This window comes from Bidens hawaiensis, unplaced genomic scaffold (assembly GCF_021521415.1).
Source record: "Bidens hawaiensis isolate Kalapana, Puna unplaced genomic scaffold, B.hawaiensis_p1.1 tig00001016_1, whole genome shotgun sequence".
Lineage (NCBI taxonomy): Eukaryota > Viridiplantae > Streptophyta > Magnoliopsida > Asterales > Asteraceae > Bidens > Bidens hawaiensis.
The window spans coordinates 3,913,974-3,986,062 of NW_027491059.1; the positions used below are offsets into that span (position 1 = coordinate 3,913,974).

At 38.6% G+C, this 72,089-nt stretch overlaps 1 protein-coding gene across 2 annotated transcripts; it reads right to left on the reverse strand.

Annotated features, from left to right (window-relative positions):
- Positions 1–13,613: 13,613 nt before the first annotated feature.
- Positions 13,614–16,625, reverse strand: LOC143551920 (putative receptor-like protein kinase At1g80640). Of its 2 annotated transcripts, none has more exons than XM_077042271.1 (10): positions 16,430–16,625; positions 15,613–15,786; positions 15,111–15,358; positions 14,888–15,020; positions 14,650–14,713; positions 14,466–14,562; positions 14,288–14,387; positions 14,062–14,180; positions 13,882–13,971; positions 13,614–13,802 (listed from the first exon to the last, which is right to left on the reverse strand). In XM_077042271.1, exons 1-10 carry the CDS (start codon positions 16,623–16,625, stop codon positions 13,680–13,682), a joined length of 1,344 nt encoding a protein of 447 aa, XP_076898386.1. In that variant the 3' UTR covers positions 13,614–13,679. The 2 variants fall into 2 exon arrangements, with proteins under 2 accessions (XP_076898386.1, XP_076898380.1); XM_077042265.1 differs by having other exon boundaries at positions 15,613–15,789.
- Positions 16,626–72,089: the final 55,464 nt, after the last annotated feature.

Below are 72,089 nucleotides of genomic sequence, written 5' to 3' on the forward strand. Positions count from 1 at the left end.
TTAGACTAGACGCCTACGGTTGTTGGATAGACCGTATTTGCAACCTGAAGAAACACTAAGTGAACCCACAGGCAGATTATAGATAATCTGGGGGTTAAGTAATGTTTCCCACGGATGAGGTCTAGCAGAGGAGGTTGTTCTTCTGGAGACCTGCAAAACAGACACCGTAAGCTCGTCACTGAGAAGGGGGGGGGGGGGTTCCTCCTTGTGACCACCCTCCGCCGTGAGAATCAGACTAGATTGCTCTGAATATAAGTGTATATTAAGAGATTGCTAGATAAGATTGAGATATCAGATGATGTCCTTACCAATCCAAGGTGTTGGAGTATTTATAGCCGAAGGTAGGTTTCCAAGCAGGTACAGCCGGCTGAATAGTATTCCTGTTCTACCAACAGTGGACTACGCACAGGCCATGCTGGTTGGTGGATAGGTTACGGCCAACAGTAATAAGGTCGGCTGTATACTGTTCCTTTACTGCCGGCTACGCACTGTTCCACCAACTGTAGGCTGCGCACGTCCCATTGTAAGGGTTGGTGAGTAGGCAGCGGCTAATAGTGACAAACAGTACTAGAGGGTGCTCCTCCTCGTATTGTTGTCGGTGAGCTGTCACCCTGTGATTAGTTCATGGGCTGCTCTGGTCATACTGTCTGTTCCGCCCATACCTTATTAGGTATAGTACGAAAGACCTTCCAGAAGCATACGGACTGGCTCATTTAAGCGGGAGTATTCCCGCCTTGCTCATTCCTTCATGTGACAACTGAAGTAACGAATGCCTTGTGCGTGTAGCCTTGCTGTTAGTGCGGGTAGCCTTCCCTGATGGCTTGTATCCGCAGCTGCGGGAACAGGCGGGGTACTTCACCATTGTTAGGCTTTCCCTGCGGGTACAGCTGGCGTACTGCGCGTAAGGTTCTTTGAGCATGGTGGGTCCTGCTGGAGCAGTTGGTCATTGCGCAGACGTCCCTGTTTAAGGTGAGTCTTGCGGGTCCAACTGGGCTCTGCTGGGACCTACCTCTTCAAGTCCCCCCAGTCCAATGTTCTTCTCATGAACTATTAATAAGTGAGGTGAACTTTTGGACTTAGCAAGGGGTTTTGAAAAGGGTTTAGTTTTTCGGTTTTCCGTGGTGATTCATCCCGCGGTTTTCCTGATGTCACGCAGAAATTCCCGACTTTTCTGCTTGATCTTTGGGTGTGAAGCGGGTAGGTTTGTAACCTCCTCGCACGTCAGGAGCGTTGAGTCCCACTTGTGTGGATTCTCCATGGGGTCTTGGTGGTTTTCGACATAGTGATCAATCATGCTAAAACCACCAATTCCATCTTGGAGTTTCAAACAATATAGTTCTCGACGTTCCCGTCGTGCGGGAATGTTATTCACGTTTCCGCAAGCATGGCCCAGAAGATCCTTCTTGGTTTGAATTCCCTGCAGAGTGCCAAGTACGTGAAGGGTTTTGCCTTGACACTGTACCCGCACTCGTCTTACGGTTACTTTACTTCCAAGGTATTCCTGGCGTCAATTCCCTGCATGTGCTAAGTATGTGAAGGGTTTTGCCTTGACACTGTACCCGCATCCGTCTGATGGTTGGTTGCCAGGTTATTCTTGGCTTCAATTCCCTGCGGGTGCTAGGTATGTGAAGGGTTTTGCCTTGACACTGTACCCGCATCCGTCTTACGGTTACTTGATTTCCAAGGTAAGGGGTATTTTCCCGCTCACTTTTGAATCTTTTTGAATTTTGAATTTCGAAATTCGAAGAGTTGGTGGAATGATAGGAACAGTCCAAACATCTGAAACGTCGTGCGATGGTTTCTTCTGACTGTGTCAGGACGTGCAGGAAGTTATGGTGACGTGACAGTACATGGTCATTCCAGACGCTTTTTCAGGCGCGTGGGCGCGATTTTTCCGGCGCGTGGCCGCGAAATTAATGGTATGCGTCCTGTCAACAGCTGTTGCCAGCTTGCTTTTTGCCACGTGTCACAGTTTCATTGCACCTTTGTTTTCTCTCTCCTCCGCATTAATTTCATCGCATTAATTGCGATTAGTATATAAAGGGGGAGAGGGTTCTTTGTAATCCACACTTTCAATCTTCTCTTCATCTTTTAAGCGATTTCCGGCGAATACTCATCCTTTTCAGGCAAGCATTCTCCCGAAATCGTTTTCTTCTTTTCTTCACAAGATGTCGTCTCGAGATGTTGAATCTACAGCCGATGATAAGAGTACTGCTGGCGAGTGCCAGTGTGCTCTGCCTGGCGATCTGTACCGGTATGTCGTCAGGAAGTTCATGCTCGAGTCTCTCGAGCCTGAGTTTCCTGAACCCCATCATACCGTGTACGATGCCCCCAGAGGCAAGATCGGGGTTTATGCAGCATTCTTTGTTTATGGGAATCTTAGGTTCCCATTGACAAAGTTTGTTTACCGTGTCCTTGAGAGGCACGGTGTTCGTTTGACCGAGTTACACCCCATGGCGATCGCCAAGATTCGCCACTTCGAGTGGGTGTGCCGGATACTGGGCGTTGAGCCCTATGTTGACCGCCTGATGACCTTCTATACTTGGAGGTGCATCCAGGGGTGGTACACGTTGTCAACCCGGATTAAGGGTTTAAAGATCTGCGCGACCGAGCGCAGTCTTCGCTCGTGGAAGAGGGAGTTTTTCTTCATATCCGCTCGCGCCATCCCCATTGCCATGAAATTCAAGAACGGGCAAGCACTTCCGAGCCTTCACGCCTCCAACTACCAGGAGGCGGAATGGTTTGCGAAGATATCTCGGGTCCAATCTCCGGTTTACCGGTTTGCGGAGTCCGGGATGGTGATGCTGGGGATGAGCCGAGTGTGGAAGGCTGCCGATGCGCAAAAGATCCCAATCGTCCTCGAATACGGTTCGAACTCTGTTCCTTACGGTATGCCTTTTTCCCTTTTCTTGATCTTGATTTTCTTCTAACTTCTTTCCTTTTTATTTCAGAGGGGAACGACCTGCAGTCGCTCCTAAACCCGCGGGAGGCTGACGGTCCCGCACGGATGGGTACTCGCGCTCTAGATGAGAACGAGTTGCCCATCCTAGAACAAACGGCGGATCGGTTCGTGGAGGTCTATCCGCTAGGCCATGAGATCCTTAGCGCCCGTCGGCCAGGTAAGGCGCTCTTCGACCCTCGACCCCTCAGTGTTGAAACCTCTGCCGGAATTCCTCTAATCGTTTGTTCTGATGAGGAATCCGCATATGGTCCTCCGTTGGTGCGGAAGAAGAAGGCAGCCGGCGGGAAGGGGAAGGAGAAGGCCTCCACTGCCGATCCAGCGCCTCGGTCTGACTCGGAGACCGAGAGCGAAGAGGTGGCGGGGAATCCCGGTGGTGATAAGACCACTGCTCCGGAGGCTGCGACTGTCACCTCCGGAGAGCCCAAGAAGACGACGGTAACCGGCGCAAAGAGGCCGGCTCCATCGGGTTCGTCCCCGCCTCTCCGTACCTTCAGGCTCAAGAAAACCCGTAAGTACCATTTTCTTTTGCTTTTATCTTCATAGCTTAATATCGTTAACACTTATCTTCTTTACGCAGGCGTGGATGTTGACGCATTCCAGGGTGGAGCGCAGAGTGGTACCTCCACGCCAATGACGGTAGGCTTGGTCAGCCTACCTGAGGCGTCGACCCAGGCGCCTGCGCCTGCTTCCGCTGGTTCAGTTGCTCACTCCTTTGAGCCGACTGTTCCAGCCGAGATGACGTCACCGCCGGCAGTGAGTGCGATTTTTACAGCATCTTTCACTGAGCCGGCGGTTACTATTGCTGCGGATTCCGCGGCAGCGACCGCGGCGGCGACCACGGCAGCTGCTACCATGCCCCCGCCATCGGCAACGACGGCCGGTCCATCAGGTACGCATGGGGCTTCCCGCAAATCTTTGCCACCTTCCCATCTGCCTGACCTCTTGGATGGATTTCCTTTGGGTTCAGGTGATGGGTTCGGCGGCTATCGGCCGGTTATTGACCCTACAGGTGCGTAGGGTTCTTCTGGCCCATTTTATACATATATATTTTATCATCTTTTCCTAACTGCTTTGTGTTTTTTGCAGTGTCGGATTCCAATGAAGTGTATGTTCCCCGATGGAACATTCGCCGAGGAACAACCCTTCGCACCCCTGTGGAGTGCGTGGAATGGGCTCGTCACGCTGCTCCCAGTGGTGCGTTGGGGGAAGCCATGGCTAGCTACCAGGAGGGTAGACTAACCAATGAGCTTCGGGTTCTCCTGGCCCGGATGCAGCCGCGCGTCGAGCTGCTTTGTCGTGAAAACGACAAGTTAAAAGCAGCTCGTCTCAAGGAAGTAGCTCAGGCGCGGGCTGTGCGGGAGGAGAACCAAAAACTTGCCGCAGTGGCTGCGGAGAAGGAAAAGGCCTTCAAGGCCCTCGAGGTTGAAGTTCAGGCTCGACTCGAGGCCCGTTCCAAGGCTGCCCAAGCTGTTAAAGAACAGCTTCGGCTGGCTAAGGAAACTGCGAGGAACGCAACCGAGAGGGCCACCAAGGCTGAAGCTATTGCTGAGCCTCTGCGCATGGAGAATGAAGAACTTAAAGCCAAATTAGAGGCTCTCCAGCAGGCTCATGATGCCTTGGCGATGGAAGACGCCAAAAAGCTCCAGGAGATCTTGGACCAGAGGGGGGTGCTTGACCATACTGAGCGGAAGCTAAAGGGCGTCGAAGAGGCTGCGGCTAAAGAAGTGTTGCTTGCCAACCTTAACAAGAGTGAAGCCGAACGCGCCCGTAACGAAGCTCAAGCATCCCTCCAAGAAGCTCTGGCTGCCAAGGAATGGCTTCTTCGAGAAGCGTTGTCTCAGGTAAACTTTCATGTCTTTACGCTCTTCTTTGTAGATAGGGTGTTGACACTTGTATATTTTCTTATGTAGGTTGTGCATCGGGTCTTCTCAGAGACCTCTTACGACGATGCTATGAGCGCAGCCCTCAACGCTTCTCACGAGGATGGGGAACGGGCCGGCTTCCTGCTTGGTCTAGGGTTCGTTGAGAAAGGCGTCCCGCCTTCCAACTTCCCTTTGTATAATGTGGATACTGAAGCTGCTTATGACCAAGCAGTGAACCAGTATGCCGCCTTCCCGCATCCGGTGGTGGAGAAGGTGAATGAAGTCGCTGCTGCTGATGATGGGCTAGCTATCCTTAAGGCTTTCCTTGAACTGCCACGCTCAACTGACGGCGCTGGTCCAAGCGGAAGTGGCCCTGAAGCCTGATCCTGAAGATCCCTTCCCGCTGCTAGGATAGATTTAGTTTGTACAGATTTACTTACTTGTAGGCGGGTAGTTACCCGGCCATTCTTGTAACGAATATTTATGAAATATAAATCTTTGTGCGGCTAAGACCGCTTCTTTCATTGGATTCCTTGCTTTATAAACGTTATATGACTTGCATACTTTAGTTTAAATTAGCAATTTTCCAAGTGTTTTAGAATAAGTTAACCTCTGAACGTGGTAGATAGGTGTGAAGTTTTGCTTCCTCTTCCGTGATTGTGCGGGTAGAACCGTCACTTGCACGTAGTAGGATGGCTAAACTTTACCATCTGACCTGCGTGTAGGTTTTCCTCATCTTTTGAGGATAAGTTAACCTTTGAACGTGGTAAATGATAGGTTGAAGTTTTGCTTCCTTGTTCGTGATTGTGCGGGTAAGACCGTCACTTGCACTTACAAGGATGGCTAAACTTTACTTACATCTGACCTGCGTGTAGGTTTTCCTTATTTTTAGCGTTGTGTTTATGCGGGTTTTGCCGCCTTCCACGCGTAACGACTTACTTCTTCCCCATTTATGCGGTGAATACCGGCACCAGTGTGGGAAGTTCATAAGTATAAAAGGTAAAGTTAACACATTATGAAAGGAGAATCATTTTCATTAGAAGTGGCTCTAGGCCTTTTCTTTACAAGTTTTGGAATTGATCTACATATAACATTTGCGTAATTGAGCTCCATTCCATGTTCTTGGGATGGGAGTGCCATCGAGCCTTTCGAGCCTGTATTCGCCCTTTCCCAGGACTTCTTTGATAATGTATGGCCCTTCCCAAACCGGGGCCAGCTTCCCCGGGCGTTCTTGGTTCGAAGCCTCGTTGTTACGCAATATGTAGTCTCCTATATTGAAGTTGCAGAGTTTTACCCTCGTGTTGTAGTACTTTTGCATTTGTCGCTTGTAGTTCTCTTCACGCGCTGCGGCTAAGTCTCTGCGTTCCTCGGTTAGCATAAGATCCAACCGTCTTTCCGCATCATTGTCTTCTGGCTGAATCAAGACCCTTGGTGAGGGTAAACCAATTTCGACCGGGACCATGGCTTCAGTGCCATAAGTGAGGCTGAACGGGGTTTCTCCCGTACTGGCCTTCTTCAGCGTTCTGTTTGCCCAAAGGACGTGCGGAAGCTCGTCCACCCAGCCGGATCTGTGTTCCAATAGTCTTTTCTTTATGCCTTCGATGATGCTCTTATTTGCTCTTTCCACCTCACCATTACCTTGCGGGTGTGCCACTGAGGTAAAGGTGTGGGTGATTTGTAGTTCTTTCAGCCACTGTTGTAGCTTCTTGTCAGCAAAGTTGGTGCCGTTATCGCTCACCAAATTCTGTGGAAGTCCAAAACGACAAATAATAAATTCCCAAATAAATTTTTTGATGTGTTTCGCGGTTGTTTGGGCTAAAGGTTTTGCTTCTATCCACTTGGTGAAGTAGTCGATGGCTACCACTAGGAACTGAACATTTCCTGCTGCTGTAGGAAATGGGCCTGTCACATCGATGGCCCACTTCTGAAATGGCCATGAAGAAGTGACTGGAACAAGTTCATTCTTCGGGCGGTGCGTGTTGGGTGCGTAAAGCTGGCAAGACCTGCATTTTCTGATGTATGCCAGTGCATCCGTATGCATCCCCGGCCAAAAGTATCCCGCGTTGTTTAGCTTGGCAACAACAGCGCGGGGACCTGCGTGTACTCCACAGATGCCTTCGTGTACTTCCCTTAGGAGGTAGTCAGCATCTTGGTTGTCCACGCATCTTAAGAGTGGGCCAAGAAAGTTACGTCTGTAAAGGATGTCATCAATGAGTTGATAATTCATTGCTTTACAGCGTAGTTTTCTTGCCTGTGTTTTGGACTCCGGTAGTGTACCTGTCGCAAGGTATTTTATTATTGGTGTCATCCACGTTTCCGTGCCTGTTTGGATGACACAAATTTCCTTGTGCGGGACCGATGGTGTCTCGAGGAGTTCAATGCGGATATCCTTTCCTAAGTGGGTGAAGGCTAATGATGCAAGCTTGCTTAACGCATCCGCAGATTTGTTTTCACTTCGCTTGACGTGTATGACTTTGCAGTCATTGAAATCGCGCATAAGGGATTTTGCTTGTGCGAGGTACAGGGCCATTGTGTCGTTCACGGCCGTGTACGTCCCGTTGATTTGATTGGCTACTAATATGGAATCCACATGGGCTTCCAAGTTTTTCACTCCCATCTTACGCGCAATTCTCAGCCCAGCCAGGAATGCTTCATACTCGGCTTCGTTATTCGTACTTGGAAAATCCAGTCGAATAGCGTAAGTGTATTCTTGGCCTGCTGGGTTGGTTAGCTTTAGCCCTGCGCCTGAACCCTCGTTACTGGCTGCTCCATCAGTGTAGAGTCGCCAGACATCATTGATGTCTTGTGCTGGAGAGGGTTGAGCCTCTTCCTGGCACTCTTTTTCCCGCGATGCAGGCACTTCTGCAATAAAGTCGGCCAGAACCTGGCCTTTTATGGCTGGTCTTGGCTTATACTTTATCGCGTATTCCCCCAACTCAATTGCCCATTTGGCTAGGCGTCCCGATAACTCGGGTTTGCCTAGAACGTTTGCAAGTTTGAAGTTTGAGAGAATGGTGATTGGGTGACCCTGGAAATATCGTCTTAGCCTGCGTGAAGCGTGTATTAGTGCTAAGACTAATTTTTCTAGGGTAGAGTACCGGGTTTCTACATCTGTTAGGACACGGCTAACATAGTAGATTGGCATCTGGATGCCTTTTCGTTCTACTAGCAGGACTGCCCCGGTTGCTCTATCAGTTGCGGAGAGGTATAGGATTAATTCCTCTCCCGCTTTTGGTGCTGTCAGCGTTGGGAGTTCGATCAAGCGTGACCGAATCTCCTGAAAAGCTGCTTCCGCTTCAGGTGTCCAGCGGAAGTGCGTTTTCTTTAAACAGTTTCTCAATGTTGACACGAATGGAAACGACCTATCCGCGTGGTTTGCCAAAAAGCGATTAAGTGCCACTAGTCGTCCATTCAGTGTCTGAGCCTGTTTGATGGTAGTAGGTGATTCCATTTTGATAATGGCTTCGACCTTTTCAGGGTTCGTTCTGAAGCCATCTTTAGTGACGATGACCCCCAAGAACTTCCCTTCTTCCATTCCAAAGGCACACTTGCTCGGGTTGAGCTTCATGTTTATCTTCCTGAGCGTGTTGAAAGTTTCTTTTTGTGTCTTTCAACATCACTTCTGGGTCAGGGCTTTTGATGACCAAGTCATCCATGTAGACTTCCAAGTTCCTCCCAATTTGGGAATGAAACTCTTTGTCCATCAGGCGTTGGTATGTGGACCCGGCATTCTTAAGTCCGAATGGCATCATTTGATAACAAAATGTGCCATCGGGCGTCCGAAAAGCGGTTTTGTCCTGATCATCAACGGCCATGTGGATTTGATGATAACCCTTATACGCGTCCAGGAAGCATTTAAGGCGGAATGGTGCCAACGAATCCACCTTAAGATCAATTTCAGGTAACGGATAACAATCTTTGGGGCATGCTTTGTTCAAATACTTGAAATCTATGCACATGCGCCATTGTTTGTCATTCTTCGGTACCATAACGGGATTTGCAACCCAAGTTTGATATCTACTAACGCGTACGATGCCTGCGTCAAGGAGTTCCTTGACTTGGGTTCTACACGCGTTAGTTTGTTCTGGCCCCATTACTCTGCGCTTTTGTACGATCGGCGTGACAGCCGGATCGCATTTGAGCTTATGCTCTGCCTTACTCCGGGGTACACCAGTCATGTCAGCTGGTGTCCACGCGAAGATGTCAGCGTTCCTTTGTAATAAGCGTTTAAGTAAGGTGCGTGTGGGACCAACAATTGTTGGGCCAATGGTGACGGCCTGGTCCGGGTACTTGCCGTTGAAGGCCCATCTTTCTGGTTCGGTGATGGTTGGTTTAGCCATCTTTGGTTTGGGTTTAGATGAGACAGATGCGATGCATACCTGGGGAATGCCGGTGATCATCGCTACACCCTCAGCTGTTGGCCATCCTATCATGCCGTGGACTGAGGATACCACGGCGTTGAATCTTGCCATCCCGTCTCTCCCGAAGAGAATGTCGTACGTGTGGTGTGGCTTCCTCATCACGACAAAGTCCACCTCTTCTGTGCGGGAGTGTCTCCCATCCGTAAGAGTGACGGGGAAAGATAGGATACCCAGGGGGGTGTTTGTGCTGCCATCAAACCCTTCCATCGAGGCGCAGATCGTTTCCAGGCACTCCTTGTCTTCGTCATCTAGCTTGTCGAAGAACTGCCTGTACATCACCGTTGACGAGGCGCCGTTGTCAGCAAGAGTGCGGGAGGTGATGTAGTGCCCCAGCTGGCTCTTAATGATGATAGGGCCTTCTTTGCTGGGTCCTCCTGGCACTCGCGGGAAGCGCACCTCAGCTTCCTTCCACGCACATGGTTCTATCGTTCGCCTTTTTCTTCCTCTCACGTTACCATGAACCATGTTGATGCTGATGTCAACGGGCTTCCTTCCGTTGCCTCGGTACCGGTTGTCGTTCCGTCCTCCCTTCTTGATTGATGCCACCAGGTGTGCCAGTCTTCCATCCTTGACGAATGCTTCAACAATGTCCTTCAAGGATGTACACTCTTCCGTGTCATGACCTTTTGTCCCGTGGAAGTCACAGGATTTGCTCTGATCCGCATTAGGTCGCTGCCGGATCATTGGAGCTTTTGGCCACGGTAGCTTTTCAGTGGCAAATATCTCCGTGACGCTTTTGGTGAGTGGCGTCCACCGGTGCTTTTGGCTTGGAGGGTGCGTGTGATTTCTTCTGCCAACAAGAGGTTGAGAGCTGGATGAGGTGTCAAAGTTTACCCTTGACTGCCAGATACCTAGCTTCCTCTTTTTGTTCTGCCGGGCGATCCGGACATTGTTCTCTCTTGTCCTCTGCGTGTAGAGGTGTGTACTCTGGGGAAGATCCCTTCCCAGTTGCTTTTCTGTCTCGGCAAAGCGCTTTGCCGCCGTCATGATGGCATCCCATGTTGATGGCATGCCATCCTTACCCGTCAATGTGCGGATAAGCTCTGGGTATTCGGCGCCTTGGATGAAAGCGGCGTGAACCAGATCTTCACTTATGTTGCCGAGACTTAGCTTTTTGGAGTTGAAGCGGGTGATGAAGTCTAGTAAAGATTCATCCTCCTCTCTAACGCAGTTGAGGATCGTCCACTGTTCTTCAGTGTATTTCCTCTGTTGGCTGAAGTGTTGGCTGAACTTGTTCTGAAAGTCCGCCCAGTCATATATGTGGTGGACCGGTAAACGATCGAACCATGCCCTGGCCGCTCCGACCAGAGTCATCTGGAACATGTAACACCACGTGGGTTCCGTCCAGTTGCTGACGGTAGCCCCCGCAATGAACCTGTTCAAATGGTCATCTGGGTCGGATAGACCATCATAAGTGCCAATGTTGGACATTTGTTTGGCACTTCTTGGGGCGATTGCTTCCGCAATGTCCCTTGCGAATTTTGACTTTCCTGCATTTGTAGCAGTTGGTCTAAAGGTTTTGGAGAAGTCACGCGGGTTTCTCTCCGCATTTGTTGGTTTAAACGCTTCCCCAAAATTCATTTTTGGTTGGAAGTCCGTTTCCTTACGCTTCCCTTTCGCCTTATGGCGAGGGTTTGCGTCGGTATCGGATTCTTCCCTCTCGTCGTCTGAGTACTCGCACTCACTGTTCATATTTAGGTGTTGGCGAGTACTGCCGAATTCGTCAGCCTGTTGAACTGAACGCAAGCGTTCATCCAATTCAGCTTGGAACTCTCTTTGACGTGCTTCGGCCCACGCCTTCACTTGATCTAGTGTTTGGCGAGGGACCCTTGTTCGTTTTTCCAACTGGGCATCAGTGAACCCCAGTGGAATGTTTACTGCACTTGCCCCGGCTTGGGTAGCCGGGGTAGTGTTCGTAAGATTTGTATAACCGCCGGTGTTCCCAGTTACTGGGGTTGTGGTCACCGGGGTTTCTTGGTCACTTACTGGTCTTGGGACCGGAGTAACGTTAACCATTTCTTCAGAAACTTTGAAAAGACTAAGAATTAGTTCTAGCTTTTTATGCACGGATGGCGCCAATGAAGAAACACTAAGTGAACCCACAGGCAGATTATAGATAATCTGGGGGTTAAGTAATGTTTCCCACGGATGAGGTCTAGCAGAGGAGGTTGTTCTTCTGGAGACCTGCAAAACAGACACCGTAAGCTCGTCACTGAGAAGGGGGGGGGGGGTTCCTCCTTGTGACCACCCTCCGGCGTGAGAATCAGACTAGATTGCTCTGAATATAAGTGTATATTAAGAGATTGCTAGATAAGATTGAGATATCAGATGATGTCCTTACCATTCCAAGGTGTTGGAGTATTTATAGCCGAAGGTAGGTTTCCAAGCAGGTACAGCCGGCTGAATAGTATTCCTGTTCTACCAACAGTGGACTACGCACAGGCCATGCTGGTTGGTGGATAGGTTACGGCCAACAGTAATAAGGTCGGCTGTATACTGTTCCTTTACTGCCGGCTACGCACTGTTCCACCAACTGTAGGCTGCGCACGTCCCATTGTAAGGGTTGGTGAGTAGGCAGCGGCTAATAGTGACAAACAGTACTAGAGGGTGCTCCTCCTCGTATTGTTGTCGGTGAGCTGTCACCCTGTGATTAGTTCATGGGCTGCTCTGGTCAAACTGTCTGTTCCGCCCATACCTTATTAGGTATAGTACGAAAGACCTTCCAGAAGCATACGGACTGGCTCATTTAAGCGGGAGTATTCCCGCCTTGCTCATTCCTTCATGTGACAACTGAAGTAACGAATGCCTTGTGCGTGTAGCCTTGCTGTTAGTGCGGGTAGCCTTCCCTGATGGCTTGTATCCGCAGCTGCGGGAACAGGCGGGGTACTTCACCATTGTTAGGCTTTCCCTGCGGGTACAGCTAGCGTACTGCGCGTAAGGTTCTTTGAGCATGGTGGGTCCTGCTGGAGCAGTTGGTCATTGCGCAGACGTCCCTGTTTAAGGTGAGTCTTGCTGGTCCAACTGGGCTCTGCTGGGACCTACCTCTTCAAAAGTGGACAAAACTACACACAATGTTCACAAAAGACAACTTAGACTAGACGCCTACGGTTGTTGGATAGACCGTATTTGCAACCGTAGAAGGTCAAGAGCATTTGCTCGGGTTTTGTGTTGCGTCTATAAACGGAAGCATTTTGAAACCATTTTTCTGACCCCTTTTACTATAAATATACATATATACTCTAAATAGTTTATCAGCAATACAAAATAAGTATTTGTCATCACCTACTTTGGGTTCACGCCTTCTTCATCTATGCCGCCGCGATCGTTTGACAACTGCTAACCGTCACGGCCCTTTTACCATTGGGCCATATTTGTTGGTCTTCTTTCTCCTATTCACTTTTCTAATGTTCAAGCTTTTATTTTTTTATATATATTATTTTAAAAGATTACATCATTCTCTCATTTTGATTAGACTATGTGTTGTGGATGGGATTTTACAGCCACTCAACGTCATCATCACGTAGGAAATAAGGCTTTGAAGCCCCTCTCTATAAAACTGGGTTGTGGTTTAAAGCCCTCTTTACTATTTTTATTTTATTTTATAATATATAAATATATGTGTGTTTGTATCCATGTATGAGAGAGAGAGAGAAGCAAAACCTGGCCCCACCACTTTCTCATTACCGACCCCACCCTCGTGTCGGCCCCAGCGTAACCCCAGTGCTGTGTCTGGGTGATAAAGCCCCCAAACCCGCCCCTCATGCAGCCCATACCGTGTGGTCTTACAAGAAAGTGTTGCATAGAAATTAGAATATATAAGTTAGAATCATTTCATCATGTAGAACTAACAAGAGTGAACATGATAGTTTGGTCAACCATGGTACATTTATGAGCTGGGTTCCTAGGCCCAAGCCCATTTAACTATTAGCAAGTAGCAGCCACTGGCCCAAGTGGGTTGATGTTAATTTCTTGTACTTGCTTTCAACCTCAACTCATCTATCACAATGTCCGAAAACAACCCAAACACAAAATCTAACCACAAATGCACAAAGTACATTTTCAAACACTAAATCTGGTGACAACTTTTGAATCAAATCATGTGATACCAAACCAAACATGATAACATGGAGCTTTCATTTTCACCCATAAATTCAAGAATTTAATTACTACTTCAAATTCACATAATGAGTAGGATGTTTTGATGGTCCTTTTATAAAAGAAATAACACAAGAACCTTGTACTCACTTCTTTTTACATTAAATGATAAACTCATGTACATTGTACTTCCTGTTCCAAAACTAATCATGAACCCACCCTTCATAAACGATCTCCCACCTAGATTTTATGTTTTGTAGTCGGCCCGAAAAGTACAACCATACAAGCGCACGCTACAACCACAAAACAAGAACCAAAAAGACTTAAATTCAAAGACTTTTAAGCTCTTAATGACCCTCCAAGATCAACGGGTACAAGTGGAATAAACGAATGCAATACGTCTGTGATCAACGGTCTGTAGCTCGGTTCGGGTTGCACACAAAGCACGGCCACAGCAGCAACCTATTACATAAGTGTATGATTTGATCAACGATTTATTAAATAGAAAATAGATTTAACATAAAAAAAATATTGTACTAACTTGATATAAATGCTTCAAATCCATTGTATCTCTAATCACGGGATCAACAATGTTTGGAAGCTTTGACCGGTCTGTTAGCTGAGGCATTGCCTGTTTATGAAACGAGCATTTTAAAAACTTGTTTATTTAACTTTATAAAAAAATGAGTTATGATTGTATAAATAATGATAAAACGCGTACCCATGTGACGATAGATTGAAATAAAGACGGTGACATTTTCTCCACCGGTTTTCTCCCGATTAGAAGCTCGAGAAGTATTACTCCAAACGCATATACATCACTTTTATCCGTGAGTTTACCTGTGAAATCTAACTATGTTAAATGAATCTTTAACAAAATGTATTAATAATAATAATAAATATAATACAACACAATTTTTGGGACTTTAATACGTATTATAGCGTACCTTCGGAAAGGTATTCGGGAGCCAAATAACCAGAAGCGCCCGAAAGCTTAACTTTGTTATTGGCATGGAGCTCGGTGGTAGCAAGTGCAAAATTAGAAATCTGAAATAAGTTAAATACAATAAGTAAATTGATTTCAAATCAATGCATGTTTGATTCTTGTTATATAAAGGATCTTACTTTAGCATTGAAATTGGAATCTAGCAAAATGTTTGATGATTTTAGATCTCTATGAATCACAGTAGGGTTGCATCTTTCATGAAGATATTCTAGTCCACTGTTAAATAAAATAATAATCCATATAATTTTATAAAAAGGATAATTATGCAAGATTATAAAACTGCTGATTATTATAGTATTATACCGAGCAATATCAAGTGCGACTTTCATTCTCCGATGCCAGGTTAACGCTGTTCCGTGTGACGGTCCTAATGTATGACATTAACACAAATGGAAATAATTTAGCATTAGATTTTGTGTGCATATGTGTAAAATGTAAAAGGAGAAAAAGTAAAAAAGCAACCATCTTTTAAGAAGAAAGCAACCAACTTTACAAATTACCAAAAGTGTGGCTTTTAAGTTTTAACTTAAAGAAAATTTACCATGCAATTGTGACTCCAAAGAACCTTGATGCATCATTTCATAGACCAAAAACAGGGTGTCATCGTGCACGCAATAACCCAAAAGATTGATGATATTTTGATGCTTGAGTTTACCTAACCAATCTACTTCATTCTGCAAGCATAACACACAAGTTAACTGGCAAGATTAAGTAATGAATTAATGATGCAAACAATAAGTTTATAATCTATCAACAAAATTGACCTCGAATCCTTTCTGCGCATCGGGTTCTCGGCCATGGAGTCGTTTTACCGCCGCAATAAAATGATCATTAAACCGAGCTTTGTACACATTCCCAGATGACTCCATTCGGACGATATTATCTTCATGAAAGTAGTTAGTTGCAGGCTTTAACCACTCGTAGTCAATATCAGTAACTGAGCCTTTTCTACCGGTGATTCTTGGAGTGAATTTATCCAAGATTGGGCCTAATGACAACCCTTTTGAAGCATCTGTATGAATAAAGTAAATTATTATTATTATTATTATTATTATTATTATTATTATTATTATTATTATTATTATTATTTATGCTTTTTTAGATAAAAGCACTGTAAAATTAAATAAGTTATCGAAAGGATCCAATTACAATAGAGAGGCAGGTAAATGGGCAACAAACTGAGCCGCAACCCCCTTTTGAATGGCAAATCCGATTCTACTGAAAATAATACTGTTATTTTAAGTAAAAAGTAGAAGTTAAAAATACCTTGGGTTTTTGTGTTTTTCATTGTATTGAGAGGTTGTGAATGCTTTTGCCTGAAGATCCAAAAACAGAACAAGAACAGCAAGGTTCCAGCAAGGAGAGTTGAGGCAATAATGAGAGCAACAAGAATCTTTTTGTTCAAATCCTCATGGTGAATCACTTTGATCTCTGACACTCCTGCTTCACCAAAGAGTTAAAGAAAGCAATCTTTTAGCAAAAGCAAAACTGGTATCACAAGCATACCCCTTTAAGCTTTGGGTCAGTCAAATTTCAAATAAAGATCCATACAATAAAAAGGTATCACAGATTCACATCATCAAAGGTCAAAAAAACATAAGTTCATTGTTATTAACTCATTGAGGCATTTCATCAAACACCTAGACTGCATTAAACACATTTAATATTCGCCTTTCACTTTACTGGAATTTTAACAGACCAGTATCATTTACTCACAAAGACAACATGAAACTCATGTAAAAAGACACCATCATCAAAAAATCAAAAACTTTAATCCAGTTTCACTGAGGCATTTCATCGAACACCTAGACTGCATTTAACACATTTAATATTCACCTTCCACTCTCCCAGAATTTTAACAGAGTACCATTTACAGCTCACAAAGACACATAAAACTCATGTAAAAAGACACCCAGCATCAAAAGGTCAAAAACTTTAATCCATTTTCGCTGAGGCATTTCATCGAACACCTAGACTGCATTAAACAAATTAAACATTTTCTTCACTTTACCGGAATTTCAACAAAAGGGTATCATTTACCAGTCACAAACACAAATCATAATGCATATTAAAGCCAGTTTACCAGGAGAATTAGCTTGATTTTCAGTGGGAATTTGAGAAAAAGGTGGTTTTTTCTCAGTCGGAAGAACAGGGTCTGCAACAGAGGGAAGAGGTGGGTATGTTCTGGCAGCATTGATTGGGATTAACACTAGAGGTAAACAAGAGAAGACCCAGATGGGAATTATTATCCAGTTGTTGAAATGAAGATTAAGATTCATTTTGTGTAAGTTGGTGACAGTATTCAAGAATGTTGAAGGAAGAAACAAGAGAAGGATATGTTGTGTTTGGTGTTGATTGTATGTGTTTTTAACTTTTGAATAGAATATTATATTGTATACCCTGTTTATTTGCTATATCTTCATCTTCTTTTTCTTGTATTTTTTTTGTTTGTATCTATAGTTTGCATATCTATATTGCACCGTCTTATAATAATAATAATAATAATAATAATAATAAATAAATAAATAAATAAAGCTAAAAAGAGGGTACAAGAAACTTAACTGGGTTTTATTGCACTGGGCTCTTAGACGACAGGTTTTCTATAAAACAAAAGATGGTGGGTCTGAGCTATCCAGCGCTGTCTATGATCACGAACGTATAAAGTTATTTTTTGCTATCGGGTCACTCCTGGTATCAGAATTTTGTTCGTTGGCCGTTTAAGAAAAAAATTGAAGTTGAGTGCTACCTTCAATTTTATAAGGGGGTGTTTGGTGAGATTCTAAAAACTGATTATTTGTTTATTAAAAAACAAAAGGTGTCCGGCAAACAAAAATTGATGTGTATTGAAAAACTTCAAAATAAAGCTTTTTTAAACTGTTTTTGTTTTTCAAAAAGCAAATAAACAGTTTTAAGCTCACCCAAACATCCCGTAATTATGTTCCATAAAACTATAGCAATTTAACCAATAAAATCTTTTTTTAATTCTCATCAGCAATGATTGTTATGAGGATAGGCGAAGCTACTTGTTAAGTACTTAAGTTTATAATAAAGTAAAATTTATGAGTGTAATTTATAAGAACTAATAGTATAAATTATTATCTATCAATAATTCAATATGTTATACATACATTATTAAAGTTTAACTAAGCATTTCATCTCATTTTAAATTATTATTTACATATTGGTTCTTATTTTGTATAGTTTTATTTGTACCTATCTTGATAAAGTAAAAACATGTTGAATTTACAAATAATTATAGTCAAATGGTTTATACACAAGAACTAATATGATTGTAGTATTGAGTAGCATCAATTATTCAAAATCCGTGTGTTTATGATTGATATCATTTAATATGTATTATTTAATAAATTAACATAAGCAAACTTAACAAAGCCACTTATGTGTTTTAAAATAGAGTTAATATATAGATCTATTTTGTGTCTATGATTGATATCATTGAAATATAGTTCGCTTCTTCAAACAGTATTTATTTTTTATTCTTTTATTTTTATTTTTATTTGTATATATAATTTGTGTATTTTTTATATATCGGGAAGTGGGAGCTATGAAACTTTTATTTGTATCGAGACATATATAGATTTAATTAAAGTTTATCCTTAGAATATAAACTAACATAAAAACGCACACAGATTAATCACATATATTTTGGTATTTGGCACAGGAAAAACTCTAGTTTTTTAAATTTCTTTATATAAAAATATACACTTCTATAAAATTAAACCGTTAAGGCTTCAAAAGACTCCTGATAAAGGGATAAAAATCTAAAATATTTCCTTAAACCTTTAACTAAAATATGTGGAGACTTTAGGCCGAAAAAGAGAAATCATTTCTCCTTTTTCGTATAATATTATTATTAGGTTGAAGCCAAAAAGGGGCAGGAGGTTGCCGAAAAAGTAGGGTAGGTGGAGGGCAAAACGGGCAATTACTTTATTTTTGGGCAATGGGGAATCATGTGGAGGTTATTAAAAGATGCACAAGAAAGGTTTGAAAAGGCATGAAAATGACAATTTTACCCTTCTGATTTTTCAATGTTTGTGGGGCACAAGTACCACAAGGGGCTAGCAATAGCATAGAGCGGTTCCAGATTTGACGGTATCTAAATTGGACCAAATTATTACTTTATTAGTCTCATCCAAATAATAACAACACTCAAGTAAGCAAGCTTTAGCTTTTTTAAAACAAATGATTTTATTTTTGAATTATGGTATACTTTTTGGTAACTAAAGTTATTGCTAAATAGAAATGCCCTTTTTGGCCTTTTACTCGTATAGTTTCTATTGATGATTGTTTAAATTACCAATGGGTATGACGTATTACTGGAAATAACTTATTGCAAAATATGTATTAGGTTTGGAAAAGAGGAGTTAAGAAATTTATCAGTATCGTAATAAAATGATTGAAACCAAATAGGTAGATCAGTTCAATAGGTCTTGAAACAAGTTGACCTAACAAAATAGGAAGTCAAGCATTTGCGTTTCAAACTGTTTTACAATAGTTTTGCTCTAATATATCTCGTTTTAAGTCCTCTCTAAAAACCGTGCATTTGTATTTGATCTATCAACTTGTAATCAACCCGAGGACACAACTAATTGTCATTTTAATCTATTGAATCGATTAATCAGGTCTAATTTTCAAATATTAGCAGTTGTACATATAGTTACTTAAATAATAGAATATTATCTTTGTAACATCCGTATTTCGAGATTACTAAATAAAAGAGAATTTATTGTTACGCGTGTGTCGTTCGTTTAATTGTGTGCGTGTTTATATTTGGATAAGGATTGGGTTTGGTAAAGGAAGTGGGTGGTGAGGCCCATAGCCTTCTATATAAGGCCATTCCCCCCATCCTTTCATCATTTCTTCCCACAACACGTACACACACACACACCCTAGAACACACACATAATCTCTCTCAAGACCCGAACCCAATTCCGGGTTAAAGTAAGGAAGATTTTGTGTCCATGTTTATGTTTGGATAAGGTTTTGGTTGGAATGGGAAGTGGGTGGTGGGGCCCTTACACCCCCTATATATATCCCATCTTCTTCTCCATTCCATTTTTTTACACAACACCCACACTCAAGAAACACACACACTTTCTCTCTAAAACCCGAATCCAAATCCGAGCTGAAGAAGGACGGATCTAGTGTATAAACGCCATCAAACACTAAGAATCACGTCCAGATACTCGAGTTGTTTCAGATCTGAACCAAACCCGAGAGCAAAAGGTGAGTTGGTTTAAAAAGGCTAAGTTTTATGGTTAGAATCGACATGCAAACTGATAGAACAATAGATCGGGTTGTAGGACGTAAGAAAAACATAAACTTGGTAAGTTATAACCTCACGGGGTTGTTATAGGACAAAAGATAATGTTTGGATCATGAAAAACACGGGTATACAAAGTTGGCATGACCCGAAACCCATACAAAGAGTAGAATCGGGTCCTAAGGAAGAATCTCGGAGAAATATGGCCTTAAAATGGTAAAAACGAAGTAAAAAAGGGGTTTTCGCATGAAAAAGGGCTTCGCATCGCATGGCATGCGAAATCCAAGAATTTCGCATCGCACGCCATGCGAAGCGAAATCAGCATGCGAAGCGAAATCGCATGCAAAGCAAAATTTTCATGCGAAATTCTCATGCGAAATTCCATGCGAAATTCTCATGAAATCCATTTTCTGATACGTTTTTTATGAAGGACCTGTTAACGAAAATAAATTTTTTCCGAGCTGACCTGGCAGCTCAACCCAGCCAGGGGCTCTGCCCCTTGGACCCTGCTAGGGGCTGCCGCCCCTAGACCCCGCTATCAGGGGCGCTGCCCCCGGACCCCCGTTAGCTGAGGGTTTCATTAACTTAGATGTAAGAAGTAGTAGTAATGAACAATTAACACGCGTAATGTGTTGCCCAGTAAAGGAAGGGCATTACCATTAACGGCGAGAGAAACCGACTTCAGGTGAGTTCTAGCCCCTTTTATGCATTATGTTTTCGGGGCTGTGTGCATATTCCTATGTGATAGATAATACACTTACTTGAATGGTAAGTTTATGATACGTGTATGACCATGTATTGAATGTTACTATTATATGATGATTATATGAATGATTGATGAGACAGGTATGGTTGAATGGGTAAAGGGTGCATACCCTAATAATATATGCGAAGAGTACGGGGTTGCATACCCTAATAATATATGTGAAGAGTACGGGGTTGCATACCTTAATAATATATGCGAAGAGTAAAGGGTTGCAGACCCTAATAGTATATGCGAAGGTCATAGGGCGAAAGGCTCTTTAAAACGTAGAACGGTTATGTATGTATAAAAATAATGAAGGTAAGTAAAGATATGAATGTATGGAAGTATGAAAGTAAGAACGAACGTAATATGTGTCTTCGGTTATATATATATAAACATGTGTAAGAATATGAACGTAATGTATGTTACCTGCTTAACTAGAACTCACTCAGCATAGCTGACTTTTAGTATGCACGCAGGTAAATAGGTTAAAGGAGCTGGCTTGAGGATGACAGATAGTAGGGACTGGAAGACTGGCATCTCGGCGAATAAATGTTATGAAAGATGATGTTATGTTAAGACAATTTAACTTTTGTTAAGACAAGATTTTTGTTGTTTTGTAATATGATGGTTGATGTTTTAGTATTCCGCGAAAGTTTTTAATTAACTATGATATTTAGAACTGTGTTTATGAGTAAATCCAACACCAAAGTAGGGCTTCCGGAATCAGGGCCTTACAATCTTATTTGACTTTTTTGTAATTAAATCTAAGAAATGTCATATGAAAAATAGTATTTGTGATTATTCTATTTTTGTGGTCAAGTTGTATGTTTTGTATTGTTATTAACTACTTATGGGGAAATTCCTAAAATGCCCCCTTTTTAGATATAGATTCTAAATATGTCTCTTAAAAATTTAAATTTTATATTTGTCCCTTTATTAGCATGTCGTCGTCTCTACGTTAAGGGTTCGAGACGACATGTTTCTTGTCACACACCCCAACCTAAGGCGGAAATGCCGGGGCGTGAGCCGATTATTTTAGCTCAAAGGTACTATCATAATATAAAAATGACAATATCTATTAAGTTAATTATTTTAGTGTTTTGGTCAAAAATTGATAAACGTGATTTTACAACCAAATTAGTAAAATGGGATTAGGTGCTTGTATAATTGGCTTGAACACAGAGATTTGTTACGAGGAAAAAACCTGTTATCCTTAGGATAACAAGAAAAAAACCCCGGGTGGTGAAAACTATCACCACCGATTTATTAATCACAAAAGTGGTTACAAGTGTGGAGCTAAAACTCGATCATGATTACAGAGAATGCGAGTACTTGTAAGTCTCGTGTGTCTAGAGTGTGTTTTGATCAAAGTTTGTAGCTCTATTTATACAAAAGCAAAGCTAACAATATGGCCTATAATTTAGGAAACTTTGGAATGAGTCCAATTAGCCATTAATCCTTCCAATCATCATGTTTCCTTATCGGCCACGTTCTAATAACAGTAAGTGCGAGTTTTTGGAAGATCATAGCAACGGTCTTTGACCTGGTAAACAAGGAAAGCAGCAGACAATGTGTTAGTTATATAACATAATTATGATACCTGTTACCTTGGAGGATACCACATCCTAGATTTGTTTTTAATATAATGTTTGCTGAGGATACTGAAAATCCGAGCCCTAACAATTGTCCCCAAATTTAACAGCTGTAGATATGGTTTACATCTGTAAAATTTTTGAAATTTGAATTTTAAATCCCTGCATGTGCGGCGGATTCTTGTTACACGTGTCGTCGTCCGTTACCCCTGAATGTTTATATTTATCCAAGATAAATATTTCTTATCTCATTCATCCATCTTCATAGGTAATCTTTCTGATCTCTCTTATTCTTCATTTTCTTAAATCATGAGTCCGAAACCTTGTCCTTCCGGTATTGAGGATTTTGTGTCTCAGAATCTCCTCGCAAATCCTGCAAATGAGATATGTATTTTTGGTAACACCGATATTGCGAACCTTCAATCTCGGGGTTGTTTTCCTTCTGGAACTGTTTTTAGGCCTTTTGATGCCGTGCTTTCTTCCGTTCTTGTTTCAAAAACCTGGATTTGCTTCCCGTTTTTGCCGTTTAAAATCGCTTTTCTTACCCATTTCCTGCTTTTACCACCGAGTTCTTTGTCAACTGGTCTCAGTTTGGCCCAAACCATGCCCATGGTTTGGAGGACCTTGTTCGTTTTGGAGAGATTAATCGCCGACCATGCTCTTGATTTCACCCTTTTTGAGTTTGCTTCTGTGTATGACCTCCGCAGTCATGGTTCCTTCAGATACCTTCTCAAGACTAGATCCGGCCATACCCCACTTGTTTATAAAAATACCCAAAATAACGATCAGTGGAATAGACAGTTCTTCTTTGTCAGGAGAGATAGTCTCCCTCATCCTGAGGATCTTCCATATTTTTGGGTTGCTAAAAGTAGGATACATTATCCTGAAGATATAAGCCGATAATCTTCATGACTGATATGTTTTTCGTTTCTTTTTGCAACTTTGAAGTTCTTCGAGATTGCCCCTCCCGCCAAAGAGACTGAGACAAAGCTTAGCTCTTTCTTTCTCATAGACGAGGAGGAAAGGACCTTTTATTTTCAGCCGAGCCTCCAAGAACCATCGCCATCAATTAACTCCGTTATATCTGGTAAGGAATATTGAAATATTAGTATAAATATTCTAAGGATTAGGGATACTAACCTGTATACTCGTAGGTAAATCTGCCTCAGTCTTCGCTTTGGATGACATTGACAGCATGTTCTCTACTCGTAGCACCAAGAAAAAGGAAGTTGCTCATGTCCGCCAGTTGAAACCTAAGAGCAGTCGTGCTAAGGGCTCTAAAAAGAGGAAGACCCAGGAAGTTTCCGACTCTTCTCCAACATGTAACCTTGAGTTTAACAAGGTATACCTCCCGATAGTATCCTTATATTTTGAAGATAACATATGCTGAGGAAAGTTTATTTTGGACAGGGACCGGAACAGTTATCCTCCAGCTTTAATGACCTTCATTATGAATTTCCTGATGCCAACACCCGCATAGCCGAGATGCTGAAGATTGCGAATGCCAAAACCGGCCTTCTTGACAAGAAGACAAAGGAGATCGAGGACTTGAAGCAGGAACTCTCGATGGTCAAGAAGGAGCTCGTTCACCAAGAGGCGGATCGTCTGGTGCAGATCCAAGAGGTTATTGAGGGAGCGAAGAGGTCTGCTGCTATTTCCATCTTCCAGTCTCGGCTCAAGATGGCTAAGGAAGCCAAAGATGCTGGTGTTGATACTTCCTTTTGGGATATGGCTGCTTGGGAGAAAGTTTTGGCTGAGCTTAATGGTGAAAGTGTGGAGGATGCTGGTCCGAGTGGAACGGAGAAGGCTGCGGAGGAGGCTGTGGAGGTGTCCATCAAGGACTCATTGAAGGCGGTCGGTGGCGAGGTCCAATTAGGCGATGATAGCGTTAAAGAAAAGGCTTGAGCCCAATTTTTTATGTGTTTGTGTTTGTTGGTTTGATGTTGGGTTGTAATGGTTGTTGAAAATTTTACTTTTCTGTATTGAAACAATATTATGCTTAGGATATTAGGATACATAGGTGGAGGGATCTTGACTTTCCAAGACGAAGCCCATGTTATCTTGACTTTTGAACATTTGGCAATATTCGGGTGGAGGGATCTTGGCTTTTCAAGACGAAACCCGGATGTTGTCTTTTTTTAATTTCTTGCACTTATGATTAGTAATAATATAATCTTTTAGCTTTATGCATTGTGATAAGTAATTTATAAGTTTTAGCTGGAATATTACATGTCTTTAATTTTCTGAAATAAGTTACTGTTTTGAGTAATGTATCTTGAAAACATGCTTCCTGAATATTTTGAGGATTATAGTTCCAGAAAATATATCTTTTAAGACTTTTTATTAAAATATCCTGAGAATCATATATCCTGAACATAAAATATTCTAAATATTATATATTTTTAGAAAACATAATCAAAAGACTTATTAGGAATTGAAATAAAATATCTTAAGGATAATATATCATTATGCCTTGTGTGAGTTATCACAATCAAACCAAAAGATCATACCTTGAAAATATAAATTGTGTAATAAAACTAAGTGTAAAAAGTACCTTTGTGGAGATCATTTATAAATTGATTTAGCTTACATATGATGTCCCCAACTGTTGATCTTTTTGAGTATCATGTTTCTGGAATTTTGCTAAGTTAAGAACAACCTTGTAATATTTCTACATGTAGTGATTTGTCCAATCTTCGTTCTGTCAAAACAAAGTTAAATAACACTGGCGATAAAGCCCATTTACTAGTGACAAGGCCTTTGTACTGGCGATAAATCCTTTTTACTGGCGACTAGGCCTTGACTTGGGAGACATGAAAATGCTAAGCTTGAGATAATACTGGGGAAAGTCCCAAACGTACGGACATGTCAATGCCAAAATTTGAGATAACATGAAAAGGTTATAAACCTTAGATAACATGAAAATGTTATAAACCGTATGTGTGACATGTCTGCCACTTATCTTAAGGATTCGGTATATAGCCAACAACAAACGGATTATCAGTTGGTCTGGTCCGCCTGCCTCGAACTATATCCGAATCATTGTGCGCTCCAGGCGTTCGTTGGAAAGGTGAAGACCTTTAAACCTTAGAAGATATCCAGGATATCTTATTCGTGCGCTCCAGGCGTTCGTTGGAAAGGTGAAGACCTTTAAACCTTTAAAGATATCAGGGATATCTTATTCGTGTGTGAGGTGATCAGCCTCTGACTGTTGCGAAGATAACATATCCTTGGGATAACTGCAAAACATTAAGTTCTTGATGAGGGGTGGGTGTTAGCTTGGCTAACACCCCTCCGAAGCTTAAGTCAGTAAACTTGATTTTAGAGAGAATAAAATTTAAAATATGTAATAACGAAAAATTAAACAAGGGAACATACCTTTATTCTGAAATGTTGAGGATACTAACATACCAGTCAAGGATACTAGCAAAAATATGCCTTAAGATGGATAGCATTCTAGACTCTTGGTATAGGAACACCTTCCATATTGGTTAACCTGTAGGCCCCTTTTCCAGCTTCGGCTTCAATCAAATAAGGGTCTTCCCACTTAGAAGCTAGCTTTCCATCTGCTGGGTTAGTGGTATTCTGAAACGCCTTTCTTAACACCATGTCTCCTACTTGGAATCTTCGAATTTTGATATTCTTCTTGTAGGACTTGGATATTCTTTGTTGGTATGCTGCCATTCTGATCCTGGCGAGATCTCTGAGTTCATCAATGGTATCCAGGTCTTCAGTAAGGCGTTGGTTGTTGGACTCAGTATCTTGGAAGCTGGTTCTTGCTGTGCGTATCACCATCTCTGTAGGGATAACAGCTTCTGCCCCAAACACCAAGGAGAAAGGTGTTTGTCCCGTTGCAATTTTTGAAGTGGTTCTATCAGCCCAAAGAACTAATGGTAGTTCTTTAGCCCATTTTCCCTTCTTAGATCCGAATTTCTTCTTCAAATTATTGATGATGATCTTGTTACTTGACTCTGCTTGACCATTGGCTTGAGGATGTACTGGAGTTGAAGTCACCATCTTGATTCCCCAACTTTCACAAAAGTTGGTTGTTCTAATACCGATGAACTGTGATCCATTGTCACAAACAACTCTGTCGGGATACCAAATCTTGTCAGGATATTGCGTTTAATGAATGAGATCACATCCTTTTTTTAACTTGGACAAATGCCTCTGCTTCGATCCACTTAGAGAAGTAATCTGTCATGGCCAGCATAAAGACCTTTCCACCAGGAGCCTTGGGCAGCTTTCCCACAATATCCATTCCCCATTTCATATATGGCCACGGGGATATGATTGGATATAATGGTTCAGCTGGCTGATGCAAGATGTTGCTGTGTCTTTGGCAAGCATCACACTTCTTGGAAAAATTCATTGCGTCTTTCTTCATTGTTGGCCAGAAGTAGCCTGTCCTCAGTATCTTGGATACTAAGGCTCTGCCCCCAGTGTGGTTTTCACAATCACCTTCATGTATATCCTTGAGAACTTCTTGTACTTCTTGATATTCCAAACATCTCAAGCATGGACCTGCAAGTGATTTTCTATACAAAATATCATTTGAGATAATATACTGGGTTACCTTTATTCGGAAAGCTCTTGAATTTTCCCCTTCTGGTATCTCGTTATCCTGAAGACACCGCATTATGGGATGGGTCCAGGATACTGGATTATCCTTAGGCTTTAAAGTCTCCAAGACTTCGTGGCTCTCCTTTGTTGCTGGAGTCAAGATATGTATGATGGGTATATTAATGTCATCAGGTATCTTGAGAGCTGATGCTAAATTTGCCAAAGCATCTGCTTCGGTGTTTTCTTCTCTTGGTACCTGTACTATATCAAATGTTTCGAAAAACATAGCTAATTTCTTAACTATTTCTAAATATTTTGCAAACTTTTCTGCATTCACTACATAAGAGCCATTAAAATGGTTAGTTAATAGCAAAGAATCAACATAAACTTGAAGATACGTGACCTTCATATCCTTGGCTAATTGTAAACCAGCTATTAAGGCTTCATATTCAGCCTCATTATTAGTAGTCTGAAATTCACAAGATATAGATAAAGGTATTATGTCCCCCTGTGGCGATTTTAGCAGGATACCTAGACCTGTTCCTCTTATGTTGGAGGCACCATCGGTATGCAAAGTCCAAATCTCCTTGATCTCTAGTTGTTGAACTTCCTTTTCTACTTCCTCAAGTATATCCTGGCTAAAATCAGCCACAAAGTCGGCAAGTGCCTGAGATTTGATGGCTGTCCTTGGTTCATACAAAATAACATATGCACTAAGTTTCACATCCCACTTTGCCATCCTATATGAAATTTCTGGTTTTCTCAAAACAGCTTTAATAGGTTAATTAGTTTTTACATGAATAACATGAGTTTCAAAATAGTGTCTCAATTTTGTAGAAGCCATTATAAGTGCTAAAATAAATTTTTCAAGATAAAAATACCTGGATTCAGCATCTAGTTGACTTTTACTTACATAATATATCGGATGTTGTTGACCTTCATGATTTTTGACTAAGACGGCACTTATTGCACTTCCGGAGGCAGCTAAGTATAAGGATAATGGTTCACCATCAGCTGCCTTCATCAAGGGTGGTGCTGAGGATAAGTATTCCTTCAAGGATACCAATGCCCTTTCTTGCTTTTCTCCCCATTAGAATTTTTGATTGTTCCTCAGGATATCATAGAAGTCTTTACACTTCTCTAAAGATATTGAGATGAATCTGTTGAGAGCTGCTATTCTTCCGGTCAATCTTTGGACATCTTTAACATTTCTTGGTGATTTGATATCCAGGATAGCCTTGATCTGCTCAGGGCTTGCTTCTATTCCTCTCTTGGTGACCATGTATCCAAGAAGCTTCCCTGCTTTGACATCAAAATGACACTTGGCTGGATTCAGCTTCATGTTATATTCATCCAGGATGTCAAATGCTGTTGCCAAGTCTTTGAGATGATCCTCAGCTTTTCTTGACTTTACCACCATGTCGTCCATGTAGACTTCCATTGTGTCCCCCAGTTGGTCTTTGAACATCATATTGACTAGCCTATGGTATGTTGCACCTACATTTTTTAGTCCAAAAGGAATTGCAGTATAACAGTATATACTTGTGGGAGTCACGAAGGTTGTATTTTCTTGATCTGAAGGCTCCATTTGAATTTGTTGAAATCCTAAGGATGCATCCATGAAGGTTAACAGCTCGTGGGCAGCTGTTGCATCCACCATTGAGCCATTGTGTGGGAGTGGGAATGGGTCTTTTGGACAGGCCTTATTCAGGTCTGTAAAGTCCACACATACTCTCCACTTTCCATTTTTCTTCTGGATAACAACTAAATTGGCCAACCATCTAGGATATTGGACCTCTCATATCATCTTGGTTTTGAGCAGCTTCTGCACTTCTTCTTGTATGATAACGTTTCTCTTAGGAGCAAACTTTCTTCGCTTTTGATGTACCGGCCTGAAAGATTTATCTATACCAAGTTTATGAGTGATTATAGATTTAGAGATACCTGTCATATCTTCATGTTTCCAGGCGAATGTAGAAGCTCTTTTCTTTAGGAATGATATCTACTCTATCTCAATATCCTCAGGAATACTTGATCCTAATAATACTTTGATCTCAGTATCCTGAGGATCCAAAGACACTTCCTTTACATCCTGCTCTGTAGGACCCTCCCCGGCTGTTTCTGTAATTGCTATCCTTGGGTAGGCTTTGTAGTCCACTTCATTGATGAAGCATAACATTCCTTGGTATCTTGCTTATCACTTTTAATTTTGATGACTCCCCAAGGACTTGGGAGTTTTACACATTGGTGATAATTTGAGGGTGCCGCCTTCATGCTGTGGATCCAGGGCCTGCCTAATATCACATTACAACAAGATAATGAGTCAATAACACAAATTTTTTGCAGAGAGTTAGTTCCCTCAATATATATTGGAAGTTTGATTTCTCCCAAAGTGTTCTTGGTCTTCCCACTGAACCCTACGAGAACCGAGGATTTCGGGATAATCTCCGTTTCCAGGATATCCATCTTCTTCAAGGCATCCATTTGGATAATGTTCACAGAGCTTCCTCCATCAACGAGTATTTTGCGCACAAAACAGTTAGCTATATATAAAGTGATTACCAAACCATCATGGTTGGGATCCACAAGATCACATCGATCCTCCTCATCAAAGGAGATGATTCTTTGAGTTGTTAGAGTGGAAGTGCGGAGAGGTCTTTCTCCGTTGTCCATCTTTGTTTCTTTGGAACGCTTCTTAGCTGCTGAATATGAGGTTCCACAGATGTCGGATCCTCCTGAGATAAAGGATACAACCTTAGCTACGGGTGGAGGAGAAGGTTCCCTTTCAGGTATCTTGACAAGATCCTGACTCTTATCCTTGTTCCTTCCAGATAGTTTCTTCAGGTATCCTTTGCTGAGAAGGTATCCTATCTCCTTCCGAAGTGCTATGCAATCTTCAGTGCGATGGCCAAAGTTTTCATGGAATGCACACCATTTAGACTTGTCTTTGATGGATCCGGGCTTTTCATTTTTCTTAGGCCATCTGGCCTTGTCACCTAAATCCTGCATGGCACATATTACACCACCCATATCAATATTAAAACAATATTCAGAGATTTTAGGATACTCTTCATCATCCTCATCTTCTTCCACAACATTTATCCTGGGATTATCCTGCTTGGAATGAGGCTTGGGCCTGGTGAATTTTTGTGGAGAGTCTGACTTCCTGCTGGTGGACTCATACTTCGGGATAACCAAGTTTCCATGAGCCTTCTTGTCATCCTCTAGCCGAATGTATCTTAACGCCCTGTTTCTGACTTCATCAAGATTCCTGCATGGCGTCATGACAAGATTATCATAGAAAGGAGAATCCTTCCTTAATCCCATTTTGAAGGCTTCAACAGCAGCTGCCATGTCAAGGTTGGGGATTTCCAAAGCTTCCCTGCTAAATCTGGTTATGTAATCCCTTAAGGATTCATTATTACGCTGAACAATTCTATATAAGTCACCCGTCATTTTCTCAAAAGATCTACTACAAGAAAATTGGTTATTGAACAAATTAATCGAATGAGAAAATGATGTAATAGTGTTGGAAGGAATACTCAATAACCATTTGAGGGCTGGCCCCGTCAATGTTGAACCGAATCCCTTGCATAGGCAAGCTTCTTAGATGTCAATGGGGATGGGGTTGATCTCCATCCTTTCTCTATACTGAGCTACGTGTTCCTCAGGATCCGTAGTGCCGTCGTACAGCTTCATGCTGGGAGTTTGAAACTTCTTGGGGATTTCTACGTCGCATATAGGCCAAGTAAACCTGGATAACTCGTGGCTACCTGCGAGGACTTCAGCTATGGGACGTATTATCCCTGGGATACTGGAAATCATATCATTCATTTTCTGCAGTTCCCTGGCTATCTTGGGGGATATCCCCTTATCCTGCACATGTCCACGGTTAGTGTATAAATTAGCATTAAATAAACTGTTACCGAGGTCATGGTTAGGTCTTTAGTATCCTGAGCCTTGACGATAAATATTTCCATTGAGGGTATCCTCAGGATACGATGATGCCTGCATTGGGATATCATCCCCGACATGCACTTCAGAGGATACCATGGGAGATCCTGATGAGAATACGCCAGCTTGCATGGTTGAACGAGGCTGCATGTTGATGGACTCTGGCCTCGTTGGTCTAGGTAATTCCGAGGATACCGGAATATAAGTCCTTCCATATCCTGATTGCTACTGAGACGGAGTCCTTGTTGATTGTGTCCCCAAGGATCCGGGATTCTAAAGGATAGATGATATTGGAGAACCAAAGTCAAGAATCCTGGGCATGATTGGAGCAGCCTTCTGCCCTGGCTTCTTTTTTATCCCTTCAATCTCCTTAAATAGCCTTGAGTTGGTCTTTTCCTGCTGCTCCATGTGTGTTCTGACCTGTTTCATCAAAGCAAAAATGTCATTGTTAGAAATAACCGGGTCTATCCGTGTAGAGGATCCTGCGAATGGTGGAAGTTCCCCTCTGGGTTGAGTGTTCTTCTCCGGCACTGGTGGAAGTCCTGGGTTAATGTTTGAAGCAGCCGTGACCACCGGAGCAAAGACTAAACTAGTTTTTGGTTGTGAGGTCATTGTAAAGAGAATGGAAGTGATTGAAAATGAAATAAACGGATTTTAAGGATTGAAGCACCGTGGCCCCACGGTGGGCGCCAAATTGTTTTGGTCAAAAATTGACAAACGTGATTTTACAACCAAATTAGTAAAATGGGACTAATTGGCTTGAACACAGAGATTTGTTGCGAGGAAAAAACCTGTTATCCTTAGGATAACAAGAAAAAAACCCCGGGTGGTGAAAACTATCACCACCGATTTATTAATCACAAAAGTGGTTACAAGTGTGGAGCTAAAACTCGATCGTAATTACAAAGAATGCGAGTACTAGTAAGTCTCGTGTGTCTAGAGTGTGTTTTGATCAAAGTTTGTAGCTCTATTTATACAAAAGCAAAGCTAACAATATGGCCTATAATTTAGGAAACTTTGGAATGAGTCCAATTAGCCGTTAATCCTTCTAATCAGCATGTTTTCTTATCGGCCACGTTCTAATAACAGCAAGTGCGAGTATTTGGGAGATCATAACAACGGTCTTTGATCTGGTAAACAAGGAAAGCAGCAGACTGATATGGGCAAAATTATATATAAATATTATATTTATTTCCTACACTTTTGAGTAACTTTTGAGCTAATTTTTATTATATGCTACTCCCCGTTAATTTATATTTGAATGCTAAAGGTTTTAAGAGAAAGCAGGCTAAACAATCTGATTAATTAATAAAAAGAAAAGATGAATGGTGTTACCAAGTAAGGTTCAAATCTCATGTGAATTATTATAATTATTAAAAACCTAATTAAGTGAATTCATGTCATTAAAGAATTAAAGAAATAAAATAGAAGAAAAAAAATAATAATATAAAAAAGAAAGAATCGTCAATTTGGTGGTAATTAAAAAATGACAGTAAATCTTTCAATTACAATTTGATTTTAAATAGAAATGCGTGGACCAATTTATCCTGATTGAGGTTACGGGAACGAGTCTGGCTGAAGACTCTTTTGTAAACTTAGCGCTTTCCAGGAGGCAACCCGGTACTATGTTTTCATTCTATTTTTTTATTTTTATTTTGGTTTATTTCTTTGCTCTGTCGGGTGTTTCTTCTCTTACTTGCAGGTTCTTCCAGGGTTTTTTTGAGATGGTTGGTGAGATATTATTTTAAACAAGTGTGGGGATGCCACTTGCTTCAGGATTGCTGTTTTTGTTTGTGAGAGATGACGTTATTTGAAGAGAGTTTGATGTTCGCGTTCGAATTGGAGGGCACGGAACACGACTAACAAGGCGTATCGTCAATTTATCAGGGGAGTCTGTTCCAATTCATTAATTCATTTTTATTTTTTGCATAATTTTATTGGTAATTTCATTTTTCTTACATTGGGGACAATGTGAAATTTAAGTGTGGGGGGAAATTGATGTTTTTGGCAAAAATAAAAATTTTGAAAAACTAAAAAAAAAATTGAAAAAAAGGAGCATAAAAAAAATATAAAAAAATGTGTCCCATGAATATGTTTTTTTTTTTGCACTATAATGGAAGATGATAGAAAAAGTTGGAAATTGGTTTTTGAAACTACTAATAATATGAGATAATATAAAAGAAAGCGTACTAAACTTGGGATGTGTCGGTAGACCCAACTAGTCTTGAAAGGTTTTCCATTGCATAGTCTTAATAAACCTAATTAATCTTAGATTTTGTGGGTTCTCATCCTAAGGGGGGTAGTGATGCTGAAATTCGATAAAGCATAGAGAGTATTACCATAAGCTGATTACCCTAAGGTGGTGAGAATTGAATGCACTTTAAATTAGCACCCCACTCTGTTTTATGAAATAAATAAAGAGTGGTGGCGCCCGCAAATGTCCAATTTTATACGAGCTTTAGTCTTTAGTTATACATTTTTAGGTAAAAGATGCCTAAGTGCACAATAAAATAAAAAATAAAAAAATAAAAAAAGTAAGTATTCCAAGAAGTTGGTCTGAAAATCAAATGAAAAGTGAGAAAGTTATGTAATGAAAAATGAAAAAGAAGCATTCTCAAAAATAGAAAAGGAGGCAAAAGTGCACATACTAGACGAGACTGAGAGTATTACGTGTTACCAAGGGGATGGCGACTCTGAGGATACACTATTGGGGCTCGGGTTTTTAGTCGATAAATATATTTTTAGGGAATATATAGGACAAAGTTCAATAATATTTAGGGTATTCTCGTACGACCTCACTTGACCTATCATCCGTAAATTCCATCTAAGTATATTTTCTTCTTACCATTAAGGGGTTCTTATCTTATGGTGATATGTTGAACTAGTTTGCTTCAACTCGGTTAGTTTTAATTGTCTTTACTATGCTTGAGATGGGGTAGGTGAATCTTAACTCAAAAGGTGTGGGACCCATAGGTTTTTGATATCACATGAACTTAAATGCTTAATGTGCGTGGGGGCTTGATAGGCTGGTGGCTGGGTTTAAGTGGACAACAATATCGGCAATCGAGGTTTTTGCGTTTATCGGAGTTTTTAAATAATCTATATGTTTTTTAAGACCATATTTTCCGATTATGATTCCATTGCAAACAGCTTTTTCAGGGACGAAAACGGTTTAAGTGTGGGGATATTTTGATATGGGCAAAATTATATATAAATATTATATTTATTTCCTACACTTTTGAGTAACTTTTGAGCTAATTTTTATTATATGCTACTCCCCATTAGCTTATAATTGAATGCTAAAGGTTTTAAGAGAAAGCAGGCTAAACAATCTGATTAATTAATAAAAAGAAAAGATGAATGGTGTTAACAAGTAAGGTTCAAATCTCATGTGAATTATTATAATTATTAAAAACCTAATTAAGTGAATTCATGTCATTAAAGAATTAAAGAAATAAAATAGAAGAAAAAAATAATAATATAGAAAAGAAAGAATCATGAGTTTGGTGGTAATTAAAAAATGACAGTAAATCTTTCAATTACAATTTGATTTTAATTAGAAACGTGTGGACCAATTAATCTTACCCATTTATTTATTTTTAATTTGCAGCCCACATGAAAAGTGTATTATTGGGCCGATGAAATTTTTTTGATATAATTAACCTACTGCCGTGAAGAAGAAGAGGCCAGGCAACGTAAGAAAAAAAAGAAAGAGAAAAAGAAAAGAGAGCAAGCCCGTTGGTTCGAGCAAAGAGCGTTAGGGTTCAACATCTACTCATCCAAACATCTTTAATATTCGGATTGAATTTATCGTTTTCGTCATGAACTCATTATTTGAACTTATTTATTTTCTTTTGTTCTTAAGTATGGTTGTTGGCTAAACCCCTAGACCACCTAGGTTTATGATGAACTTTTGTTGACGTTGGATTTTATTTTGGATTTTGCTTTCGTTTATGGTTTGTGATTAAGTAAGAGGTTTATTGTTATTCCTTCGATGCATACGTGTTCTTAGGATTGTTTGGTGAATTTTATTGTTTCATAGTTTCCTTGGTGATTGTCTGTCATATGATAGGATTCTGTTAGGTCATCTACTGTGTGTTTTTGACTTGTTTATGGTTGATTTGCAATAAAGCCATAGGAACAATATTAATAAATCAAATAGATCTAAGTGTGCTGCTAATCTAAATAGCTGAGAGGTGATAGATTACATGATAAGTCATGATTGTTTAAGATTGCTAGATTTAGTTCTTCGTAAGGAGTCCGTCTAGGTTTGATTTTTCAGCCTTGTTTATCTAGTCGAGTGAATACTTTAAACTACCTTTGATTTCCGCGTTGTAAGGTAGGATTTCTTGTAGAGGTACTTGTCATAAAATAATTAGCGACCGTAAGCGAGTTAATTTAACTGGTGTTTTTAAGAACTTAATAGAGATCCATAGGTGTCTTTTTGAGAAGGGTCAGGGGTCCTGTTCGGGTTTTCTTTAAGTGACTATTTTAAGATCCCGGTTCCATAACTTAGAATTTTCCTACTATTTGATAATTGATGCATTAGGGATTCTAGCCTAGGTGGTTCTTTGTCATCATTTAAACCAGGTTCTAAATTTAAGTCGTCCTTAAGTCTTAGTGATTAATTTAATATTAGTTTTTAGTGAAACCCCCCATTAATAATAAATAAATATTCGTGTCTGTAGTTAAGTCTAAATTAGCTAGTTAACGTAATTTAAAGAGTCCTGTGGGTTCGATATCCGGACTTACTTAGCTGTACTAGAGTCGATCGGTTCACTTGCCGGTTAGTAGTTTTAGTTAAGTTAAGAGTCTAGAATTATTACTTAGTGTCTAGATTAGCGTTTATTTAGTTAATAAATTAATAACTACTTTTAGTACATCACAGACAATGTGTTAGTTATATAACATAATTAGGATACCTGTTACCTTGAGGATACCGCATCCTAGATTTGTTCTGAATATAATGTTTGCTGAGGATACTGAAAATCCGAGCCCTAACATTTTGGTTTACTGGATTTTAATAATCCCTATTGACTGGTATTGGCCGATAATGATCCCTATTCATTTTATCACCGCTGGCGGTCCCAAAATTAAAGAAGTTGCCCCCCAATGGTCCCCCATTAAAAATGACTTAACGGAGTTATACTTTTTTTCCAAATTCAAACTATTGTTTTAGGGATTTTGTTCGAAAAGAGGATACGATTCGATTGTTGTAAAACTTAGCTCGAAACGGTGATCCAAACGACTTAATTTTTCTTAATTGTAAGTTCAAACAACCGAATTGAAGCATTATTTCGTCGTTTTGGAGCACCATTTTGAACGAAGCTTTACATCAATCAACTCGTATCCTCCTTTTGATCAAAACCCTAAAACATTAGTTTGAAATTCGGAGAAAAGTATAACACCGTTAAGTCATTTTTAACAGGGGACCATTGGGGGCCAACTTTTTTAAATTTGGGACCGCCAGCAGTGATAAAATGAATAGGGATTATTATCGGTCAATAGCAGCCAATAAGGATTATTAAAATCCAATAAACCAATATTTTATTCAAAGAGTGCACGCAATATCCTAATATGACAAGATAATTCAAATAAGTAAATATAATCCAACATAAATTAAATAATGATTGTCTTCATTGATTCCTAAGGTCTTGTCTAAGTGTCCAAACTTCAATCTTCAATTCACAAGATAACCTGCATATGCATAGAAAATACAATAGAGTTTGTCAACATAAAGTTGAGTGAGATTATCACCAGTTTTGCAATGATATGATATAATATGATAAATAAGAGAAACGTAGTAAATTGTGGTAAATAAATCAAACCATAAGCAAGTAGTTAGACTGTTGTCAAGCGAATCGGGCGTTGGTCAATAGTATGATCACACGATAAATGAGAATATGTTGGACCCCTTCGAAATACGAATGAATGAATATTAGCACATAACAAGGAACACATAACATTCGATCGAAATACACACAATTACACGTTTGCTATTTTTGAGATGAATAAATAATACGAAATACGAATAATACGAATATGTCCCCAAAAACTTGTGAAAATTCAGTAAAATAGGGAAATGATGAAACTCACCTTGATTCATAGGCAAGCGAATAATAACAATAATAAACTGTTAAGAAGTAAACGGATCATCCGTTAATGTGTCGAACAAAATAAACCAACTAAACTTGAAACTTTGAGATATGAAAATATAAGTAAAAACGGACTCGTTGCCGCTGGAATCATTCCAAACGGATGTTTAGAACTCCGATTACGTTAAATTTAAGATTTAAACGAGTCGGTACTGACCAGAATCCGAACGGCGAGTAGGAAGTTGAGATTTGGTAAGTAGTCTTAAAGTTTCGTTACGAGAATAAAAATCTTCTGGACAGAACGCTGGTTCTGACCAGAAGCATGAGAAAACGAATAGTCAAACTTGTTGACTATTTTGCCCTTTAACGGGTTTTCAATGAATTGACTAGTCAACACACTTTAACCATGGAAATTGATTGAAGGTTATTGACTAGGGAATATGTATGAACGATTTTACAGTTTACAACTTACCCGGAAAGTGGAAGAATCAATCGTAAAGTGGAGTCAAAGGTCGATGTATAAACAAAGTCAACCTTCAAGGCTCGTGTCTTCAAGTAAAACGGCAAAAAACAAGCAATATGATGAAGGCCAGAAGCAAGTGACGGCTGGGGAATGATATATTAGGGTTTAGGGAAGTTTTTCGCAGAGGTTAGATGATGTGTTTATATAGGAAACACCAAAACGAACCAATTATGGTTAATTTACTTGTTTAAGAAACCGAATATGTTTTTAATGATCAAATTAATATTAAAATTAGTAAAATTCGTCCTTGAGAAAGGGGTAATGAATATGGACATGTACTTAGGCTATATTACTTTTCTTGGGCTTAATTCACTCGATTTAGTCATAAAATAAGCGATTTTAGGCCAAAAACGAACTAGAAAACAATCAAAAACGAAAACGATCTGCACAGTAGCGCCGTGCGGCCACATGGGGTGGCTGCCGTCGCGCGGCGCTCCGGTATCAACAGGGCAAGTTTTGGATTTTGGCGACATAGGTCCTTTTACTTCGTAAAATGCTTAAAGATTGAATACTTTGGATTTAATTTAATTATTGAACTACTTTAAGAATATGAGGGGTATAAAGTGTAAAATACAAATCTTAAATACTCATAAATCTTGATAATATTATTGATAAAGATCCTAATAAGGTTCCCGAATCGGGTTTTATGTAAACGAATACGGGTTTGAGAAATCCGAGATGTTACATTTCTTAACTCATTGCATCCCTGCCATGTTAGCGCAAAACTCATCGTCTTATCGTCATGTTAGCTCAAAACTCGTCGTCTCACCGCTATGTTAGCTCAAAACTCATTACCTCCCCGATATTTTAGCTCAAAACTCATCGTCTCCTCACCATGTTAGCTAAATAAAAGTTTATCTTATCTTTGCTACAAACATTGATCCTAAACTGGTTTAAAAAATATTTAATTTTTTTTATTTGCTTTAAAATTCTTGCAAATTAGATTTTGGATAATAATACGATTAAGAAAACTCATGCATACCATCAAAATCATTTTGCGTGTACCTTATTTAGATATAATTGTTAAAATAACAAGATTTATTAAATTTAATTTTAAGCTAACATGGCAGGGAGGTGACGAGTTTTGAGCTAACATAGCGGGGAGACAACAAGTTTTGATCTAACATGACGATAAGACAATGAGTTTTGAGCTAACATGGCGGGGAGACGACGAGTTAAGAACATGTCGTCTCGAACTCATAACGTAGAGGCAACGACATATTAGTAAAGGGTCAAATATGAAATTTAAATTTTGAAGAGATATATTTAGAATCTATTTATAACAAAATGACATTTTGGGAATTTTCCCATTACTTATTTACATATTAATCCTTTTAACTAAACCGGCAAATGAGTAAACTGCGGTTTTCGTCCTTTTGGTTTGTCCAACTCTATTGTTTAGTCAAATAGTTTCAAATCTGCGATTTTCGTCCCTATGGTTTCATTTCACTTGCAATTAAACCTGAATTCACTAATCCCGTTAGGTCTAGTCGTTAAACCTATCAGTGTGTCATTCACGTGAGAGGCAGTTTTGTCCTTTTTTCTCCAAATACATCCCAGTCCCTCATGTGAGGGGGCTTGCGAATTAGGAATGTGGTTTATTTAGGGAGAAAATTGACAAAACTGCCCTCACGTGAAGGACACACTGATGGATTTAACAACCAGACTTAACGGGATTAGTGAATTCGGATTTAATTGCAAGTGAAATGAAACCACAGGGACGAAGATCACAAATTTAAAACTGTAGAACTAAAAAACGCAGATTTAAACAAAAACACATAGACAAAAAGCGCAATTTACTCCCAGCAAAATAACATGTCATAGACTAACCATTGGATCCATAAAGTAAAGATACAAACACCACTTTAAAAAAAAGGAAAAAGTTTAAGGTTATTATTTAAAAAATCCTTTTAATTTAATAACTTTTAAAAGTTTGGCTTGAATATACTTTTTATAAGTTCTTTTTAGTATTACGTCTTTCCTCTATTAATGTGAGAAGAAACATTCTTTTTTAAATACTTTGTACTTTAGGTACATAGAAGAAAATTTATAGGTACAAAGAAGAAAATTTATCGCTTGTGAAATCATGACTGATTTTTTTATATTTTTTTTATAAATATTATATAAACTGAATTCAATTAATGGCTTAATATATAACAATATTGTAAATGTCTTAAGAATAACAAGTATATGTTTAAGTATTCATTAGGATGTTTGTTATGGACGGCAAAGTGGGACGGTGTTAGGGGGAACACTGCTAACGGGTGGTAAAGATGGGTGACAGGGGGTGGTGGGTTGGAACGACCGGTGGCAAACGGGTGTTTTGGTGGGGTCACCCTACTCTCTCTCTTCCTCTCACACACACACACACATATATATATATATATAGGGTTATGTTAAAATAAAAACGCATTTGAGTTGTGAAAACTCTAGATTACCATTCTCAACCACATGTTTTTAATTAAAGATTAAATCTTGTGGTCCACAATTAAAGTTAATAAAAAATGTTAACATAAATATAATTTTTTCTCTCTCCTAAAAACATATAAAAAAATTAGTAAAAAAATGTTAACAAATAGCAAAACAATTTTTTTTAATACTTTGATATTTTGTATTAAATGTTACAACATATATTACATGTAACAAAAAAAAAAACGATGTTACACAGAATTTTCACAACTCAAGTAGGTTTTCATTTTATACTTTGCTTATATATATATATAGGCTTAGACCATAGCAAGCAACATAGTGAAGGGGCCTTAAAGCTCCTAACGTCTAAATGATTACACTACAAAGAAGCTTTAAAGCCTCCTCCATAATAAACAACAATCGAGAAATCAAATCAATAGAGTGTTTATTGTATTATCTAAAAAATTGGTGTATATTGTATTATCTACAAAATTGGATGATTTTGGAGAGGAGAAAAGCAGGACTATTTTATGTGCAGCATATATAAAAGAGGAAAAGGATAGTGCCAAAAACAAAAGAGCAGATACATCTTTTCTGAAAATGTGTGCCATTATTCCCCTTCTCCATTATTACACAAATAATTACCCTACCACCATCAACAACAAAATAATACAAAACTTTAAAATTGTATCATTGTTCCATCATATGTTTTATTTAGTAATATATATTACTGTGATACACTAATAAAAACTAAACTGGTTAATGAATATCTATGTCCAAGTATTTTGACCAACATGTATAAAAAACAATTAGTTATTAATCTATCTATACTATTAAAGCAATAGGCTTTTTTACAAATGGCATCAAGCTATTGGTTCATAACTATAATTTCCATAGATACTAAGCCTTCTCAAATTTTCTTGATAATTAAATAATTCAAAAATAAATAATATTATTCAAAAATAAATAATTCAATTCATATATTAATGTTAATAATAATAATAATTATGATTGTAACACTCCAATAAATTTAATGGTGGTCAAATCTTTTGAATATTTAATGGTGGTCAATGCTAATTAAGTTTCTATCGTCAACATTATTTATTTTCATATTTTTATTTTCCCTTACTTATAATTATATTGTAGCATGAAATCCAAGTTATTTTTTTTTTCAATACCGAATGTGCATGGGGTACTCTGCTCTATAAACAACACCATCATCTTCTTTCCACTTTATCCTCTCCATGAGCAAAACTACTCCTGTCCAATTTTTCGATCAAGTTCTTATTATTAGAGTTATACTCAAGTGTGGTACAACGATTAAGGTATGGTTAGCCTATTAATGTTATTTTTCTTATCGTATAGTTAGTTTATATGGATTGTTTATTGACTGACATGAATTATTGATTACGAATCATTTATTTATTGATACGAACTATCGATTTCTAATTTGCTTTTGATGTCTTTTTAATTGTTATGAAGCGTTTTTGGACCCTAATGCGAAGAATTGTTTGATATTCAGATCATGAGTCTGACGAGTTGACCATTCCTCCACCCAGCTGAATCCTTTCCAAAAAGTATACTTCTTCGATCTGTGAAGGTTTGTTAAGCATATAGTCATTGTGGTTACAAACGGGTTCTATTTCTGATTAGACTATAAAGAACCTTTAGTCTAAGAAACCTGCTTAGCTTCTCCTCCTGCCATATGTATTGGCACTATATTCAGCTGATAGAGTATTGGATTTCATCGTGTGTTATTGACACCTTTTGATTTACTTTAGCATGCTATGTTATATTGTTGTTTTTATTGTATTTGTAATTTATATGCTAAATTTATAGCATGAATTATTTATTGATTTATGAGAACCATTGATTACAAATCGTTTGATATGAACCACCGATTATGATTTTGATTTTGATTTTAATCGAATTGTTATGATACGTTTTTGGGCTCACCTACGAATAATTATTTTGATATTGGATTTCATAACATGTGTTGACACGTTTTGAGTTTATCATTTTTGTTATTTTTCTCATGAGAAACGTGAGTGAGTCGAGGCGTACAGATCGATCATGGGAAAAATACATCGTCTCACTACTAAATGTTTACGGATTGGTCATAAGAATATTGAATTATTGGAGACGTATGTATCAATCCTCTTAGAGAAAATATCATCTTAACCATGTCCTCACGAAACCTTATGAGTTATGACACCGTTATGGATTTTATATTTTTATTCATTGGTTGAGGAATTTTATATGGAATTATTGTTTATGAGATTGATCAAAGTTACGAATTGATATGCTATAAGTGCTACTTGATAAAATATATTATAAGTTGAAAGTTTATAATTTATAATGTCTATGATTTCGTTATTCGCTCACTGAGCGTTTCGCGCGGACGTGATTTTGTATTGTTGTTTTATTGCCCGTTAGGTATTCAAGATTATCTATGAAGAATCGATCGAAGGCTTGGGATGTTACAATGATTTAGTTATCCGCTCACTGAGCGTTAGGTATTCAAGAGTTTTAGAGAAATAAATGATGTCTTGTACTCATTTTTGTATTTATTGTAAAAATATAATGTTTTATCATTAGTGAAAATGTAACATTTAATTTTAACCTACTATAAAATTGGCACGTCAGGCCTAACGCGGCGGGATGTTACAATGATATTTAATAAAATAGTAACTTCAGACTAATGAAGTCGTTAGTCAATCACATTGATTATTGTGTATCAAAATTTAAGGCACAAATATCGTATGGGATTAGAGAAAGAAACCTATTTCCGTTATTAAAAAATTCAAACAACCTTAAATATTATAATACTTAATAAATTCAATTTTTGGATTCGTTAGTCAACTGGATGTCTATATAAAAATAAGACATAAAATATGTATCCAATTATACTAATAAACTCATTTCCATTGTTAATAAATACAAACTACCTTTCATTATACTATCACGGTTTAGTAAAGTCCATATAAAAACCGATTCAAAGAAAACTAACTTCGATGTTTCCTAACTTGATTATTAAGAGGTTAATAATGTTTAACACCACATTTTTTATTCATTCATATTCATGAGATGGTATTCTTATTCAATACACCATATTGATGGCTTAGAACTTTTAAAGTAACGGTTGTCTTAAATAGTTAGTTGTGTTTGTATATTTCTTTTTAACATTAATGAGTTAGATATTCAAATAATTACTCAATGCAATTTGTCGTATCCTTACCCAATTCTATATTGTATATAAAAAACAAACAATTATGGCACAAAAACAGTATGGTCTTCAACTAACAAACGTATTTCCTTTTTAAAAAATTTCAAACCGCCTAAAACATTCATATATTAACCAATTAACCGACGCAACTTCTGCATTCCTTAGTCAACTAGCCATAGTCAAATAATAATAGATTTTTTATGTACTATCAATTATACAAAATGTAACTTACATAATTAATAAAAAATAAGTAAACTAATATAATGAAATACGTTGTAACCATTCTTTTAAATATTGACCGACAACATATTTTTTAATACATTTAACACTTAATGCCGAAATTCAACTTTAGTTGTTTTTGTTAGCTTGTAATAAATAAAAATGTAACATAAGATGTAATAATGCCACCAACCTAAATCCAATTAAATTATTATGTTTATTTTAAGTGAATGTGATGAATAGTAACTATTATTTAAATTTTAAAGTATATTGTTTAGATATTCATATTGAAGCTATGAATTTTTACAATATATTATTTTCTAAAGACATTAACTGTAAATTAGTTTACTTTCCTCAGTATAATCGACATGTTTTTGGTTCATTATAAATACTTAGCCAATTCGTCTAATCCGATTACATTAATGTAATTTTTATATAACGTGTATGTATTTTTTGGCATGATGCTTCGTAAGGACGATCGACATGATAAGTTTCAGTTATCTTTTTCACAATATAATTTCTTATGTTAAGTTCTTAAGTTTTATATTATGTGTTTGCAGTATTTATTACAACATTTATTTGTGAAATATATATGTTTTTTCATGTTTTTATGATTTTACATTACATTTATTTGTGTATTTAAGTTATCTATGCATTAAATATCATGTTGTCGTCCCAAAAATATATACTAAGTAAATTATATTGTTATTTAAAATTATATGTGTTTGTTAGAGGATTTCTATATTTCCACCCGTGTCGTACACGGATCAATAACATAGTTAATAATAAATCACTTTAGATCCAAATTCGTTATTTTGGACCATTTTATTTTATCATTCAAAAGCCTATAACTTAAATGAGAAAGCCGAAATTGAACTAAAACCAAACAGTTTTTAGAATCCAAAACTAAAGTTTCGATTTTAGTTCAAAACAAACCCGAACTGTACTTGCACACACACGCTTAATTATAAAAGCATTGGAATATGGGTATCCGTTAAACTCTTGGGAAATAAGAAAATATATAGAGAACATAATTATAAAATATAATATATGTTAAACTACAGGGTTTGATGTGCCCAAAGCACATAAGACCAGTGTGGAAGCATGCGTACAGAGTTGCAGGAACCTGTTCAGCATTGTAAATATTAATAAAATAAAAAATATATGTTAGGAGAGGCAAAAGCGCAGCTTTCATTTTCTCTGGTTGAAAACAGTTTCCATTTTCACGTGCGTTTTGTGTATTGTCTATTTTGTTTGCTAACAAACATTTGACATTTTGTCTCTCTACTTATTATTATTATTATTATTATTATTATTATTATTTATGCACTCCTTTTCTTGCTTCTAGGTTATAATATGTTATCATCCTATACACTATACTTAAGTTTGATCTTCCCTGATCACACTTTAAGTGGATATTATTATTCCAAAACGTGTAGTTTTTGACACACAAACCGTCTTACGTCAAACCATTCAATCCCAGACCCATCACGTAAGAGATAAATCAGCCTTACTCACATGACCTTTAGGTTATTGTTCCAAATCTTACGCTCCCTTAACCAATTGAGCTTGACAATAAAGGATTTGAGTTAGGCCTTGCGAGTTTGTCAGTTCGAATCCCGAGTCCACCCGGGATTTAGTCCCACAGTGTGTTACCCGGCGGTATGGTTTCCCGGGGAACGCACAAGCCAAACTCTAAAGTCAACGTGGGCCGATTAAGACAACATAGTCTGACCGGAGTGGGACAACGGGGCTCTCCAAATTTCTCGGGGAACGCCCAACCAAATTCTGAAGCCAGTGTGGGCCTTGTTAAGACAACATAGTCTAACAGGAGTGGAACAATAGAGCTTTCCAAAATTGAGGAGTGCGGTGACCTAACACACAAAGAAAGTCGACGTTGAAAAAAAAATATCAAAAAAGTTGCATAGATTGTCTTGTGTTTTTGTTTCTTCAAAATTATAAAATTTTGTTTATTTGCTAGACCGTGATACGTTTGATCGTTATCATTCATGGACGTTAAAGATCTATAAATGACACCATTTCACTGTTACACAAAATTATTCAAAACAATAATAAAAGTTGTTCATAATTTCAAAATGAATACATTAAATCGTAGAACATGTATACTATATTGATCTTTTTCTCGGAAAGACGCCATTTTATTGAAAACAGTCAGCAAGAAACTAGAACATGAAATAAAACATATATTTATTGGTTTGATGAGAGCACGCAAAGTACATTTTATTTTGAGGAAAACAAAAAAGAATGAGTGTGATGGTTTTTTAAGTGAATCATACGTTCATGCATAGCTTTAAACATGAGAATTAGTGTAAGAAATGAAACTCATATATAAAGTATAAAGGGAATATAAGTGATGCATGATAGTTGATACTTACATGTTATACAGTTCATAATAGATGTGACGGCGCATGTGCTATTTCTGGATATTATGTATCACTTCACCAAGGAGAAAATGCCATACAATATGGGCTATAACTAAAATCAAAAGATTCGTCCGAAAATACTTCATTTTTCTGGTCAAAAAAATAACAATTTTGTTTATTACCTATACTTATATATTGGTGTTCATATCAAAAAGTTTTTATATCCGTATGTAATTTTAATAATCTTAAAAGAGTTAATTAATCTACTTTAATTTAAGAATAATGCAACTGACTTCAAATTTGTCAATGATGCCAGTTTAATTGGTCCAAGATGGAAAGGTTTACCAACTTATGTGGAGTTCCTAACCTGGAGGTTCCAAGTTTGATTCATGGCTTGTGTGCACACTATGAAAATATGAGCAACACCACTTTAAGGGGAATTCGAGCTTTGGGTAAAACGGGTTGTATGTGGGTGGCAAGCTTTTTCAGAGTCTCTCGGCAATTAGCTGCACTTAGCCATTTAAAAAAACCGACTTCAAAGTTTAAAGCATATGTATTTTTCGAAGACCGCGTTCGCATGTAGTAACAATCACGAGCACAAACATATATGTAAGAGCTTATAGCTCAATGGTAGCAAGGTTTTTATTAAGCTGAAAGTCCTTTCAAATGATATGTTTCAAGTCCTATAATAAGAGAAAAAAAATGCCTTTAAAAATAAAAAGAAATCAAGCATATGTGATCTTCTTACAGTATTAACCAAATTCTTTTTTATCATCTGCTTTAACGATTAGTCAATTGTTTTATTATCATTTGTGGTTCATATTTTGTACTTGGAAATGACATTTTGACGAGTCGTGAAAATAAAGAGCATGCGTGAAATATTTTGTGCTTTTTATGGGCCATGTTGTACACTATTAAGATATATTTATGATAACTCTTTTAATTAAAATGAATATGTTGATATTTTAATAATTTGTATGACTATCTACATAAAACCTATTTTAACAAAGACACTCATGTAGTCACGCATTTGTTTCAACTAGTTATTGGCTTACTGCTAAGTGCTAACTATTGTTTGAAATTAAATTTATGAATTAGGTTTTTTAGCACACTCATCATTTTAAATGTCATTAGCCTTTTTAATGTCATAATGTGTGTTTTTGATGAAATAACCTAAATGTGTAATTTCTATACCTTAGATCCAAAACGTATTACTTGGGCTAAACCAAATGACTGCCTGGTTCTCCAATAGACTGACCTGCAATAATACCTACAGCTTCTCCCAATTCGACCAGGTCGTCATGAGCCGAACTTCGGCCATAACATAATTGACAAATCCAAGATGTACTCCTACAAGTAAAGGGAGTTCGAATAAAGATTGGTTGTGCTCTAAAAGTTATGAATCTATTGACAAGTCCAACCCCAATATCTTGATTTCTAGTAGCAATGCACTGCGAACCTATATATATATATATATATATATCATCTGCTGTAATGTTTTGATAAAAATCCTGCCCACCATCATTCCTTTTTGAGGACTTACAGAAATACCTCGAACGGTGCCACAATCTGTTCGACGTACAACAATGTGATGCACTACTTCAACAAGTGTGCGTGAGAGATATCCTGCGTCTGATGTTCGCATAGCGGTATCCACAACCCCTTTACAGCTCCATAGCAAGAAATAATATATTCTGGTAAAAAGAGTCCTTCGCGTAGATTGCTTTAAATGGGCAAATCAATCATTTGCCCTTGGGGATCCGACATGAATCATCTCATACCTACTAATTGATGTACCTGAGATGCATTTTCTCTTGCTTCCGAAAAAACATTATATGGACCGGATTAAAAGAATCTTATTGATCATTTGTCACGTATATATTTTAAAAGTTAAGTACATGAACATTCCTTGTGGTTTACCCATATTGCAAGTTACGTAAATTTCAAGAATTATATTGGGGTCCAAACTATTTACAAACAAATAACACCGATGGTATTTTTAGTGGATTCCTATTAAGTTTTTGTTAAAACATAATTAAAAAGATAAAGTACTCCTTATTTAAGAAAAAAAAAACAAAAAATTAAAAGGAAATTTTAAATTTTATTATTAACAGAAAAGTTGACAGCCAATCAATAGGAAGAGAATAATTTTCAATATTTATTTTATTGTTATTTCCATATTATTGTAACTAGATTAGAGCTCGTGTTTCACACGGTTGAAAAATATAATAAAAATAAAAAATTGTTATATATAATACATTAATTATAAGTGAATTAACAATATATCATTTAGAAGTCAAGAAATTCAACACAATAACTACTTAAGTAGAGTTGGTAAGCATTTTTAGTTTTAAATAGGGCTGTTCACGAGTCGAGCCTGAGTCGAGCCAGGGTGTTTTCGAGCTTGTGCTCGAAATTAAACGGGGTAACTTAGTTAGGCTCTAGCTTGATTTTGAAGTTAAACGAGCTTAAGATCAATCCAACGAGCCGAGCCATGACTCGAGCTGAGCCAGAGTCGATTTTGGTTCGGTTACAAAAATGATCCAAATCAGCTCAGGATGTTTCAAATCAACTTTTTATAACTAGTTTTAATCGAGTTTTTTTCGAGCGAGCCACGAGCCCGAGTTTTGAGCCTCGAGCTTTTTGAACAGCTTTGGACTTTTAAACATGAGGTCTTGGGTTCGAGATTTGTTTCACACAATAATTTATTTTTCAAAATTTTACAAAATGTTATCTTCATATGAAGATGGTTGTATTTGAAGAGAAACCGGGTCATGGGTTATAACATAACTAAACGGGTTCATGTTCCATATTGTCTTTGAAAGAAGAGATGATAAAATATGAAACTACTCACATGACATCTATGTGGCATCCTATGTGGAAGCCCTAGAATGATGCCATATGAAAAAATCATGTTGCTTTAATATATAGTTAGATTAGGTTTCCTTTTTTGTCATCTTCATTATTCTCCTAGATCATGATTTCATATAAAAACATAAATGTTTTGTATCTTTAGAATATCATAATAGAAAATTCTGTCCAAAACTTATGGGTCTTGAACCGCTCGACCAAAAACCACAAAACCCTAATCTGTCTACCGTTGTTTTACCTTGGCTGGTGACAAGAATAACTCTTTATCTAAAACCAATAACGAAACCTCTGACCTCACATCCCCTTATTATCTCCATACCCAGGTCCTATCCATGAAACCGACTCTTGTCTCGGTTGAGGCGTATCACCTTATAGCAAAAGATGAGCAACAAAGGGGTGCATCTACAGGAAAGAATAATACAAAAATCGCTGCCTTTCAAGCCTTCATGAGACATGATGGAACTATTGGTACATAGTATAAGACCATCCCAAAGAAAAGCCTAACGACCAGCAAACATATTGAAAGCGAGCAAAGCCTGTTACCTGGCTTAACCGATAAGCAATACAATCAGTTCCTAAACATGTTTACTGTGAATAACTCACCAAATTTAGAAGTTACTCAACCAATGGCAAACATGGCATATAAATTTGAGGAAGGTAATCAATGGGTTGTAGACGGGGTTGCACCGAACATATAACTCACAATGTGATTTATTTGTAACACCCCGGCTAAAGCGGAAACGCCTGAGTGTGACGTACAGATTGTTCAAAACACATGTGACACTATTAGTGACAATATTATCATTAATTAATTTACAAGTCAAGTACACAAGTTTGCAATAAGGAATACAAGGAAAATATAAATACAATAATCATTTTGTCCGTTTGTTTAAGAACCTAAGTCTAGTGTCTTCTCCAAGTATCATCCTCTAATGTTTGTACCTGTAACATATATAAAAATACGGTCAACTAACTTAATAGTTGGTGAGTTCCCACAAGTTTGAATAAATACATAAAAACCTTGTAATTCCATAAAACTTGTGATAATTAAACTACTTCGCACGCAATGTCCTTTCCAGTTGGCCACAACCAACGTACTCGGATCGGGGGTCCCTTTTCCACTCATAACAAAATGGTCCAGAGTGCAAAGGGGGCGTATGATCATACTTACTGAGGCAACCACTTGCTGAGCACATAATCAAGTAAGCACATATAGCACACAAGTCCACGATATGAATTGCAGTTTAATAGCTGGGTATAAAATCGATTTGCGTTTAATAAGATATATATGCTACCCCCAAAAGTAAAAGCGTTAAAAAGGGGGGGTGTGAGAAACTCACCTTAAAATCGAAGCTAAACTTGCAATATAAGCCGAAAACATGATAATGAAACCAAAGCAACCGAAACCGAAAGTGCGTTAAATACTCCGAAACAATTGAACTTCTCGTACTATAATTGAAAACAAACAAAATTCTAACTAACGGAATTGAAAACATTGTAAAGTTAATTTAATAACTTAGTTAAAGGGATTTTGTATTATATTGATATGTTTTATTCACATTTTATATTATAAAAATATTTTTAAGCTTTTTTTTAACGAATTTTAATGATTTATAGTTTAATGTTATTTAAGTAATAAACTAATGTTATATGGAAGAATACGAAGCATGAATTTTATCGGAAATTTTGGGAATCATCAATTTAACTTGTTATAAAGTTTATAAAAAGAGCTGTAACGTTAACGAAAAGGAGTTATAATATTAACATTTTAATATTATAAATTTAATACTAATGAGAGAGTTACAGTTTTATATTATATAAATTTTCATTGGGGATTTTATCTTTGAACGATTATAACTAAGTAATTGAATAAAGTTTACGAATTATAAGCTAATGAAATAAAGTTTAATGAATTAATTTTAATAAATTAAAAGTTTAACGAATCTTAAAGTTAATGAATTAAATCTAACGTACGGAATTTATAAACTTCAATTTTAACGATTAAAGTTAATAAAGTAACGGGGAAAATAATTTAGTTCTTTTAATGGTTTAAAGAGATATGCAAGTTGGGTTTTAGTTGAAAACGATAAGTTGATTTCTAAATAATTGCATTTAAGTTAAAATAATTTTTATATGATTTTTGATAATTTATAAAATATTAATTTGGTTTCAATACTAAAGATAAGAGGCTAAAAAAAACAAGGCTAAAAAGTCTTAACTGACGGGGTTCAAACCCAGGTCCGGTGCCTCACAAACAAGAGACTTAACCACCAGAACAATTTGCGGAGTTGTTACCAGATTAGAAATAGTAACCTTTATATTATAACCAATGTTCATCCTCTTCCCAAAACCCTCGATCTTAATTTGTTTAGTTAACCCATGTTTGTTAAAATTGATTTAGGGGTTTTGTTAGAAGGATAAAAATGATGAAAAATCATATATCGATTACCTCTAGATGTTTCGGATTGACGGAGAACAAGGTCGCCGGAAAAATGAACTTTGGCGGATTGATTATAGAGTACAGAGAGTAAGTTTGTTTAAATAGAAGTTTGGGATGACTTTAGATGAAGGTTAGGAGACTATTTATAGGTTTAATTGAATGTATATTGTCGAAGCATGAAATGAATCTGACCTGATCCATGACGATGTTTCCACGGTTTTCCGAGATGAACGAACCACATCTTGATCTTCTTCTTCGGCTGCCTGAGACCTGCAATGGTTTTTCGGGGGTGTGGAGGTGACTGCTAAGAAATCCTGAGGAATCTCTTGTTTACAGACATAAAAAGTGGTGGTGGCTCTTATTGAGCATGACCCTTTAATAAGGAGGTGGAGACCTCCTTATATAGAGAGTCTCATGGCCACCATCACGGTACCCTAATAGGTCTAGCCCAGTTAGGGTTACCTCCACAAAACCCCCTCAGCCCAATAACATTGTATTAGTCCATATAATAAAATAAGCCAAACATAATAAATTTAGGGTCGTAAAACCGGGTTTAGTTCTATACCCCTACAAGCCCCCCCAAGTCCAGTGTTGCTCCTGGACGCGCAAGCGTCTAGGTGGAGCGCTGGACTTTATGAGGTGTGTTAGGCTATGAGGCGGTTTTTTCCCTGTTCTTTGGCCTTGTCTTTATTGTCTTTGAGTTTTGGGAGGTTTTCTTCATGATGGTGACGTGCTGTAAAAATAATGAAGCCTGCGCGCGAGGCGACTTATGGATCTATGAGAATAATGAAGCCTGCGCGCGTGGCGTCTTACAAGCTATAAGAATAATAAAGCTTGCGCGCGAGGCGTCTTACGAGCTATGAGAATAATAACAGCTTGCGCGCGAGGCGTCTTATGAGCTGTATGAATAATAACAGCTTGCGCGCGAGGCGTCTTACGAGCTATAAGAATAATAACAGCTTGCGCGCGAGGCGTCTTATGAGCTGTATGAATAATAAAGCTTGCGCGCGAGGCGTCTTACGAGCTATAAGAATAGTAACAGCTTGCGCGCGAGGCGTCTTATGAGCTGTATGAATAATAAAAGCTTGCGCGTGAGGCGTCTTACGAGCTATAAGAATAATAACAGCTTGCGCGCGAGGCGTCTTATGAGCTGTAATAATAGTGGAGCCTGCGCGTGAGGCGGCTTACGAGCTATAAGAATAATAACAACTTGCGCGCGAGGCGTCTTATGAGCTGTATGAATAATAAAGCTTGCGCGCGAGGCGGCTTACGAGCTATAAGAATAATAACAACTTGCGCGCGAGGCGTCTTATGAGCTGTATGAATAATAAAGCTTGCGCGCGAGGCGTCTTACGAGCTATAAGAATAGTAACAGCTTGCGCGCGAGGCGTCTTATGAGCTGTACGAATAATAAAGCTTGCGCGCGAGGCGTCTTACGAGCTATAAGAATAGTAACAGCTTGCGCGCGAGGCGTCTTATGAGCTGTATGAATAATAAAAGCTTGGGCGCGAGGCGTCTTACGAGCTATAAGAATAATAGCAGCTTGCGCGCGAGGCGTCTTATGAGCTGTAAGAATAATAGCAGCTTGCGTGCGAGGCGTCTTATGAGCTGTAAGAATAATAGCAGCTTGCGCGCGAGGCGTCTTATGAGCTGTATGAATAATAACAGCTTGCGCGCGAGGCGTCTTATGAGCTGTATGAATAATAAAAGATTGCGCGCGAGGCGTCTTATGAGCTGTATGAATAATAAAAGCTTGCGCGCGAGGCGTCTTATGGATCTATGAGAATAATGAAGCCTGCGCGCGTGGCGTCTTACAAGCTATAAGAATAATAAAGCTTGTGCGCGAGGCGTCTTACGAGCTATGAGAATAATAACAGCTTGCGCGCGAGGCGTCTTATGAGCTGTATGAATAATAACAGCTTGCGCGCGAGGCGTCTTACGAGTTATAAGAATAATAACAGCTTGCGCGCGAGGCGTCTTATGAGCTGTAAGAATAATAGCAGCTTGCGCGCGAGGCGTCTTATGAGCTGTATGAATAATAACAGCTTGTGCGCGAGGCGTCTTATGCGCTGTATGAATAATAAAAGCTTGCGCGCGAGGCGTCTTATGAGCTGTAATAATAATGAAGCTTGCGCGTGAGGCGACTTACGAGCTACTTTATGTCCCGCGCCACGCGCTGATGTTGCATGCGCGTGCGCGTAGACTTTGGTTTTGTGTTATGCGCCACGCGCAGATGTTGCATGCGCGTGCGCGTAGGCTTTATGTCCCGCGCCGCGCGCTGATGTTGCATGCGCGTGCGCGTAGACTGTGATATGTGTGAGCATGTGATGCGTAAGCATGTGTAATATGCGTGAGCATATGTGATGCATGAGCATGTGGTATGAGGATTCCCAACCCTTAAGTTTGGCGCGTGCCCATATGGGATATTATGAGGATTCCCATCCTTTAAGTTTGGCGCGTAGCCATATGGGATATTATGAGGATTCCCAACCTTGAAGTTTTGGCGCGTAGCCATATGGGATATTATGAGGATTCCCAACCTTTAAGTTTGGCGCGTAGCCGTATGGGATATTATGAGGATTCCCAACCTTGAAGTTTGGCGCGTAGCCATATGGGATATTATGAGGATTCCCAACCTCGAAGTTTGGCGCGTAGCCATACGGGATATTATGAGGATTCCCAACCTTGAAGTTTGGCGCGTAGCCATATGGGATATTATGAGGATTCCCAACCTTGAAGTTTGGCGCATAGCCATACGGGATATTATGAGGATTCCCAACCTTGAAGTTTGGCGCGTAGCCATACGGGATATTATGAGGATTCCCAAACTTGAAGTTTGGCGCGTAGCCATACGGGATATTATGAGGATTCCCATCCTTGAAGTTTGGCGCGTAGCCATATGGGATATTATGAGGATTCCCAACCTTTAGGTTTGGCGTGAGGCCTGATGCGCGCATGCACGGCGATGGAGTGGTGACTCGCGAGTGCGCGTGCATGGCGGAGGTCTCTTGCGCAAAACCCACATGGTGGTTTCCGCGGTGGCACATGCACGGCTGCGGAATGAGAACCCGCGGGCGCGCGTACATGGCGGCGGAAGTCTGGTAATTTTTGGATCTGCAATTTAAGAGTTAGACCTGCAATTTTAAACCTAAAATCCAGGTCTGTAATCTAGATCTAGATCTGTAAATCAGATCTGGATAGATCTGAAGCTCGGAGCAGATTTAAAACCATCACAGATCCGGAGACCTGATCATTCGAATCAGGCTGTTTCTTTTTGCACAGATCTGGAAGCCTCTTTTAGATCTATGGATCTTTTTGAGCTTTAATAGAACAAGCCTTGAAGCCTTTTTCTGTAAACTTCCAGATCTGGGTTTTTCCTGGGAGAGATCTGACAGCCGAGATGAAGATCGAAGGGTAGTTCGTTGCCGTCCCACGGATGGCGCCAATGTCGAAGCATGAAATGAATCTGACCTGATCCATGACTATGTTTCCACGGTTTTTCGAGATGAACGAACCACATCTTGATCTTCTTCTTCGGCTGCCTGAGACCTGCAATGGTTTTTCGGGGGTGTGGAGGTGACTGCTAAGAAATCCTGAGGAATCTCTTGTTTACAGACATAAAAAGTGGTGGTGGCTCTTATTGAGCATGACCCTTTAATAAGGAGGTGGAGACCTCCTTATATAGAGAGTCTCATGGCCACCATCATGGTACCCTAATGGGTCTAGCCCAGTTAGGGTTACCTCCACAAAACCCCCTCAGCCCAATAACATTGTATTAGTCCATATAATAAAATAAGCCAAACATAATAAATTTAGGGTCGTAAAACCGGGTTTAGTACCATACCCCTACATATATCATTTAAAGATGGTAATTTCGTTTTGATTAAATTTCGGCCGTTTTCCGGGTTTTAATCCATGCGTTACAGCCATTATAACACGTTATTTCCGAAGATTATGGTTTGTCGTTAGTGGAGAAAGATGTTACAAGCTTTGATTGGGTTTAAAATGCGTGTTTCATTGGTTTAATAAACTCGCCGGTGATCGCGGCTCTCCGGAATAATTCGCGGGCCGGAAAAATGATTTGGGGAAGGGGACGGCTGCCTGGAGTTATTATAATAATATATAATAATATTAATTTAAATTAAATTTACACCTTTAGTCCCTCAACTTTTAAGATGTTATAAGAATATAAATTAAATAAGAATTACATTATAGACCTTGTACTTTTGAAAGTTTAAGTTTAAATATTTATTATATTATACCCGGATAACGCAACTGTTTAACTTTAGTAAACACTTTAAATCCCGAAGTTTCGTTTATTGATCGAAAACAATATAATATGAACGAACTATGATCATAAATCATCGAGAATATAATATTAATAATAAACGATGAACAAGAATACATTGATACGATAATCCAGGTCGGTTTAACGAATACAAGTAAACATTGACGTATGTCAAATAAAATACACGAACGAAACTTAAGAATATATATATATATATGTATATACATATATGTATATATATATATATATAAACAAAGCCGAAAAGTTCGAAATTGGTCGGGTTTTCGGGTTTGAAAAGTAACGAATGTTACATTATTTCATGGCAACATTGAATCATCACAAGAATTACCGGTGACGATACCGAACGATGACTCTATACTGGTCAAGGGAAAGGGAGCGTGCACCTTGCCTGATGGAACCAAAATTTGAGACGTTTATATGTTCCCGATTTTACTTGTAATCTCTTATCTGTTGGTCGATTAACGAACGACCTTCAATGTGCCGTAACATTCTTCACGGATTTTTTTGCTATACATGACTTGAATCCGAGGAATTTGATTGGGACGGGTAAACGCCAACAAGGTCTATATCGGATGAAGACGGTGAGGGATAAAAGAACGGCTATGGCAGTTACGGGTGAAGTATGGCACAAGCGTTTGGGGCACGCCTCACATAGTAAGCTTTCAACTTTTGATTTCTTTTCTTTTAAGACCAACGGTGATACTTGTGATTTTTGTGTGAAAGCAAAATCTACCAGATTGCCTTTTCTTGATAGTCACATTAAAACAACGGAATGCTTTGAACTTTTACATTGTGACATATGTGGGAGATATCGAACACCTTCGCTAACACGAGCAAACTATTTTTTGACTATAGTCGATGATTTTAGTCGATCGGTTTTGTGACAATCGTCAATTCTCGATTCGTATTTGTATCTGTTAACCCGACCCGTGGGGTCGTTTCGTTGTATTATTGATCATTAATAAAAGTACTCCCGACATTTAATGTTCGACGTTCGTTTATTCATTACTATGTTCAATTTATTTATGAAATCCCGAGCCTTAAACGTTAATCGAGCCGTACGGGTTAAACACGTAAATAATCCAAAACCCAAAACCATATAATTTAATTATAAAGTTTAGAGTTAAAAGCGTAAAATTTGAAAACTTATATTAACTTAAAAGATATTAAGTTTCCATTTAAAATATTTCTGAAACTATAATGGCTAATAGTGTAACATTCTATTTAAATTATATTATTATAAATAACTAAACCCTACCCAGCCCTACCCCTCTCCCTTGCGCGTTTTTCCGGCTGGCCGCCGGTGGCGGCGCCGGTGTAACACCATGAAAATACCCCATCTAATTTTGGGCCAAAAAATGTAATGTTTAGCAGTTAAAGGGCTAAAAATGTCAAATCCGGAATTAGAAGGACTGGAAATGAAATTCTACACCTTCGCGTATCGCGAAAATGCAAAGAAGGAACATCTTCGCATATCACGAAGATGCTGACACACATTTCAACGTTATCCAATGACGTGGTGACATGTGGCATCCTGGGATTGACATGCAGAATTGCGGCACCGACTTAAGCAACTTCGCGTATCGCGAAGATGCACAAAAAGGGTATAAATAGGGCATCCACGAACACAGCCCATTCATCCCATTTTCACACACTTACTTAGGGAATCGTGCCAAGGGTGTTCCGAGGGCTGTTATTGCAAAGAATCGGGTGTTGTTACGCTGCCGAATGAGCTGTTAATCTTGAAAACGAAGTGCAAGTCGAAGTGCTGCTGATTTCTTAAGTTCTTAAGTCCCGACGAGATGATTGAGGTAGGATTAAGGTTAAGTTACTTTACTAGTTACTTTAAATACATAAGATATAACTTAGTTAAGGGTATAGTCGTTAAACTGCTAATATTTTTCAAATAAAATTTTATAAGGCAAAGACGTTGCTTCCACGTGAAGTAATGTTATCAAAACTATTATTTTGACGGGCATGTAGTAACTGGAAGGGGGGTATCATTAGTAGACTCTTCTTGCCTAAGGAAAACAATTCGTACAAATCCCAATCAACTGCGGGACCCGTTTGCTTACCTGGAGAAGTTTGCCAACGTGATATCCTTTATTAGGCCAAAGTGTGCTATTCCAAACGTCATATGTAAATCCAAAGTATTTTCATAAAACGACTATAACTTTACTAAGGTTAGGTCAGACTTAAAAGTCTGCTGATCAGACCTCGAGTCTGCTGAACCGAATCAGACTTCAAGTCTGCTGATCAGACCTCGAGTTTGCTGAAACTGTAACAGACTTAAAATCTACTGAATAATACCAACAAGGTACTTATGCAAACCTAAAATGATATATAGGTTAATAGCATATTGAAGCCAATGAGGTTGATATTTCTGACTGATAAAATAAGGTGAACATGTTAACCTTTTATTGTCTGAACTGATTTTACTCTTGTAATAGACATGTTGTTTATTACAAAGAGTCTGATAAATGTTTGCATGAGATATACTCTCTAAAATCGTTATAATACAAAATAGATAATAAAAAGCAACTCAGACCAAATACACATGTGTCTGGATCCAAACATAATTGATAATTGGCATACAAAACCAAGTCAGTCATAACCAGTTCTCCATAAGGGTTACATAGCCTAGGGGAATGTTGTCTCCGAACAGGGGCTATGTACTCGGGGAACCTTAGAATTGTGTGTGTAGGGCAGTGGTATAAATCCTGGGAATGGACAGGCATTCCTGCTGAGATTGTGAAACAGAAAACTATGTTTGTATTTAACGACTGTTATAAATGTTTTATCGAGTCAACGTTTCACCAGCATATAGCTGACGTGTTTTCCCACCCTTGCAGGTAATTAGACGGTATACAAGGATTGGAGTCATAGAAGATCGCTTTAGATGGCTCGTTTTTGAATATCATGAATCCTTGTATTATTAATAACACTGTTTTGTAAAACTGAAACTCGAGTGATAAATTACCGAGTAATTTTGATAATGTAAATTAATATTTTAATATATAAAGACTTTCGCTAAAATGAACCCACAACTCTGATATATTTACAAAACAGGTACTAACTGCTGGTCACACCTCTAGGCCCTGGACCGGGGTGTGACAGCCGGCGACTCCCAAACATCCATAAAACTATAAACTTTGACCCAAAAATTTTGTTTAACGCGTTATATGATCAATATTATATCCTAACTGTTTTGGTCAAAAATCGGTCTAAGGATCAAGTAACCAAATTAGTATGTGAGGATTGATGCTTGTATGACAAATATGATCAAAGTGACTGTATCAAAAGCCCTTGGTAACTAGTATCCCGCCGGCATAAAAACCTCGGGTAGTGAAAACTATCACTACCGATTATATTGAACTTGAAAATATTACAATAGGTGAGAATATGAGCTGATCGTGAGTACAAAGTGTTTGCCAGTATGATTCTCTGTATACTATGTGTTGTGTGTGTTATGTGATATAATTAGCTCATATATATAGTTACAAGAAGAATAATTAAATAATAATTAGCCATAAAGAGCATTTATTGTCCTTGCGAGAATATTGGAGCGGTTATGACTTGTATAAACGAGTTGTAGCTCCTTCCAACGTCTACAATCTTTAATGCTTTGACCAAGTCTTCAGCTGTTGAGGATCATTTATCCATAAAGGATCCTTATTCCTGGAAACAGTCGCCAAGAATAGCTTATCCACAAGGATCAAGAATCCTGGTCCCAACAATTGCCTCCAAACATGATAGATGTGAATGGATAACAGCTGTCATGTTTATCCCGAGAATTCGAATTGTAACCGTTGGAGAGAAAATGATGTGACCATTGCCTGCTGACTCATTATTATCCCTAGGTTATAGCATTGAGTCGAATTATAACCATTCTTCATTCCAGATTAAAAACATTATTCCGACGATATGTGGAGATCAAGGATGTTGCTTTTAATTTCTGCATAGACATACGATAATCTTGTAAAGGCTTGACCCGGGTGGATGGTCCAACTGTTGCTGAAGAAGCCCGGGTCAACTTTTGGTTTGCTACTTGATAATATAACTCTTTTGATTTCTGTTTTGTCTTCTGTGTTGCTAGGATAGAGGATCTTGAATCCTTATAGTACTTCTTGAATTGCTTACCTGTTAAAATAAGTAACCAAAAGAAAACAAAATAATTAGAAAAGTTGGATCTTGATCCAACTATCTCGGGGACAAGCCCAATAAAACGTGGGGACAAGCCCAAAGAAATGTGGGGACAAGTCTAATAAAACGTGGGGACAAGCCCAATAGATACGTGGGGACAAGCCCAATAAAACGTTGGGACAAGCCCAATAAAACATGGGAACAAGCCCAATTAGATACGTGGGGACAAGCCCAATAAAACATGGGGACAACCCCAATAGATACGTGGGGGCAAGCCCAATACGGGCGACGAGCCGATCCTTGGCGTTGGCTCAAATAAACATGGTGACGAGCCTGACAGGCCCAAATAAACACGGTGACGAGCCTAACCCGGCATTGACTTTAACTTGTGCATATGGTACGTCTACCATTTAATTTGTATGATCCAAGATATGATTTTTAGCCATGAAATTGTCAGCCACATATAGTGTACTGGTCCCACAGCCTCCAATCATACCCGGATAATCGTGCGCTCCAGGCGAGGGTGTCAAAACCCTAAATTCATGGCATAAGGTGAAGACCTTATAAACCTGGCGACAAGGCCGATTAAACTTAGGAGAGAGTTGGCCAACCCGTTTTTTCCACTTGAGGGCCCTATTGCTCGGTATTTCTGCAACATGACAAAATCTAACATAATTTATATAGACATAAAGTAAAATTTTACCAAGTAATGGACTGAAGAAGTTTTTAGGATCCAAGATCCTGATCAGCAGAAATATCTTTTTAGATGAATTGCATTCCAAGGTTTTGGGAGCATGTCACCTTCCATATTCATCAAACGATATGCCCCCTTTCTAGCTTTGACTTCAATTAAATAAGGACATTCCCATTTAGGTGCTAACTTTCCGTCAGCAGGATTAGTTGTATTTTGGAACGCCTTTCGAAGAACTAAATCCCCAACTTCAAATCTTCTGATTCTGATATTTTTGTTGTATGCACAGGCCATCTTCTGCTGGTAGGCGGCCATCCTGAACCTTGCTTGATCTCTGAGTTCTTCCACAGTATCCAAATCTTGAGCAAGACTTTCTTCATTTATCTAAGGATCACGGATGCTTGTTCTGGCTGTTGGATACACCATTTCGGTGGGGATCACTGCTTCAGCTCCAAAGACTAATGAGAACAGTGTTTGTCCTATGGCATTCTTTGGAGTTGTCCTATCTGCCCAAAGCACGTAGGGTAGTTTCTCAGCCCATTTACCTTTTTTTATTCCACGCTTCTTCTTGAAGTTGTTGATGATGATTTTTGTTGCTTGACCATTGTAGAAGTCCTGATCGGCCTTTCACCATTCTCCAATTTGCTTTCTTTGACATGTTTTTTCGCAGCAGAATACAAAGTCCCGCATATGTCAGAACCTCCAAAGATTACATTGATAACTTGAGCGTCTGGAGGAGGTGGAGTAGCCTTTTCTGGGACTGGCTCAGGATCCTGGGTCCTTGACTTCTTTCTTCCGAACAACTCCTTGAGGTAGCCTTTGCTGAGGAGGTAGCCGATCTCCCTTCTCAAGGCGATACAGTCTTCTGTCATGTGGCCGAAGTCTTCGTGGAAAGCGCACCATTTGGATTTGTCTTTAGGAGGAGGCGCCTTCTCATTCTTCCTCGGCCATCTTGCTTTGTCACCCAAGCTCCTAACAGCAAGCATTACTCCTCCTATATCTATAGAGAAGCAGTAATCAGATATCCTGGGCAATCTTCATCGTCCTTTTCATCTTCCACAGCGTTGATCTTCTGGCCATTTGGTTTGGAGTATGGGTTGGAGCCGTTATTCCTGAAGTAGGATCCTTGTTTCTTGTCTTGAGTTTCACTCTTTTCTGGAGTATTCAGTTGATCTTTGATTCTTTGATCCTCCTCTAACTTGATGAATCTTAAAGCTCTGTTTCGGACTTCATCTAAGTTCCTGCAAGGGGTCATAACAAGATCTTGGTAAAATGGAGAGTCCTTTTGTAATCACATTTTGAATGCCTCAACAGCTGTTGGGACATCCAGATTTGGAATTTCCAAGGCCTCTCTTCCAAACCTAGTAAGGAACTGTCTAAGGGGTTCCCCACGAGGTTGGACAACTTTATATAAATCACTAGTTAATTTTTCAAAGGAACTACTGCATGAAAATTGACTATTAAACAAATTGATTAAATGAGAGAAAGAGGTAATTGAATAAGGAGGAAGACTTAGCAGCCATTTGAGAGCAGATCCAGTGAGTGTTGAGCCGAAGCCTTTGCATAAGCAAGCCTCTTTCAGCCTTTCTGGGATTGGGTTGATTTCCATCCTCTCCCGGTATAAGGCTACATGTTCCTCAGGATCAGTGGGTACATCATATAACTTCATACTAGGGGCGGTGAAGCGCTTTGGTATCTCAGCATCACAAATTGGTGGAGCGAATCTGGATATGTTATGGCTTCCTCCTGATAACTCAGGGATAGGTTTGATGACTCCTGGTACACTGGATATCATATCCTTGAGCTTCTGTAACTCACGGGCTATACTTTGATTGATTCCGGTATCCTGCATACCACCATGATTAGTACCAAAAGATAATTTATTGTAAGTGTTACCTCTTGTGTGATCAAAAGATCTCCCCCCATAGCTGTGTCCGGGGTACATTGTTTCAGCGTCAAGAGTTGGTCCAGCAGGAGCAGTGGTTTGCATAGGTATGAAGTCCCCTTTGTGGACCTCAAGTGGTCTTGATCTTGGTTCCTTCAAAGGTTCTTACCCGTAAAGATAGTAGGTTTCTGGATGCTGATAGACGATGGATTCTGTCTGGAAGCCCAAGGATCCTGTTTGATAGACAGAGGATCCTTGAGGCTGGTGAGTAGAAGGTCCTTGACAGAAATCTGAGGGTCCAGATTGGAAGGCGGAGGATCCTTGCGAATGGTGGCTAGAGGATCTTAAGTGCTGACTTGAGGATCCTTGTTGAAGGATAGATGATCCTTGCGAATACTGGGTAGAGTATCCTTTCTGGAAGAAATACGAGGATCCCTGTTGAGGATAAGAGGATGCTGGGCACCTTTGACCAGGAAAATTTGGAGTGCTGAAGTCAAGTATTTTCGGGATGATGGGACTTACGTCTTCAGTATTCTTCCTAGTTCTCTTGATTTCCTCAATCTCATGAAGGATCCTTTGGTTGGTCTTGTTCTACTGCTCCATATAGTTTTTCATCTGTGCACATAAAACAGAAACATCATTGTTAGCAGTCACCGTTTGGGAAACAGTAGTGGATTTTGATCCGGAGAAAATGGCAGTCTCCTTCTTCTGAGCAACAGTTATGGGCTTTTGTGGCTTCGTAGAGACAGGTTGTGGCGGCAAAGATAATTGAGCCGTAACACTTGATGCAGCGGTTGTAGAAATAGCTTTTTCTTGAGAGGCCATTGAGTGATAACTTTGAATGTAGGGATTGAATAAAGGTAAGAATTTTTGGGATTAAAGCACCAATGCCCCACGGTGGGCGCCAAACTGTTTTGGTCAAAAATCGGTCTAAGGATCAAGTAACCAAATTCGTATGTGAGAATTGATGCTTGTATGACAAATATGATCAAAGTGACTATATCAAAAGATGAACACCGAGATTTATACGAGGACAAGCCCTTGGTAACTAGTATCCCGCCGGCATAAAAACCTCGGGTAGTGAAAACTATCACTACTGATTATATTGAACTTGAAATATTACAATAGGTGAGAATATAAGCTGATCGTGAGTACAAAGTGTTTGCCAGTATGATTCTCTGTATGCTATGTGTTGTATGTGTTATGTGATATAATCAGCTCATATATATAGTTACAAGAAGAATAATTAAATAATAACTAGCCATAAAGAGCATTTATTGTTCTTGCGAGAATATTGGAGCGGTTATGACTTGTATAAACGAGTTGTAGCTCCTTCCAACGTCTACAATCTTTAATGCTTTGACCAAGTCTTCAGCTGTTGAGGATCCTTTATCCATAAAGGATCCTTATTCCTGGAAACAGTCGCCAAGAATAGCTTATTCACAAGGATCAAGAATCCTGGTCCCAACACTAACCACCTAGTTAATTACGTTATATCATCCGTAAATCACCTCGTGATAACGCGTACACGCTCCAATTAAGTGTATAAATAGGGGCTTAGGACACTGTACAACTCGCTCATACCTTTCTTTCTCTCTAAATCTCTCCATAATACCCGTAATCGTTCTTCAAAAGTCCGGCTCCGGCGAGTTCAATTCCGGAAAACTTAAGACAATATCAGGTAATTAAAGTATGCATATTAACGGCGTTTAATCAACAAACAAAACCCCTAAGCTCTAAGCAACGTTCATGGAACCATATTCTCCAATTGAAAACCTAGGGTTTTGATTGGAGAAGATGAACTTAAGCCTTGTATTTTTATATATTTATTTCCATGTTTCAAACGAATTACAAAGCTGGTTCACTGGTTAAGTCATGTTCTTATCACACGCGAGACCCGGGTTCGAAACCCAGGTCAAACTCTTTGTGTTTTTTTGTTAACTGCTTATATTATTATTATTATTATTAAAGATCATTAGAAACTAATATTATATATATATATATATAATTAAAACCAGAACATTAACGAATAACCATCCTAGACCAGTTGGTTGATACCATAGGCTCGTAACGCACAGACTCGGGTTCGAAACCCCGGGTCAAAACCGTTTTTCTTTTTCTTTTTAGTTTATTTAATTTATTATTCTTTATGTAACATCCCGAAATTTCAAGATAATATTAATTATATTACTTAATAATAGAGGGAAAGTTTACTCGGGTTATCTGGAAATAGATAATAGAATAGGAGTTGGTATGGGTCGGGCTAGCGTTGGGTAATAGACGTGGGTTATGGATTTGGATTAATGGAGATGGGTTAAATGAGAATGGGCCTTAGGTCCATGGGATTTCAGGGATATAAATATCCCTTAAACCCCAAAATATCTTTCATTTTTCACCAAACTCCCTAACACTCCAAAAACACACACATACCACACTAACTTCGCCGCCGGACCGAAGGCAGATCCGGGCAGATCCGGCAGACCCGAGTGAGAGAGAGAGCGATTAGTGGTGATAAGCAAGTAAACGAGATCCAAACAAGCCCAAAAAGGTATGATTCTTGATATTTGAAGTTTAAAGATCCAAGCTTTTTAGTGTATAAACGACCAAAAATGGTCGGGTAGCGTAGTGGGTGATATTGAACCATAGCAAGGGTGTTAAAATCGCTCGAAATGCCGATCAGAAACTAAAACAGTGGCTGCCTGGGCAACTTCGCCTTCATCTGGGCAACTTCGCCTTCAAAGTGACGAACTTCGCCTGCAAGCTAAGTTCGCTTGATGAACTTCGCCTGCAAGCTAAGTTCGCCTGATGGCAACTTCGCTGTAAAGTTAAGTTCGCCTAACTGGTAATTTCGCCTGAGGCCAAGTTCGCCTGATGACAACTTCGCCTGAAGCCAAGTTCGCCTGATGGCAACTTCGCTGTAAAGTTAAGTTCGCCTAACTGGTAACTTCGCCTGAGGCCAAGTTCGCCTGATGACAACTTCGCCTGTAGCCAAGTTCGCCTGATGGCAACTTCGCTGTAAAGTTAAGTTCGCCTAGCTGGTAACTTCGCCTAAAGCTAAGTTCGCCTAAGGTTAACTTCGCCTAAAGTCAAGTTCGATTAGAAAATAAATTAAAAATATAATGAAAAATGTGTTAAGACAGTTAATGGAAATAAACTGTCCCTTCGACCCCAGCCAGGGGCTCTGCCCCTTGGACCCTGCTAGGGGCTACCGCCCCTAGACCCCGCTGCCAGGGGCGCTGCCCCCGGACCCCCGTTCGTGGTGGGTAGTAATTAAGATTAGAAAGATGTTATAAGTAGTGATAGTTAAATTGATATGTATACTTGTTATACAGTCAGCCGTGCACAACTGAAGAAAGGGATTACGATCAACGGAGAACGTAACCGTGTTCAGGTGAGTTTCTAGCCCCATTTTTGTGTTACGTTTTCGGGGCTGTGTGCATACTCAATATGTTTGTTAATACACTTATCCTAAGAGATAAGTGTGTGCCTTATATGGATAATGTGAAATATATGAATGATTGCTTGACGGTACGTGAACGATCTTCGGATATTGCACGTACTGTCAGGTTGCAGCGCTAAGAATAAGGTAAGTATGTTATGTATGTTTATGTGTATGAACATGATAGAGATAATAGAAGAAAAAAATGATAACGTATGGTTGTATGGTTACGAAGAGGGTTCCGAGCCCTAGTAATACTCGAGGAATGTAGGGCGTAATGCTCTTTATAACGTAAGATATGAAAGTAAGATAATACAAAAGAAAGTAAGAAAGTATGAACGAAAGGATATAATTTTATGTGTATGCCGTGTATGGTATATGTGATCGATACGATTGATTGCTTGACGGTACGTGAACGATCTTCGGATATTGCACGTATCGTCAAGGTAAGTGACTAGCTCCTTACATGGATATTAAATAGTAAAGTATAGTGTTCCTTTTATGGAAGGTATAGTGTTCCTTTTATGGATAGTAAAGTGTTCCTTCTATGGATAGTATAGTGTTCCTCCTATGGAAATTATATATGGTAGGGTAATGGTAATGGTTCTTTTAATAAATATTACGTGACGATCCTCCTATGGATATTTATACAAGGTTAAGGTAGTAATATGTGTCTTCGGATACGGGAAGTAATATATGGGAATAAATTGTATGATACCTGATTAACTAGAACTCACTCAGCGTAGCTGACTTTTAGTATGCACGCAGGTGAGCCGATTACAGAGCTAGTAAGAGGATGACGCATGGCATGGATTGAACGGCTGGCATCTGAAGAAAGAAGTAAAGATGTTTTGAATATAAAGTTTTGTGTTATGGTATCAAAGAAAAGATTTAATGTTTTGTAACAAATGATTGATGTTTTATATTCCGCGAAAAGTTTTAATAAACTCTGATTTGAAGGACTGTGTTTATGAGTAAATCCGACGCTAAAGTAGGGCTACCGGGTTCGGGGCCTTACACTTTAGCAATTAATATTTAATCAATTAAAAACATAATAAAATTATAAAATTATTTATAAACTAAATAAAAGTTATATAAATTAAATATAAAATATATCTCACCTTTTTGCGCTTAAAAACCAAGTCTCTCATTTTCGTAAGCCGTAACTAAAAATCATATATTAATTGCGACGTAAACTTTAATATATTAAAAATCATTTCGTTAAAACAAAAATTATATTTTTCGACTTGTAAACATTAGTTCAAGTATTTCAGACGTACAAACTTCATATCCCCGCCATTAAAATGCGTTTATCATATTAACAACCAAATTTCCGTTAAAACTTAAATGATAATATTATAATTAAAGAATACAAAATAACATGAAATATCCAATAAAAATACAATACCGTAAGGTTATCGATTGAGTCTTGTTTTTATCTGTTTTAGTTAGTGTGGATCGTTTGCCTCGGCTTACGTAACGAGTTCGGTTGTGGTCATGTTCAAACGCTTCCAAGTTATTCATATCCCTTTTGCCGCAATCATTAAGGTGAGTTTTCACAACCCCTTTTTAAATGTTTTAATGTTTTGGGGTGGCATATATATCCATTATAAAATTCAAGTATTATTACTTCGATTACTTACAAACTACAATTCAATTATGGACTTGTGTGCTTATTTGTTAAATTGTTATATACGTGGAATTCAAGTGGTTGCCTCATTAAGTATGATCATACGCCCGTATCGAGTGAAAAAGGGACCTCATTATCCAAGTACGTTGGTAGCCCCAACTGGAAAGGACCTTCGTTTGTTCTTTACACTCAGGTCCACTGCATCGAGTGTAAAGAACCCTTGTGTGCTTTTCACAAGTTTTCATGGAATTGTATGGTTTTTACGTAGTATTTAAACTGTGGAAATCTCACCAGCTATATTTATAGCTGACCATATTTTATACATATGTTACAGGTACGGTGATTAGAGGATGAAGTATGAAGACACCTAGATTAACTAGGTTATTTAATAAATGAATTATTGTTTGTCTTTGATTTAAACTTGTATTGTTGACTTCTTGAACTTGTGTACTTGGCAAATTTAATGAATTAATGTTATTATGGTCACTTAATAGTGCCACGTGTGTTTGAGCAATCTGTACGTCACACTCGGGCGTTTCCGCTTAAGCCGGGGTGTTACAAGTTTGGGTTTTTCTCTTAAAACATAAATCAGAGGAGAGTGATCGTTTAATTGGCTTTCACAAAATGATCAAAACTCAGTTTGATAAAAATATAAAAAGGGTTCGATGTGACAATGAAGGGGAGTTCACCTCGAATCGAATGATGGATTTCTACATCGAACAGGGAATATTTATTGAAACCACATGTTCACACACTCCGCAACAAAACGGAGTGGTTGAGTGAAAACATCGACATTTACTCGAAACAGCAAGGGCACTAAAGTTTGAAGCAAAATTGCCATCCACTTTTTGGGGTGAATGCGTTCTAACCGCAGCCCACATTATAAATAGACTCCCATCCAAAACAATTGGTAACAAGACCCCCTATGAAGTGGTTTACAATCAGAAACCGGATTATAGTCATATGAAGGTTTTGGATGTCTCGCAAACTATTGTAGTATTGAAACGGGAGGCGACAAGTTTGAAGAAAGGGGGAGACTGGGAATATTTTTGGTTATCCCCAAGGGACAAAGGGGTATAAAATTTTTGACGCCAAAAATAATAAGATAGTTGTGTTGAGAGATGTAAGATTTGTTGAAAGCATCTTCCCATAGGACAGCACAAAAATTCCTATCGATGAGGAGGAGCTAGAGATTTTTGAGCTACCACCATGGTACCATGAAGACCACGAAATCCAAGTTAACATAGAATCAATCACCACTGAAGGAAACAACCAAAAAGAAACAACTACTATTGAGTCTAGAAATGAAAATGTAAACATGTATGTGGATGAAATGCATATGCAAGGTGGCGAAAATAGTATGGATAGAGAAATAAATGAAATGCCTACACATGAAGAAGAAACATAAGGTTTAATCATTGAAAACCAAGAACCGGTTAGAGAAAAGGGAAACCGGTCCCGTCTAGCCCACTTTAACGATTACATCGTCAATCTCCCACCATCTATAGACCAAGCAATACCTGTCACCAACCAAGATTCCACGAAGGTACACCTGATAGCTAATTTTCTTTCTTATGAAAAATTTTCTGAGTCACATAAAGCTTTTTAGCGGCCATTGGTTCAAACGATGAGTCCAAAACCTTTAACCAAGCCGTGTAGGATGAAAATTGGAGAGAAGCTATTGAAGAAAGAAATAAAGGCCCTCGAACAAAACAACACGTGGACTATTGAAGAATTGCCAAAAGGAAAACGCACCATAGACTCCAAATGTGTGTACAAAATAAAGTTCAAACCAAATAGTGACATTGAAAGGTACAAGGCAAGATTAGTGGCTAAGGGTTTCACCCAAATGGAATACGTAGATATCACGATACATTCGCACCGGTGGCAAAACTTGTTACGGTTCGAACTATTTTAGCAGTGGCAACTAAAAGAAATTGGATAATAAACCAACTTGATGTCAACAATGCTTTCTTACACGGGGAATTACATGAAGAAGTGTACATGAAGATTCCACAAGGCCGATAAAGGAAAAGAAAATAAAGTGAGTCGTCTTAGAAAGTCTATATATGGTCTAAAACAAGCATCAAGAAACTGGTACCAAAAATTCACATCATCCTTGCATGAGATCGGTTTTAAGCAATCTCAAGCGGATCATTCATTGTTCATATTTAAGACCACAAAATCCTCTGTAGCAGCTCTTATATACGTTGATGATGTCATCATCGTGGGAAATGACAGGGCAAAGATTGAGGAAACGAAAACATTCTTAAATGAAAAATTTAGTATCAAGGACTTAGGTTCTCTAAAGTAGGTATTGAGGTAACACTCACGCGAGAAGGTATGGTCCTCAATCAAAGAAAGTACATTCTAGATATTCTTGAGAATAGTGGGATGATGGGTTGTCGACCAAGCACCTTTCCCATGGAACAGAACACAAAGCTTGGGAAAGATGACGAGGAGATTCGGGTAAGTATCGGAGACTTATAGGGAGGCTCTTGTACCTACAAGCAACTAGACCAGATATCGCTTACTCGGTTAATGTTTTAAGCCAATTTGTAGTGGATCCTCGAGAGAATCATATGGAGTTGGCTATGAGGGTGTTAAGGTACCTAAAGGCCACCTCGGGCCAAGGGATACTACTCCCAAAAGAAGGAGGAACAAACTTGGTGGCTTTTACTGATTCAAATTGGATCGGATACCCGGACATGAGAAGATCAAGAACCAGATATTTGTTACTCTTGGGAGGGGCATCGGTATCATGGAAATCGAAAAAGCAATCAGTGGTATCGCGTTCCTTGACAGAAGCCGAATATCGGGCAACGGCCGCTACAGTTAGTGAAGTTTTATGGCTACGATGGCTCTTGAAGGAATTGGACCTTGAATAAAGTAACCCAACACAATTGTTTTGTGACAACTTGGTAGTTAAACATTTGCCAACAAGCCGGTTTTTCATGAAAGAACGAAGTATGTAGAGATGGATTGTTACTTTGTTAGAGAGCGTGTCGAGTCTAAAGAAGTGGTGCCATTGCATATCAATACCAAGCTTCAAATATCTGATCTATTCACAAAACCTTTGGGATCTCGACAATTGGAATTATTGCTAGACAAGTTAGGCATTCGTAACCTTCATGCTTCAACTTGAGGGGGAGTATAGAAAGAGAATAATTTTCAATATTCATCTTATTGTTATTTCCATATTATTGTAATTTCAATTTTTGTCATCTTCATTATTCTCCTAGATCATTATTTCATATAAAAACATAAATGTCTTGTGTTTTCAGAATATCATAATAGAAAATTCTGTTCAAAACTTTTATAATCTCATTTTGATAGGGTGGTAAAGTGGTTAGAGTGTGAAATAGAAGGTTATAGGTTCAAACTATCATTATGTGCAAATGTTTGGTTGTTAAAAAAACCAAAAAGTTAGACATGTTTAAATATAAGATGGTTACTGATTATTATTTTATTTTTAAGTGTTTGTTTTTTTAAATACTGAGTTTTTAGTCCATGTACTAAATTTTAGCAGAAAAATTACAAACATTCAAATTATTATTAGTGTGATTCGTCTTAAAACAATAACCACATTCCTTTAATTAAATTTGTTCCCAAATGTTTTGAAAGTATAAAGAAATTAGAATAATATAAGATTTGGGTTATGGGCTCTTTTTTTAAGGCATCCATTGGGTGATATGGGCATAGTGGTGAATATAATGGGCTATCTTTAGAAAATATTGGGCCCGAATTATATATATAATAATTGTAAAGGTCAGTGGCACTCACAGTTTGTTACTGTGCTACCCCGACAGATTTTTAAGAGTGTGGTACAAGTCCCTATAGCGTTAATGGTGCCATCTTCTCATTGTTTGTTTTGGGCGGTGCACTACACGTGTTTGGTTCTTCTCTTCACAGATTATCACCATAATCTTTGTTGGGTTTATGACTTTGAACCTTTTGGGTTGACTTGATTATGATGAGAATGTGAGTGGGATTGCTGGCGGCGGCAGAATTACAATGTAATATAGGCTATGATGATACTCTTGGACTTATCTGAGCTTCCTTAGTGATGGCAACTCATAACTCAGTGGTGATGATTGATAAGCATTGCCGCATCTGTTATCCATTATCGAACAATTTGTTATTGTTACTGTAATCGTATACTTCATTTAATGTGATTTTGTATGCCTTTTGAGTTCAGGAAGGGATTAAGTTGTTAAACACATGGCTAGAAGGAGAATGCTTGATCTAATTTTGTTAATATTTAGGCTGAAATACGTCCATGCTCAAGCCGCATGAGGTACCACACGGTAAGACCACCAATTTAATAATGCATTGTATACTGATAGTATTTAGGTATCTATCAATGCACATTGCACATACTAGCACCTGATCCATTTTTGTCATCATTTATTTTGCCAAATGGTAATGACTTGGGACAGCATGGCTCACTGTTGCTTTATTACAACTATCCAAATGATTCAAGTTCGTGTGTAACATCAGAATATGCATATTGCACATCTATCAAATAATTAGGACAACAAAAACCGATATTCAAATATCTTTCATTATATTAGTTTCTACCGATAAAAGTTTAAAACATCTTGTCCTATCTAATGCAGGCATAACAATGGATGGAAATTGAAATGCTAAAGAGGAAAAGTGGCATTGGACTTGATATGGAGTAATTCTATGAAATTATGCAAGTGCATTACAAGCTACATTGGGCTTCAGGTAAAGTTGTTTCATGGGATTTAGTTATAGTTTTAATTTTACATTCTTGCTTGAATTTGTTGAAAAAACAAAACATGGCTTTAGTTATAGGTACAATTGCTATAATGTTATATTAAAAAATTGTTGTTATAGTTCAAAATAATTAAGACAATCCCATAAGCTTATTTGATCGTGGTATATATATCATTTTAGTTTGTGAGCATATGCAAGGTTTTCAACAAGAAAGGCTCTACTATTATATGCTGGATATGTTTAGAAATTGATTGTCGCTGCCCATTCTACTGGCAACCAAATAAATATTATAATTGTAACTGTGCATCTTTTAGTATTTCATACATTTCTTTTTTCATCTTATTAGTCGGCTTTTTAGGTACTTGCTTTCACTAGACAACAACTGAAGATTTGCCAACATGCATAAATATTTGATTTTTGAATAGGAATATCAACTGATATATTTTTGCAAAAAAGACTAAATGCAATGGTTCGAAAAGTTAATATATTGGGCTCTCTTTTTTTATATATATTATGATCTAGAGAACTACTTATTTGTAATCCGGGTTTTATCTTTCTTTTGTGATACCATGACGAAACAAACCGGTACTTACAA

What these genes read in the sequence shown, in the direction of transcription:
- LOC143551920 (XM_077042265.1), bottom strand. Translation starts at nt 16,625, where the DNA reads ATGAATCTTAATCTTCATTTCAACAACTGGATAATAATTCCCATCTGG. An exon ending in AAATCAAGCTAATTCTCCTG is followed by an intron (nt 15,790 to 16,429) that starts GTAAACTGGCTT and finishes TCTTTGGTGAAG; the next exon opens with CAGGAGTGTCAGAGATCAAA. An exon ending in ATTCCAATTTCAATGCTAAA is followed by an intron (nt 14,388 to 14,465) that starts GTAAGATCCTTT and finishes AACTTATTTCAG; the next exon opens with ATTTCTAATTTTGCACTTGC.